The sequence below is a fragment of the Quercus suber genome, unplaced genomic scaffold, assembly GCF_002906115.3.
Source record: "Quercus suber isolate HL8 unplaced genomic scaffold, Cork oak 2.0 scaffold_605, whole genome shotgun sequence".
Taxonomy (NCBI): Eukaryota; Viridiplantae; Streptophyta; class Magnoliopsida; order Fagales; family Fagaceae; genus Quercus; species Quercus suber.
The window spans coordinates 1-62,746 of NW_027070048.1; the positions used below are offsets into that span (position 1 = coordinate 1).

Below are 62,746 nucleotides of genomic sequence, written 5' to 3' on the forward strand. Positions count from 1 at the left end.
GAAAAAAAAAAAAAAAAATGTATAATATCAAATAAGTGCCAACTGGGCCATTGAGAAAGAACCTCGGGATATCAAACTATCATGATGATTACAACACAGAACATTTTGAGGAATATAAATTCTTCCATAAGTGAAATTTGTTGCTACCTTGCCCTCTGCAATAATTCCCAATGCAATGGTCCAGTAGTCATGTTAAATGCCCCAGGATAGCATAGCAAGTGAGCCCCTGATGTAAAAACTTGGATCTGTTAATGTATAGTACCTTATATTAAGAAGACGATCAACATGCGCAATGACATACAAACTAGACAATTACTACGATGAAAGGGGGCAATAATTTCAAAATCTGCCGAGGCATCAATAGCAAGGTCATGAAAACAAAGAGACCATTACAAATTTCAAATATATCAGAAGAATCAATAAAACAGCAAAAAAAAAAGGACTGAATGCTGTACAAGTAAACCATTTTTGTATTTAATCTACTACAATATTGATATTAGAATGCTTATGAGAGACTGAAAAATTTTATGCTAGGAAGAGTACTGACTGGTAAAAAACAGTATTTGCAATGATAAATCACAACTTTTATAGTAATGAACAAAAGAGAAATAAGGATAATAGAAGCCAAACAAAGAAACTATAAAAAGTACGCACTTATATCACAATCTTACAGTAGAAGCTCCATCTTTGTATAACCTCTTTCACACAATTATGCTAATGACTAGAAACATTTTTTCAATGATTTTTGAAAAATGCAATCGTGGAACTTGAAATTGTGAGGCAAAGAAGAATACTCGTAGCTGATCCTGTGTAGTTGGGATAAAAACTGTACTGTGTTGAATATAAAATCTAGAAATATCATCTATTTGCACATATGAATAATTTATAAAACAACCACCAAATCTTAGTCCCAAAGCTTTGAGGTCAGCTATGGATCCTTCCATACTAATCAAAGGTCAACCACATGTACTCTTTTCCGTGATTCTATCCTATCCAAAATCATATTGTCTATCACATTTTTAATTTTTTATTAGTAAGTTACCCATGCACCCCATATATCTTGAACCCACAATCACACACTCCACCTAAGACTTACATGGGGAGGAGCCCATACAGCTAAAGCTCATTGGCCTTTATCACATTTTTAACTAACATTTTTTAACTACTTCTACTTATGTTATTTTAGTTCTTTCTTTGTCCTTTTTTTTCCCTAGACTTCAATCTACTCACTCTTCCTCACCAATGCTTTAATCGCTCTCCTTTGCACATAACCAAACCATCTCAAGCAACTCCCCTGCATCTTTTCATTAATAGAGACCACTCTTTTCTTCTTCTTCTTCTTCTTTTTTAGGTAATAAAAATATATTGAAAGAAGAAATGTGTCACCTGAGTATATAGGAAGTATACATCAAGGACAAAAACAAATCAAGTACATAAAGTACAAAAGTCCATGAAACTATGGACCGAAGAAAAAGAACGAAAGCCTAACACTGCAACCCAATCCAAAAGAGTCTCAAGGAAGAAGAATTTAAGATCTGAAACTAATCTCTCTAAATCCTCAAAATGCCGGTTATTCCTCTCCCACCAAATGCACCACATCAAACAATGGGGCACAACCATCCAAATAGCAGCATTCTGATGCCTCCCAAACTTTCCTTGCCGACAAGCCAACAGCTCCGCCACTGTTTTCGGCATAAGCCAGTGAGTGCCAAGCAAAGTAAACACCATAGACCACAAATCAAAAGCAATAGGGCAACGGATAAAGAGGTGGTCTACTGATTCCCCATTTCTTTTACACATACTACACCAATCCAAAATCAGAATCTTTTGTTTCCTATGATTATCAATAGTCAAAATATTCCCCAAAATTGCAGTCCAAACAAAAAAAGCAACTCTAGAAGGGACCTTAGACTTCCAAACAGTCTTCCAAGGGAAAGACTGATAGAAACTTTTTGTTAGAACTTGGTAATAAGAACGAACAGCAAAACCTCTTCCCATAGCAAGTTTCCAACACATCTTATCATCCCTAGCTCCTCTCAAAGAAGCTCCATAAACTCTAGACATTAAATTGTAAAAGGATTCCAATTCCCAATCTTCACTGTATCTTCTAAAATTTAGATCCCAGAAAAGAACACCATTTGAGAACTTCATCAAATCAGCCACATAGGCCTCCTTATTTCGACTTTAAAGAAAAAAGTCTCGGATAGCGCACACACAAAGAAGTGTCCCCACACCAAATGTCCTACCAAAATCTAACAGTAAACCCGGCCCCAACTTCAAATTGTATGTGACGAACAAAAGATGGCCAACCACGGCTAATAAACTTCCACAAACTCACTCCATGAGAGCCAATACAGGAAGAGAGCACCAACCTCCCCCTTCACAACCATACTTTGCCCCTATCACTCTCCTCCACAAGGCCTGTCGCTCATTCCCAAATCTCCATAACCATTTTCCAAACAAAACTTTATTAAAACTTCTCAAACTTCTAATAGCTAAACCTCTAGAATGAAGAGGAGCGCAAATTGTAGCCCATTTCACTAGGTGAGTTTCTTTAACATCCCCCATACCACTCCAGAGAAAATTTCATTGAAGTTGCTGAATACGGTTTGCAACCTCCACCAAGATTGGAAAAAGAGAGAACATACGTTGGAAGAATGGACAAAGTACTCTTAATAAGAGTAACTTTACCTCCTTTTGAGAGATACAGTAGATTCCAACCTGCTAACCTCCTCTTCATCTTCTCAATAATTGGATTCCAAATAGAACTATCTCTAACATTAGCACCCAACGGAAGACCTAAATATTTCATCGGAATAGAGCCTTGCTTGCACCCTAGCACATCCCCCATATCTGCTATATTTGAAACTACACCCACAGGGACCAATTCAAACTTACCCATATTAATTTTCAGACCAGAAACAACTTCAAACCAAAACAGCACTAGCTGGAGAAACAGTTGCTGACCAAGATCAACATCACATAAAACCAAGGTATCATAAGCGAAGAGAAGATAAGTCACCTGCAAGGAGTTACCAAAGGGACCCACTCTAATACCAGACATGAGCACATCCCTCATTGCCTTATCCAACATTTTACTAAAAGCATCCATAACAATGACAAACAATAAAGGGGATAATGGATCATCCTGTCTTATACCTCTAGAGCTTTCAAAGAATCCACACGAAATTCCATTAATGAGAATGGAGAGTTCAACAGTAGAGATGCAGAAGAAAACCCATCTTCTCCATTTTTCCGGAAAACCACAACAATCCAACATATAAATGAGGAAGTCCCAATTCACATGATCATATGCCTTCTCTACATCCAACATACACAACACCCCAAGAACTCCTGATTTCAGCATACTATCCACTCTTATCTTTAAGTGACTGTCTTCATTTTGAATCCTATCTATCCTTGTATTTTCACTAATCCATCTTAACATTCTCATCACACAATACTTATAGAATAACTAGCCTTATAAAAGCCGAATAAAATTTTCTCTATAACTTAATAGGTATTCTACGATCACACAACACTTTTGATACGCTTCTCCACTTCATCCACCATACTTTTATCCTATGATTCACATCATCTTCAATCTCTCCATCCTAATGAATTATTAATTTAAAATATAGAAAGCAATCACACTTTGGTATCTCTTGATTATCAAGTCTTATAATCCCTTCATCTTTATTTCTACAAATAACTTACATTCCATGTACTATGTTTTCATCCTTCTTAGCCCAAAGGCTTTAAATTATAAAACACCTCCAAATTTCTGAATTGATATTAACTCCACGGTTAGTTTTATCCGCTAAAACTACATCATTTGCAAAAATCATACACCAAGGGACTTCATCTTATATTGATTTAATGAACTCATCCATAACCAGTGTGAAGAGATATGGATTAATGTTGATCATTTACATAAACATATAATGATTAGAAACTCTATTATGATGCCTCCACTTGTTCTCTAGTTCTCTAGTTATAGCTCCATCATACATATCCTTAATTAACTTAATATACTTTAAAGCAACTCCTTTCTTTTCTAAAACCCACCTAATAACCTCTCTAAGTACCCTATCATATGCTTTGTCTAAATCAATAGCCATTTAGAAATCTTCAAAGACTTCACTACGCTTTTCCACCAGATGTCTGCATAAAAAATAGCTTCCAATAGATTGCCCTAGAAAAATGATGTAAGACAAGAGCACAATGCCGCAACAATTAATTGAAGAACAGAAAAATAGAGGACTGGAAGCCTAGGAGTCAATCCCCAAGGCTTGCTTGGAGTTAACACCAAGTAAGAGAGAAAAACTAAGAGTTAGCATCTAAGGTTGGTTGGAGTCAACACCAGACTATTGGAAGAATTATAAGAAAATTATTATTATCAATCAAGCTGTCATCTTGTCTCCATAGGAGTACAATGTGCTTATATAGACTACTAAAAGTAAACCCTAATTATAAGTGATATTGAACACCCTAACTTTAATTGACTTGGAAAATCCTAATTATTAAATTACAAAAGTAACCTTAACTCTAGGAAATAAAATACTAATAACCTTGTTTATGTCTTTGTGATGAGGAAACTATGAATCATCTTCTGCTTCATTGTAAGTTTGCTCATGCTCTGTGGAGTGAAGTTTTTCTGGTCTTTGGGGTTCAATGGGTGATGCTGAATAAAGTTGTTTCTCTTATTTTTGAATGGAGGAATTGGTTAGGGAAATTTTCTTCAAATGTTTGGAATATGGTACCGGCTTGTCTTATGTAGTTAATTTGGAGGGAACGTAATTCACGTACGTTTGAAGATATTGAAAGACTAGTGGATCTTGTGAAGTCTTTGTTGGCTAGGACTTTGTTTGAGTGGTCTCGTATTTGGGGTTTTACGCATTGTACTTCCACGTTTGATTTCTTAATTTCTGTTAGCTCTTCCCTTTGATTTGTTTGTATTCGCTTCAAGCACAATGGGTTTACTATTGTAAACACAATGTACTTTTCTTTTTAATAAAACTTCTATTACCTATAAAAAAAAATAAAAAAAATACCATTGATTTCCAAAAAGAAATAAAACTAAGTTAAAACAAATATTTCTTTGCACTTCCTGCATCATACTGCCTCCCTTGGTTAGAGAAAACTTGACCTTGAGTTTTAAATTGCTGAAGGATAAGAATTTTAGCAATGGATTCTTGCTTCAATTATGGAATCACTAAGAATAAAGAAGCCTTATATTCTACCACATCAATAAATTTGTCTGGAATTATAAAATCTATGTGTAGAATCAGTGATGCAAATGAGACAGCCTTATCTTGATTCATAGAAGGTATCGTTGTTCCTTTTTTATCAATATAATTTCAATGCTTATCCCAAAAAAAAAATAGAAGGTACCATTATATCAAGCTTTTCCAATTCATGCACCAAGAAGGGGCAATCGGTAGCACATGCATCAAACTCATTTTCTATATGTGCACCCTATAAGTCTTTGCTCTCTTGTTGAACTTTCTCTTCTTCAAGCAATAGGAGATCTTGTTTCTCAGAAGTAAGCAACATATCTAACTCTTCAACAGGTTGGCTTATGTCCATTAGATATGGTTCAAATATTTCACATTGCTACTTAAGCTCTAAAGTAGGATCTTCTTGCTGCACAAACATTACAGCAACACTTTTTAGCACTTGTACTTCTATTCCAGTACTAGGTTTTGATGGCTCAGCACTACTGTATCCCACCTATGAAGCTTTGCCTGCAAATTTCAATCTGTTTTAGGACTTGTATCTCAAGTTGAGTGTTTAGACATGTCTTTAAAAGGCTTTCACTAAATTCTATAATATTTTTTCTTTGGTAGACTGCGTTGGAATGGACTTAGGACTGAAAACTACATGAACACTCATCTTGTCTTTTTCAAATTGTGCAACTGAAGGTCTATTCCCTTGCCTCATATTGTCTCTTCAATCTAGAAAATTATCATAATGAAATTGGGGTAAATATTCTTTCTTAAAGAATTAGAATAATATTCATCTCCAAAATTTTAATTTCATCTGTTACCAATCAATCAGTAATGGCAGGTTTGTAGCAAAGGTTCTCAACATCATTCCAATAATCCCTAGCTGTACCAACAAACCTCATTATTGCCATGGCATCAACCAAGTAAGAAGCAACACACAGGTCAATCACTATCTCAACACCAATAGAGGTCTGACGTGTTAACACGGGCTGAAACACATGTTAGGAAATAAGACAATCTCTTGCATGCCTAGATATCAAAGACTTTAGCACTCAGGCCTCCTTTCTTCTGCAAAAATTCCAAAGTCAATTTGGAGAGACAATCAGGGGCAATCTAGCAACAATCGCAAACATCCTCGAGGAAACCGAGGGCTCATTTTTAGTGCAATTGAAGTTGTTTTTCTTGGTTTGGCGATGATAAATTGACTCTCTAGCGAACTAGTAGTGATGCAGCATGTAGGACTGATGATGAAACCGTTGAGGTACTCAGGATTGTGCACCAAGATAATCTTGCATCGATTAATCACAGTGGAGATCTTTTGGAGACTGGATAACGTATCAGAGATCTTGTGGTCTCAAAATCAGGATTTGTGGTGGCTGCTGACTAGGCCTTGGTTTGGCTGAGCAAGGCTGTATTTAGTAGCGCAGGGAAGGGGACTAGAGTTGGGTAGGGGGACAAATATGGGTCATGTGGTTTTGAAATACAGCAGGATGGATTATTCAGGTTGTCAGTCAATTGAGTTTGGTGGCTTGGCAGCGATGGCTTTTGATGGGTAGAAAAGTATGACGGAAAAGGATTTTTTCAACGGCTGGTGGCTAATACTAAATTTTGTCGTAGGAAAAAACCAAAACAATGCCACAATAATTGAAGAACTGAAAATTAATGGATAGGCTAGCAACCTAAGAGCCAGCACCAAGCAAGAGAGAACCTTTATGAGTCAACACCGGACCATAGGAAGAATTCCAAGAGAAGTTTTATTATCAATCAAGTTTTCATCTGTTCTTATCTCCATAGGAGTACAATGTGTTTATACAGACCACTACAAATAAACCCTAATTTTAACTACAAAAGTCTCTTTTTTCCATTTCTCCTATCTTATCAAGTTTATAAATATTATTTACTCCATCTTTCGTCCTTAACTTGCTATATAATTCATCATAAGCCTTAAGAGTCTTTTAGCTTCTAGTGTTTCCAATGAGGACGCCCAAGGTTGAAATACCCCCACCCCCAACTATAGAATTATTAAAAAATTATTATTATTATTATTATTATTATAAGCCTTAAACGGTTCTTGGACAAAGTTTTTTTTTGCTTCCCATTCACCACTTTATAAAGCGACATTGTCTCTACATCTAGTTACTCTCTCTCAGTCATTTGCCCACATCCTTTAGATTCTCCAAGTATTTCTTTACAGTGTTCGTTAATATCCATACATCATTGCAAACTCTAGAATAGCATCTCTTGATTCACTTCTTACTTCATACCAATGGCATACATGAACTCTTTCAAAACCCTCCACTATAGTTTCCAACATTACCATTCATGTCTCTTCTTATAAAAATATTTTCCCTATTTGGTACCCCTTGAATCAATTCATCAATGTCCTCCCAAAATTTATAAAATACCATAATTACCAAAATTCTATTTGGCTACTAGTCATTAGCGATCGATAGGTAATAACAACATCCACCAGTGTAGCAAGAGTTTAACTTTTCACATGTCAAAGGGAGGAACAAACAAACCTCTTGCTGCATATATCATTGCCAGTTCCTGAAACCGAAGGTCATAACAGATGCCTATACCAATTCGCCCAACTTCTGCATGAATGAATAACAAATAAAGATTACATTGATTCAAAAATAAATGAGAAATTCCAGAACAATATATAAGAGGCAAAGGAAAAGAATGAATATACAGCAAAGGCCCATCATAAAAAGATGGTAAGATAAGAATTGTTAATGCGAGAAGAGAAAAGAAAACCTTGTGAGCCACTTTAATATAATCATTTTTCTTCTTTTCCTATTTACAACTAAAGTAATTCTCTAATATACTTGTAGATTATTGAGTTGCCAACAAATTGTCTAGACAGAACTCATAGTGCATGAAGATCTTATTACACCAACCAACCTACGATTAAGTCAAAAACCCAAGAATAAGTAACAGGGCAGTTAATTAGGTCAGTAATACTTAATTTTATGTTTTAGTTGGTTTTTTCTTAAAGTTAAGTGTATTTTTGTAATTCTATAATTATACATTATGGGTCATAGTTAAAGGATGTAATTGGTTCAGCGCGATCAGTATGGAGGGGACAAGAAATTTAAGATTAGAAGGAGAGTATCCTTTTTCCCATTTCCTTCTCTCTTTTTCTTTTCCCTCAGGTGTATTGTCACATGCATTGTTAACAGTTCATGGTTACTGTTCATACCTTGTGGATAGATATGATCTCATTTTCTTTCACCTCTTTTGCAGCCCTAAATCAAATCTTTTCCCTCCCCTACCAAAACTCTAGCCACTCTTGAACCCCACCCCTTCTTTCTAAAGTTCTAAACCTAGATTCATAAATTTTCCCAAGCCAACCACAAACACACCAATTTGAAAAACACCCCACATTGAGTAATTTGATTAGTAAATTATGCATGAAAGAAGATGAGGTGAAGGATAATTCAGATAATCCATCCTTTTGAAATGCATTTAGTTATCAAGAAACTTGACAAGCATGTGACATTATAAAGAGCTTTTCTCTAGGTCATCATAATAATAATTATCATTAAAAATAAACCTGTATCCACAATGGTAGGAGTCTCCCCTGCCGTGAGAGTCTTTGACTCCATAAAGGTAATCTTCCCAGGAATGTCAATATCGAAGAGATGTATCTGAAGCCAGACAGGTACGTCAGAAGTTATGTAGAAACCAACAAAAATGAATTATGCGGTATGAAGCCTACTTATCTACAAGTTTAGTTTATAATAGTCAAGACGTATACAGATGCGAATATTTGGTTTGTCAATACTTAATATTAGACATGTAACAAAGTAGCAAAGAAAATGTAAGGTAGGTCAGTATAATTTATGTAAGTTTCTTTGTAATTGTGGTGGCAGTTGTAGCGTAAAATGACATCAGAATCCTTAAAAAGGGTAGACAGTGTATGTATGACTATCTAAGTCTGCAATATCCAGAAGAATCACAAAAACACAGAGCAATAGAAATTGAAAGGAAAGTAGTAGCACCTTGCGGTGCTTAGCTTTGAGGTTTCCATCAGTACCAAAGACGCAACAAGTATTAAAAATTCGATCTCCAGAGCGTTCGGGTATAGAGCCACCAACAATAGTTATGTTGAGATTACGAGAAAGCTGAGAGAGCATGGTTGTGGAAGGAGAAGCATCACCACCTGCATCAATGTCCTCGGCATAGACAGGGAAGCAATCATTTGAATATGGACTATTCCATATTTCCTGAGATATGGGAAAACATTAATTGAGAGTTTGACTGGAAATAGATTTAGAACATGAAATTAAAAGAGAGTTGAGATGGTGATACTGACGGGCAAGAGAACAAGCTTGGCGCCCTTAGCGGCAGCCTCCTGGATCTTGCTACGAGCATGGGCGATGTTCCTCTCCTTATCGGGAGTAACGGTTATTTGGCACAACGCAATCATAAACTACACACCATTTTATAAATAAGAAAAAGAAAAAGCACAAATATTTAATGAGAAGGAGAGAGAGAGAGAGATTTGCCTTGTCAACAGGGGGAGCGGGCAAAGGAAGAGCAGGAGGGGCTCTTGCTTGTTCGGCCACGGAGGCGGAAGAGGAGGAGGAAGCCATTATCCTTATGCTCCTACTGCCACTGCCACTGCCACTGCCGTGGAGGATTTGATTTTGATGAGTCAAATTATTATTGGTGTTTAGCTTGGGGTAAAATTTTAAAATGGGAGATCTAGATAAGGAAACGGATGATGATGATGAGAAGAAGATCGAGCGAGATATAGTAGAGGGATGATGAAATGCTAACGCTGCTTTCATTTCCCTTTCTCCCACTTTTCACTTTACCCTCCTCTGCTCTCGCACGCACACTATTACTATACCATTCTTTTCTTTTTCTTTTATCTCCCAATATTTATTTATTATTAAAATGGGAAAATAGAAAAACTACCTTCCCTTCCCATAATTTCATGCGCTATCAAAATATTTCATAAATATATATCTCAAAAATACCTAATTTGCTCCTTAAATAAAGTCATAAACTTAACACCATTTAAATAATAAATATATTCCCCTACTCCTACTTCCTTTTTTTTTTCATTTTTAGCTGTTATTCATTTATCATTACCAGCCCAAATGCTCACTGTTAGAGAAAACGAAAATCATACTCCTTCTTGTTGAGAACAGTCCCCTTGCCCAAAATTACTTGCACCATTCCCATTGCCTAGGACCCCAATAGAAAAAGCCCTAAAAAATTAAAAATACATTGGGGTAATTTTTTTTTTTTTTTTTAGATCAATTTTTCATGACGGCTTTAGATTTCAATTTTTGTAGACCATTTGCCCACACTATCAAAAAAAAAAAGTAAAAAAAAAAAAAAACAATGAGAATTAATTCATCTAAATAAGAGATAGAAGATAATGAAAAAACACAAATGAAATATAATAACTATCATAAAGATAGATGTTCATACCTGTAATATAACAATTATTGATTATATAAAATGATTAACTTCATTTCATTTTTCAAAAAAAGAAAAAATAACTTCATTTTAAAATGCATGTATATGGCATTGCTTACAGGATTTTATGATAATACAAGATAATCTCATATTCTTAAAACGACATCTTATTTGATTAGGTCCGATCCAGCAATGGACCCGAAATTTTTTCTTTTAATTTTTTAAAATGATGAATCTATTCCATTGCAACGGTCATAAACTGCCAGTCGCGCCCCTTTGCGTTGGCAGCCACCCCTTGAAGTTGAACTTCATGAAAACCTCTCTCTCATTTCTCATTCAAACTCTCTCTTAGCGTCTCTTTCCTTTCCTTCAGGCGCTGCTACAAAACTCAGTAAGTACAGAACAGTACTGAGTGATAGACGTCAAAAATATTAATAATATAGTATTAATAAAGGCCTGGATCCCATCTCATCTGAACAAATTAAGCATAAAAATAATAATGGCAGATCCTAGCGCCATAGTGCCGTACATTAATGACCCATACAACGAGGAGGAGGAGGAAGAAGACATACAAGTGAATTTCATGGATGATTCCAATCCAACCCTGGCTGATTTATCAATGCCAATGCATGAGCGTACTTTTGATGATGCGCCTGCATTAATGGCTAACGCTAACCATCTCTTCCAGCAGGACCCCTTTTTGTGGAAGTGGAATCCCGGAACTCCTCAAACTCGTTCTAATTCTGGTGCGGGTCCCTCCAATGTCAATGTCAATGTCAATGTTGAACCAACTCCAACCGATCCTTTTTATTTGAATTTGAATGTGGAGATGAGGCCTCTTTCTACTTGGCCCGTCTCACCAATCCCATTTAACTGTACTTATTGCCTTGTCCTCCGAGAGATCATTTTTACTAATGGTATTCTTCTCTTCTTTTCTTTTCTTTCTATATCACCATTCCCGTTTTTATATTTATATATTGTCAGTAATCGTTGAAAATTTTATAAATTTCATTTCCTGTTCTGCTCGTAGGGACTAAGACCAATAAGCTTGAGATTCATGGAAGACTCGGTGTGGTCTGTCATGCTATTCTTCAGAATCATCAACATGATGATGTCAATATCACTTCTTCTTCAACCAATCAGTCTCAAATGTTTGAGTAAGATTTTTTACCCTTTCCCTATATATATATATATATATATATATATTAAACATGAACAATATTGCAAAATTAAGTCGACAATAACACTTCTTTAATGATTGTTTCTAGTTATAGTTATGTTAATTAATTTTCAGATTTATTTATTATTACTATTATTATTTACACATTATTGCAGTTCAATCAGATTATGTGTTTTGAAATTTTCTTACTTTAATTTCATTGAATTCAAATTTTAAAGAAATTTTTTTTATTATTGTAATCAGTTTTTGCAAGAAAAGCATAGAAGATGTGAGGCAGTTTCTAATAAATTACTGCGTGGAGCAAAAACTAGCGGGCTACGTTATGGTGCAAGATCCACTAGCATTCTTTTATGAAGCCATCTGTGTTGGACTGGACTGGGATGACGATGATGTTTTTGAACCATCCCCAACGAATTCAGGTTTGTTTTGTGATGACAACTTAATTTCTCATTCACAATTTTAATTAATTTGATTACTAAAACTCATATATATGCCAATTGCGTACTAGAATATATTAATCTTGTCTCGCTTGCATATGCCATTTAAGTCTCTAAGATTTAGTATACATCTAAAGGCGGAAGATATGTTTATCTCAAAATCATGTTTCATGAAATGAGACTGAGAGCTTTTAATATTTAAATATCAGGGGAGGAGGCCAAGCAGGAGACACAGAGTAGGACGCCTAAGGTTTCCCTTGCCGCACAGGTTGTTGCTGCTTGCTACTCTCATATCATTTTTTTTTTTTATTAATAAGTTCCCAACCTGATCCCAATTCACACCAAATGCTTCTTCATTACTTTCTTTTTAATATAAATTAGTTTTATTAAACGTCAATCAAAATTGCCACCTTTTTTTTTTTTTTGGTTTTGTTGCTATTGATTATGCTCTAGCTAATTCAGTTGTTAACGTAGTTACTTTTATAATTAATGCTGCGTAATGGTGCAGAGGGACAGAGCAGGAAAGTTAACATTGGAAGAGGTTGGCCGTCACTTCCATCTCCCTATTGAAGAGGCTTCTAGGAGAATGAAATTATGCCCCACTGTTCTGAAGAAGATATGCCGAAGATATGGAATTCATCGATGGCCCTATAGAAAGGTTTGTGTCACTCGCTCTTTTCCTCTGATTCTTTCTTAATAATTATGGCTTTGAATTGAATGTATCTGTTTTTTTCTTTGAAAGATGCAGGTTAAAAGCATTCGGAGGCAAATATCAAATTTGACAGCAAGTTTAAATTCACATGATGCAGAGGCAAGGGCAAATGCTCAAGCTGAAATTGATAGACTTCAACAAGAACTGACCAATGTTTGTGCAGGGGTCTCAATAGATGCTTGTTAAAAGAATTCTGAGGCAAATATCAAGTTTGAGCGCAAGTTTAGATTTAAATGATGCAGAGGCGAGGGCAAAGGCTCAAGCTGAAATCAATGGACTTCAACAAGAACTGACCAATGTTGCGCCAGAGTCTCAAAAGGATTATGTTAGAATGTTATTTTGTACAGACAAACATATTGAGTGGATAATTTTTCTTTTTTGGTGATGAGATTTGATTATAGATTCTACATTTCGTTATTTCTATAAGAAACTAATTAAGGATATTTTTGGGGACTCCTAGTAATAGTGATACATTGAGGCGTTTGGACTCAGCGTTTTGCTGAGTCCACGTTTCACGTTTTGCCCTTTTTTTTTTTTTTTTTTTTTTTTCCGGAAAAGTGAACAGTAAAATCACATGATTTTACTGTTCAGAGACAAAAACACTGTTCATGCACTGTTTTGACACTGTTCACGCACTAAAAAAATATTAAAAATGAGTCCCACGGTACTATTTACACATTTAAAAATTATTTTGCTACAGTATTTTCAGTTTTCAGTTTTCAGTTTTCAGTTTCAGCAACAATAAGTTCAATCCAAACACACCCATTGTAGAAGCTATATGGGATTTTGTTTTAGCGTACGGATGCATGATTTAATATGAAAGGATTAGAGTTTAGACAATTTTTTTTTCCTATGAACAACTTTCAGAGTTACAACACCTTCCCAAGTCATCATATAGTGTACTCATCCACATTGTTGGAATACTTAAATCGCCCTTATCTATTATTTTCAGAAGAGCAACTCGATCCATATCATTTGATTAAAAAACTATTAAAATTCTAGAGAGAAACATGTATAATGCCTGAACAATTTTGGCCGCTGCTAATAATTTTATTGTTATTTTGTATGTCACGACACATCTCTACTGTATGGAATTCCATGCACTCTTTCGGATCCTTATCCTAATAAACTTCACCTTGGAAACAAAGGAGTTAACTGATAGAGTGGTCTATTTAACCTAGTAACAAGAACCTTGAGTGCAGGCTGCCTTGGTGTTATCATATTTATAATAATAACTGAAGCAAAAACCTATGAACAAACGGCCATTAGGAACTGGACGTAGATGCCTAAAAATTTACATCCTTGAAATGTTCGTACATCTTTGCACAACTCTTAAGACTATTATTCTAATATAAGTGAATTAGATTCCATGGAAATGTGTCGTCTCGGTTTCATGAAGGATATGGGAAGTCCCCAAACACTGGTCTGTGTGAAACAAGTGAAGCAGGAGGTATCAGAAGATTGGGAGACATCATTGAAGGTTTTGCTGAAGATGATGCTGACGAGTTGTTTGTCCCAACCAAACTCAAGTCGGATCTCAGCTCACAGCTTAGTAAGGTTCACCAACAGTTGGAGGTCATATGGGTGAAGGTGAGAAGGGGTGATACCACAATAAAGCTACAGGCACGCATTGTCCAAGAGAAGTCTTCAATGCTCCATAAAAAGTTTACTATTAGAGCGGCTACAGATGACAGACATGTTGCAGTTTTAGGTGACTTAACCTTAGAACAATGCGCTGAATTGCAGGGTAGGTTCTTCTTGTCATCATTGTTCAACAATTTTAGTTAATGTTGACATTAAACATGATATATGATGCAGGACAATATCAAAGGAAGATAAAAGAACAAAATTTAAATAGCTAACCTAAGAATTAGCACTTATGGGTTTGCCTAGAATTAGCACCAAGCAGAAAAACTTAGGAATCAACACCTTTAGTTGCTAGGAATCAGCACACAGCAATTTGAAAAATCTTTGATGTCAAAATTATTCATCAAAATCTCTCACAATAATATCATCTAGAGCCTTTTTATAGTGCTTTCAGGATTAACAAATAATCCTCTATAAGATTTCCCACATTATCTTTGAGGCGGGTGATTCTATTCCTTCTTCTACAATTAATGATAGAGGCATGAAAGAAAGTAGTATTACACTCACCCAACACCAGCCAGTTCAGCCTAGACTTCATAGCCCAAAATTCATTAATGAGCTCTTTAACTTTCCCCTGTTCCAATCTTAAGGCTCTATCCAGCTTTAGAAGGGACTCACTAGGTCTTTTAGCTAAAGCTTTTTGAACCCCTTTCAGTCTCGCTTCAATTCTCTTCCTTCTATCAAATAGGTTCCCAAAAACTTCCTTATTCCACCTTTTCACAGAAGCCATGAAGGACGTGACTATTATGTTTAGAGCCTAACCTTTCCTCCAGGCATCTCTAACAAGATTAGGGAAGTCAGGGTGAGAGAGCCATCTAGGTTGGAATCTGAATGGTCTCATTAAAACTAACCCCATAGGTCTCTCCAAATTAAGAAGAATGGGGTTGTGGTCTGAGTTAACACAAGTAAGGTGCTCAATAGTAGCCTCTAGGTATAGAAGTCTCCAACCTACATTACAAAATCCTCGGTCCAATCTTTCTTGGATAAGGTCTGAAAAATTCCTTAAATTAGACCAAGTAAAATTTGGCCCAACAAATCCCATTCCATCATGCCACACTCATTAAGGCACTCCTGAAAAAGCCTGCCTCTATAAGCATTAACTAGTCTTCCACCCAACTTCTCCGCACTACTGAGGACTTCGTTAAAGTCCCCCAGCATGATCCAAGGTAGGTTATGAAGATCATTGACCAAGGTCAGATTATGTCACAACATCCGTCTCTTAGCTAACCTAAGACTAGCATATATAGTAGAAATAATCCAAGAGAGATTAGAAGAACTCACCTTAACAAGGGCATGGACTTCTTGTTCAATAGAGGCAAGTTATGTAATTTCCATTGAATTAGAATTCCAAAGCAGCCAGATTCCTCTGGCATAGCCTATTGTATTAACATGGATTGCACCATTAAAAGGCAATCTATTTGTTATCGCTTTCGCTCTATCGCCTCCAACCCTGGTTTTAGTAACAATCAACATTGTTAACGAGTAATCTCGAACCAAATCCATCACAAAGCTAACAAAATTTGGGCTGATGGCCCCATAGCAGTTCCACTCTATAATATTCAGTGTAACAGATTGATTAGAGGTGGGGCATTTATCTTGATGTGGCATTGTTCTCCCTTGTAAAATCAAGCTCCATCCCATCTCTTTCAAATTGGCCCAAGTTTGCCCTTCCGATGTTGTAAGCACGACGCTATGTTCTAAGACACCCATCTCCCTCACTTGCGAGCTTATTAGGATCTGAAACTCCCTAACTGGCATACACACTTGGATCAGTCTTGTGTCCACATATTCCCAAACCAGTTGGTTGCAATTGGTTGCCCCTCCATTATTTTCCTCGCCTCTAAGTTCACTGGTTTGTCCAATGCAAACAAGACCAGCGTCGAAAAATCTTCTTGGTAAGTCCTCCATAACATCATCTTTTCTTCTTGCTTCGTTGGTAAATCCATTTTGAATCTCCACCAGGGATTCAGCCATAAGTGCCACGCTGAATCCATGAAAAGGAGGAATCCTAGCTCTTGACTCCTTGGAGTAAGGGGAAAGATATTCCTCCTCACTTCCTTCTGATCCTTGTCAAACCATCCCCAGACCTCTGTCAGCTTTGCCCTTATTTGATCTATCACCACATTAGGTATTATCACGACCTCCCCTTCGCATTTGATTGCCCAACATTGCAAGTTCATCCACATTGCTAATCTTTTGTGTTTTTCCATACCCACCTCCACTCCAGATCTTCAAAATAGCTTGCTTAGATTTCAGTTAGGCTACATCTTGAAACAAGATTTTGAATTTTTTTTTTTCTCCTTTTGAGGTCAAATAGACTTGACCCTGCTGTGTTTGGTAAGCCCTGTCGTTTGTGGATTTGACATATCACTGAGCACATTATCCTTTAACACATCGTGGTCACTAACCTTCAAACTCGTGTTACCGTTGGACCTACTTTCACTGTTCCCAATCTACCTTCCAACTGTGATTAACTCTCTAATCTTTTCTTCATTGCCCTCAAGCCCCACACTGTTCCCATTATATGAAAGTCTTGGGCCCCCAATATGGCCTGGCCTTCTAACTTTCCCATATTTGTTCTGGTTGGACTAACCAAACTAAAGGAACTATTCCCACCAACTATAGTTGGTTTAACTGGCTTTGTTCGTCTTGGACTTGCCTTCTTCATGCTGACCACCATCCATGGCCCATATCCATCCTCCTCTATAGTATCATGTATCGCTTCAAGTGTTTCCCTGCGATCTCCCTCTTATTGTTGAACATTGCCTACTTCCTCTAGGCCACGAACCACATATGGGCATCCATCTCTCCTATGGCCCACTCTACCACAAGCAAAGCACAAGGCTCCAATGCCTTCATATATGACGCCTTGTGTTAACCTCCCTATGGGAATCGTTCTAACTAGAGGTTTAGAGAGGTCTTTCCATACACAAATACGTGCATACCTCCCTCGAGCCCCTAAGGTTGTATTGGCATCCACCTTCAACATTGGGCCGATAGCATTCCCAATTTTTTGAAGTACCGCTATGTCACAGTACTCCACAGGGAGTTCATTGAACCTTACCTAGACAGCTACAGTATTCACCTCAACCATGGAAGTCTTAAAGTTGGGCTCCCATAATCTAATAGCCACAAAGTGCCTTCCAATGAACCACAGGCCTCCAAATAGAACTCTATCCATATCTTCCTTAGCTTTAAATTTGAAGAGAAAGAATAATGGATGCTATTGATTATTTCTGCAACATCTTAACACAAAAGATCAACAAATATAAGTCTAGAATTTATTTCTCTCTGAATGCGGTAGCTAGCAAGAAAAAGGAGTTATGTGACATAATAGACATGAGATCAACCCCTAATCTAGGAAAGTATCTTGGTTTTCCTCTAAAGCAACCTAGTTCAAGCAGCCGAGTCTATAATTTTGTAATTGAGAGGGTGCAAGCTAAACTTGCAGGATGGAAAGGACAATCTGTGTTGACCACCATCCCTTCTTATGTGATGCTCCCTACTCGAGTTTTTGAGTCCTTGGACAGGGTAACTAGGAACTTCATCTAGGTGTCAACTCCGAATAAATGCAAACTACACATGATCAGTTGGAGCACAGTAACAAGAGCCAAAAAGGAGGGTAGGCTTAGGTTGCTAGCAACTAGGCCTAAAAACTTATCCTTGCTTGCCGAATTGAATTGGAGATGCAAAATGGAAAATGATATGGATTGGGTGAGAGTCCTAAGAAATAAGTATAGAAACCCCAATAGGAGCAGATCTTGTGTATGGATAGGAATGAAGTGAGGTAGTGGCATCCTTGAGCAAGGAACCAAGTGGAAAGTTGATTCTAATAGCAAGTTGAATTTTTGGTATGACAAATGGTTAGACATGGGAAGTTTTAGAAGCTTGGTTGAAGGCCCTCTGAGGAGAGAAGATGAGCATTGGATGATGAGAGATGTTCATGTGGGAGAGAGGTAGGACTTCATGAGGTGTTCCTTTGTGTTTCCAGATAGGATCATGATGATGCTTAGAGCTGTTCCTTTTCCATCTAGTCATTCGTGTGAAGATAAAGTGGTGTGGGGTTATTCACCCTCTGGAGATTTTGACTAAAAGACTGCCTATACCATTGCCAAAGGAGATAATGGTTCACCTGTCAAGTTCAAGGGAGATTGGGTTTGGAAGGTTGATTCCATGCCAAAAATCAAGTGTTTCTTATGGAAGTGCTACCATTGAAGCATTCCTGTTAAGGAAGTACTTTAAGAGAGGGGTATAACTCAAGGTGCTCACTGCTAAACTTGCAACAATGGAAGGGAATCTATTATTCATGTCCTGCGTGACTGTAGCTTTGCCAAATCGGTTTAGACAAATTTATGATAGCTTTGGACATGCAAGATTTCTTTATGCTTGAACTTGATGCATGGCTAAAGCAAAACTTGAACTCTAAAACTCATAGAATAGATCTGACTCCTTAGAATGTTCTGTTTTCATTTGTGGTGTGGAATTTATGGATTCATAGAAACAATATTGCTTTCAAGGGAGTTAGGCCTAACTAGAATTTATGGTCTTCCATTACTCATGCTGCTACTAAATACATACTTTGTGCCAATAAACCAGGTAAGGCGATGACCAGGGAAGTTAGTAGGGTCCATTGGATGAGGCCGAGCAATGGATAGGTGAAGTTAAATACGGATGGTTCGTCCTTGGGCAACCCTGGTCGAGCCAGTAGAGGTGGTCTGATCCGTGATGCTAACGAAGGCTGGATAAAGGGCTTCACCCATAATATTAGGGTCTCTTCTAGCATAGAGGTCGAGCTTTGGGCCCTTAGGGATGACCTATCATTATGTTTATCTCTAAACATCCCTACTGTTGAGATTGAGATAGATGCAAAGGTTGTGTTTGAATGGATTACTAATGGTAATAGAACTAATCTTAACCTCTCCTCCCTTATTGTGGATTGTAGGACTTTCTCTAGTCGCATTCCTCAAGTCAAGCTGCTTCATTACTTCCGTGAAGCCAACAAGTACGTCGATGCACTAGCTAGGAAAGGGCATTTTAGCCAGCAGGACTTTGTGATTTTTGATAGTCTGCCTGTGGACATTTCAATGCTTTTATATTATAATAGTATTGGCGTGTATTATGAGAGGATTTGTCCTCAAACTTCTCTCCCCGGTTAGGGGTTCTTAGGGTTTGTTTGGATACCGCTTATTTTGCTGAAAACTAAAAACTAAAAACAATGTGGTAAAATAATTTTTAAATGTGTGAATAATGCCATGAGACCCATTTTTAATAAAAATTTTGTTAAAAAAAGAGGTTTATAGGTCTCGTAAACAGTACATGGAACTCACTAGACAACCACAAAATGCGCTTCACAACTAAAATTTAAAAAAAAAAAAAGAAAAAAAAAAAAAAGAAGGCTAGACGCAAGATGCTGGCGTTATAAGAGCATTCACATCAGCTCAGTTATAGTCTTCTAAAATACATATACAGTGTAAATTTTACACATTTTGAGCAAAAAAACACCCACATCAGTGGGTGTAAAAATTTGTAAAATCAACCATATTTTTCCATGAGCTACAGTACCCGTGTAAATATACACGGGTACTGTAGCTCGTGTATATATTAAAATAATATTATCCGTTTGCACCAATTTTTCTCTCTCTTCTCCGTGCTCAACAACCTTAGCTCCTCCTCATCTTCTTTTCCTCAGATGCACACAAACAAACCCACACACAAACACATCCATACAGACAACTCAACTCAGATACACTTGCTCCAAAAAAAAAAAAAAAAACAAAGATACATGAGGTAGGGAGATCGAAGCTGTGGATTGGAGTTAGGGAGATCGGAGTTGTGGATCGGTGCAGTTGTGGATCGGTGCTTGTGATCGAAGCTGTGGATCGGAGCTTGTGATCGGAGCCTGATCGAAGCTAGGAAGACCGGTGCTTGTGGATCGAAGTTAGGGAGATCGGAGCTGTGGATCGGTGCAGCTGTGGATCGGTGCTTGTGATCGGAGCTGTGGATCGGAGCTTGTGATCAGAGCTAGGAAGACCAGTGCTTGTGGATCGGAGTTAGGGAGATCGGAGCTGTGGATCGGAGCCTAATCGGAGCTAGGGAGACCGGCTTGTGGATCAGAGTTAGAAAAAATCGGAGTTGTGGAGAGATAGACCGAGAGGGAGACGAGATGGGTATAGAGAGATGACCGAGAGGGAGAGAGATGGGTATAGAGAATCAGAACAAATGAAAAGAAAGAGAGATATAGCACATATAAAATGGGTTAGTTGAGAAATAATAAAATAATAGAAAAAATTGATGATTTAAATAAAAGATGTGATAAAATAGATGATTTGATGTGGGTGTATTGTAAGAGTAAATGTGTAAAATAAAAAAAAATGGATTTTTTCATGTAAAATAGACAGAAATTTTACATGAGCTGATACGAATGCTCTAAACTGTATCCAAATTGCTGCTTTAATATTATTCTTGGTTTACCCCAAAAAAAAAAAAAATTCTTCGTATCATCCATTCATAATCATCATCAGGGTCCCACAAACCCACTATGTTACTATTATCTGTGGTGGGTCCTCCCTCTGCCGTGGCGAAATCTGAAGCTCAACCATTTGATTTGATAATCTGATCGAGCCCTTTATTACTTAAAAATAATAATAATAATAAAAAAATAAAAAAATAAAAAAAGCCCAATTTCAATTTTCTAACTCCAAAAAATAAAATATGCAAAAATATTCAGATCCACCCTAAGAATTATGAAATCCGGTTAAGTAGATAATTTCAAATCCGTAAAAGAGAGAGGTCAAATATTTTCACACCTTTCCCTCCTTTTTGGTACTCTCTCTTCTCAGTCTGATAAATTAATTTTCGATCTTTTCTTTCTTTCTTTCTTTCTTTCCCTCTTCTCTGTTCTCTTTCTGAAAGAAAAGAAAGAAGGAAAGTGTTTGGAAATTCGATGGACGGCGGTGCAGCTTACAACCCACGTACGGTAGAGGAAGTGTTTAGGGATTTCAAGGGCCGCAGAGCTGGCATGATTAAAGCCCTTACCACTGGTCTCTCTCTCTCTCTCTCTCTCTCTCTCTCAAATGTTTTCTCTTTTTCTCGTTTCTCATATTGAATTCGTTTCTACTTTACTTGTTGGTGCAGATGTTGATGACTTTTATCAGCAGTGTGATCCTGGTTAGTTAGGGTTCTTCTCTCTGTCTCTCTGTCTCTCTGAAATTTTGTAAATTTTTAGTAGCACTCATAATTTAATTATAGATCTACACCCTCCTCATTCAACCAAATCTTTTTTTTTTTTTTTTTTTGATAATTCAATAGTTACAATGGATTTGAACCTTTAAAGTACCAAGGCTACATAATTTTCTTCTTTTTTATTCCAACCAACCAACAACAATACCCTTCCTTCATTTTCAACTATTCAATTCATGTTTTTCACACAATTATCTATCAATCATATACATACTATATAAGTATTACTAAGACTAAGAGATGCTTTACTTGTTCAACCCTCTAAATTAAAATTACCATTATGTTATTTAAAATTAATTTGGAGGATTGTCGAATTATATGGCACTCCAACTGTAAGTTAATCAAACTCTCTCTTTAATTATATTTTCAACTTCAACAACTATTTTGTACAAATAAATATAGCCACTCTGGATTTTTATCCAACCATAGCTTTGAAGTTTAATGGAAGTTGGATAAAATAAAATATGTTTACTTACTTGAATCTCTTTGGGTACTGAGGATGAATCTTTGGAACTCAACTCCTCCTATAATAATGAATGATACTCACATGTTACTTTTAACTAATAAGACTCTTACAAAGCAATGCTGCATACTGTCGGCCCTGATTATACATATATATATATATATATATTTTAGCAATCATTTCATTCTCTGGCTCTGGCTGGTAACATATATGAAAAAGCTTGTTTCTTTACAGAGAAAGAAAATCTTTGCCTTTATGGATATCCCGGTGAGCAGTGGGAAGTCAATTTACCTGCTGAAGAGGTGCCTCCAGAGCTTCCAGAGCCTGCACTAGGTATTAACTTTGCCAGAGATGGGATGCAAGAGAAGGACTGGTTATCCTTGGTTGCTGTCCACAGTGATGCTTGGTTACTTTCTGTGGCCTTTTATTTTGGTGCTAGGTTTGGATTTGATAAAGCCGATAGGTATGTGTTTCTCTTCATCCTCTTTCAGATGCTTTTTTTTTTTTTACTTTAAAAGACAACTTTTATTTGTTAATAAGTTATTAGGATGTGTAATTTGGAAGTAAAATCTAGTCAGTCCCCCAAGGAACTTGAAACCTTGTTCTCACCTTTTATCCCACTCCCCAAGTAAGCTACCAAAAATTTAAGGAAAAAAAAAATATATATATATATATATATATGTCGGTCTTTATTTTTATTCAATTTTTTACTTCATACTATTGAGTCATTGTGTGCGTTTGGATTGGGATGGAAAATTAAAATTATTTTGCTATTTAGGTTATTTTTGCTACTATTCATGTATCCTCTACACATTTTAGTATTATTTATAGGCTCTACTGTACTATTTCAACTAACTTTTATCTTTATCTACATTATTTTCAGCAATAAATTTTTAGTTTTAGCAAAATAAGTAGTATCCAAATACACCCGCAGTTTCACTATTTTTGTAATATATATATATATATTTGAACGTTCGTTAATGGGTCCTTTAATAGTTGATTTTATGATTTAATCTCTTGTTTTGTGTCACATAGAATGGTTTACTAGGGATTATGCTGTTTTACTAATGTAGCATGTAAGCATTATAATCTAACAAATATCTGTACTTTGTGAATCTCAAATGCTATAATTGGACAAGAAAACTACTTACTGTCTATGAAGCACGGGTGCGTTTCGGGACTCGGGTGCGGGTGCGAGATTCGGTAATTTTTGAAAAAGTAGGGTGCGGGTGCGGCGGGACTCGGCGATTAAAAAATTATTAAAAATATTTTTATTTATATTTTCTATATATTTTTACTATTAAAATATTCATAAAAAACACATTGTTATGCCTTGATTCACAAAACAAAGAAAGAAGAAGTTCTTTTTTATTCCAACCAACCAACAACAATACCCTTCTTCATTTTCTATTATTCATTTATGTTTTTTCACACATTATCTATCAATCATATACATACTATATTAGTATTACTAAGACGAAGACTAAGACTAAGACTAAGAGATGCTTTACTTGTTCAACCCTCTAAATTAAAATTACCATTATGTTATTTAAAATTAATTTGGAGGATTGTCGAATTATATGGCACTCCAACTGTAAGTTAATCAAACTCTCTCTTTAATTATATTTTCAACTTCAACAACTATTTGTACAAATAAATATAGCCACTCTGGATTTTTATCCAACCATAGCTTTGAAGTTTAATGGAAGTTGGATAAAATAAAATATGTTTACTTACTTGAATCTCTTTGGGTACTGAGGATGAATCTTTGGAACTCAACTCCTCCTATAATAATGAATGATACTCATATGTTACTTTTAACTAATAAGACTCTTACAAAGCAATGCTGCATACTGTAGGCCTTATTACCTATATATATATATATATATATATATATATATATATATATATATATATTTAGCAATCATTTCATTCTCTGGCTCTGGCTGGTAACATATATGAAAAGCTTGTTTCTTTACAGAGAAAGAAAATCTTTGCCTTTATGGATATCCCGGTGAGCAGTGGGAAGTCAATTTACCTGCTGAAGAGGTGCTCCAGAGCTTCCAGAGCCTGCACTAGGTATTAACTTTGCCAGAGATGGGATGCAAGAGAAGGACTGGTTATCCTTGGTTGCTGTCCACAGTGATGCTTGGTTACTTTCTGTGGCCTTTTATTTTGGTGCTAGGTTTGGATTTGATAAAGCCGATAGGTATGTGTTTCTCTTCATCCTCTTTCAGATGCTTTTTTTTTTTTACTTTAAAAGACAACTTTTATTTGTTAATAAGTTATTAGGATGTTTAATTTGGAAGTAAAATCTAGTTAGTCCCCAAGGAACTTGAAACCTTGTTCTCACCTTTTATCCCACTCCCCAAGTAAGCTACCAAAAATTTAAGGAAAAAAAAAAAAATGTCGGCCTTTATTTTTATTCAATTTTTTACTTCATACTATTGAGTCATAGTGTGCATTTGGATTGGGATGGAAATTAAAATTATTTTACTATTCAGCTTATTTTTGCTACTATTCATAGACTCCACTGCATGTTTTGTATTATTTATGGACTCCACTGTACTATTTCAACTAACTTTTATTTTATCTATAGTACTTTTAACAATAGTTTTCAGTTTCAGTAAATAAACAGTATTCAAACACACCAATATTTTAATATATATATATATATATATCTGAACGTTCATTAATGGGTCCTTTAATAGTTGATTTTATGATTTAATCTCTTGTTTTGTGTCACATAGAATGGTTAACTAGGGATTATGCTGTTTTAGTAATGTAGTATGTAAGCATTATAATCTGACAAATATCTGTACTTTGTGAATCTCAAATGCTATAATTGGACAAGAAAACTACTTACTGTAGCCCTCAAAACACTTGATTTTGCTGCTTCTTTAGTCCAAAAAAAAAAAAATTGCTGCTTCTAGGTTATCTATACTACTATTTAAGGGGTTTCTTTTGTTTGGCATCCTCATTTTTTTGGTTCAAAAAAGCCCTTATACCCCTATATTTAAGTAGAGACAAAACTAAAAAATAATTTGGTCAAATTACAACTATAACTCTCACTAAAACATTGCCTAAAAAATAGGGTCACTCTCCTTTTGATTTTCAAATTACTTTATTCACTTATAAGTTAGATTCTCAAAATAAAAAATATATATATANATTACATTCTCAAAAAAAAAAAAAAATTATATATATATATATAAAATAAAAACACGGGGTTTTTTTTTTGGCTAAAAAAAAAAGTCTCATTGCACACGTGAAGTGTGTGTGATGAGGCTAGTTACCTTGAAAGATTAGTCACAGCTGGTTGCAACTGATTGATCTAGTTCTGTTTGGAAAGAGTAAAGCCGGTTAAGACCTCATACAATTAGTCCCTTTCTTTTCCATTTTTTATTAAACATGTTTGATTTATTTTTCTGCCTGAATTTTTGTTCTGAAAATGTTGCAATAAGTGTTAACCAGATCTATAATGTTAAATGTTTTTCCTAAAACTAATTTAGGGAAGGTAGATGCTGATTGGAAAATAAATTGCAAATACAATGTAGCAATATCTGCTCTAATTTATTTTTCAGCTCATTGGGACCCACCTTTTGATTATCCTTTATGTTTGAGTAGGATTACCTTTTAATTAAAAAATAAAATAACATAAAGTTTTATTCTTGTCCTTTGCTTTCTACATTGCCTGACTGAATTTCCTTATTCACTTGAATTTAGTTAAGTTATTTACCTGCATATATCTTATGAGAAAGAACTTTATTTTTGCTGAAAATTTAATGCAGTTTTTTTTTTCCTCCTCCTTTCTTTAACATGAACTATAAAGAGAGTCAATGTCTAGATTCGATTTAATGAATCTCTAGTCATGCTTGCAGCAGTTGTATCATGTTGACGGCAATACTGTATTTCATCAAGGTTGAAGGCCAGAAAAGGGGGACTGGTCTTATAAATTTCTCTATGCTCCAGGATGGGGAGCTTAGTCTTGCTAACATTGGTTTGCTCTGAAGTTCGCTAACTATGGCCCCAACTGCATTTTCTTGTGACCTTTTGTGGTTTCACCATTTTAGTGGTTGCTGCCTTTGAGGTTTTGTTATTTCATTATATAATAGATTGTTGTTATTTTGGTGCAGGAAACGCCTTTTTAATATGATAAATGATCTACCAACAATATTTGAGGTTGTGACAGGGACAGTCAAGAAACAAGTGAAGGAGAAGTCGTCAGTTTCAAATCACAGCAGCAACAAATCTAAATCGAACTCTAAGGTATGACACAACTTTGACATGCCCATTTTTTCATTGTCATTATGTAAGCCAAATGATTGGATGGGTGAATACTGTTTGGTGTGTTCCTTTTTATCTGGAAAATTTCACATACATTATTACAAGGAAAATAATAATTAATTTCCATATGCATGCAGATTTTGCAGAACAATTACCTAGCAGCCTTGCTGTTCTAATTTATAGTTCTTTTGTTGGTTTGGCATATGCAGCGAGGTTCTGAATCTCAGGTGAAGTATTCAAAGACAATTCAGTCAAAGGATGATGACGAGGAAGGTTTGGAAGAGGAAGATGATGAGGAGCATGGAGAGACATTGTGCGGGGCTTGTGGAGAGAATTATGCAGCTGATGAGTTCTGGATTTGCTGTGATATTTGTGAGAAGTGGTTCCATGGGAAGTGTGTTAAGATCACCCCAGCAAGGGCTGAGCATATTAAGCAGTATAAATGCCCATCTTGCAGCAATAAGAGAGCCCGACCTTGATGCTGGGTGTATCTTCACTAGTTGTTTACTGTTAATTTAGTAGGTCAGGTTAATTCTTAGTCTTCTGTTTTAGGAAAGCTATCTTGAATATGATGTGTAGGCTGCGAATGTGCTGTTTAATTGATTATAAATTAGGGTATTTTTACTCGGTTGGGATTTAATTTTCCCCATGCCACCATGGAAAGACTTTGTTATGTATTTGCTTGAATTTACTTATGTTTATTGGATAATTAAGTTCTTTACTTTCATTTAGCTTATGTTGTGACTTGTAAATGTAATGTAGGATATTATTCTGTTTCTTAAAACCTAGCAGAAGGGGGAGAAAAGAAAAACTCAGTCTCATGGATATGGCAAAGGTGTAAGTTTATTCAGATCCTTTGTGCGGTTTTGTTGGGAACCTCGGCTCCATTCCAAGTTGTAGCCCGGCCCCACAAATGACAGATGGTCCTCTCTCACGTTTTCCGCATAAAGATAAAGTTAGGAGCATCTGGCTTTAGAATAGCACGCTGTTTCTGTTAGCTAAACGGTCCATAGAAATTCATAATAATTGCTGAGGCGTAAGTGCATGGTCCGAATATAGCAATGCTGTATTTTTGCTTTGTATTGGCAAATGGGTTTACCATACTAAAGGCTTATTTTATTATTTTACCACATTATTTTACGACATCTCATTTATCAGATGTTTCATAATTCAATTCTATACATTAAAATAATATTTACTACACATTAAAATAATATTTATTACAACTCATCAACACAATCTACACATTAAAAGAAAAAAAATTTTGCCACATGCATTCCATACCGTAGCAAATTTGTCACGGTACTGTTCAATGTTGCAAAAAAAATAACATATACCACATCTACTAAATGGGCTAAAATTAAGTTTAGTGTGAAATATGTGTCAAATATTTAGCATTTGGTACATATCTCACATTTAGTGTGGGCGCTCGTAAATGGTCCATATATAGCAATGTGCTGTATTTTTACTTTGTGTTGGCAAATGGGTTTTGCTTTTGCATATCAGCTGCCAGCGGGTTTGTATTCTTTTTATGCTACGATAAAATACAAAAATTTTATCCCTGCCTTGGCTGTCTATCACGTAATAAGACATAAATCATTGCTCTCTACCTATTTTATATACTTTTGTCCGCCTATATAACTTGTTTTCTCTCCCTCTCTCTCTCTCTCTCTCTCATCCACATCCAAGAGTCAACAAGGATGTTAGAATCACTTGTCTGAGGGCTATGAATTTTACTGGTGTTGAGGAGTTAAATTTGACTAATACCTCAAGTCAATATGCAAACTTGGTATAAGATTTTGATAGGAAAAAGCGCACACTCTGTGACCACAGTGATTCATTGTATAGGAGATAAAATGCATTATTCATGCACTGTTCATAGGTCCCACGGTACTATTTATACATTTAAAAATTATTTTACTACAGTGTTTAATTTTTAATTTTCAGCAAAATAAATTGTATTCAAACTGATCCAAATCTATGGGCTCAGTTTAGCAGCTTTTATTTGATGTCAAAGCCAAATCAATCTAATTAATCTACATCTCTCAGCAAATAAAAAAATAAAAAGTTTGTAATGCACAAATTTATAAGTTCTCTTTATACATGCTTGCAGCCTTGCACATGCAGGCTGCAACAGCGTGCGCCTCACGCACTAGAATATCTATATATATCATAAGTATTACTAGAGAGATAGAGAGAGAGAAACCAAAAGTGTCATACGTCCATGGATTCCTTAATGCTTCATGACAAGAATATGCCCCCTTTTTTGTAGTTCAAAGGAAATGCTTTAAACATTTTTTAGCAAGGCAAAATATCTGAAATTCGTGCCTCAGCAGTCAGCAGTTGAGCTTTAGAAAGGATTTCACTTTTTTCTCCTGTCAGCTGAAGTGAGAAAAATAAAATCTTTTTTTTTTATGATCCAAACTGAAATTTTAAATTAAGTGTTAGTTTGGATACAAAACTCGTTTGCGTTTGTGAATGAGCTACATTTTTTGAGTGAGTTATGTGCACTGTTTACAAGAGCTACAAATACTTATTTTAGCAAAATTTTCTTTAAAACTGACTTCCACGACACTATTCACAAATTTAAAAATTATTTTACTACCGAATTTTTAGTTTTCAGTAATAAGCAATATCCAAACAGACATAAAACATCCTCAAAGCAAGCAAAATATGAAATAACATGGGATGAGCCACAGCCTATTTATGTACAAAAGATCCAATCTACTGTAATTAGTAATATATCTGAATGAAGTTTGTCTTTTGTTAGTTGTAAATATTGCGTTGGGGGAGTAGAGCTCTGAATGCAGCAGCTCATTCTGCTGCTCTTAAAGCTGGTTACTGTTGTAATAATTGTAATCTGCCCCTCGTTATCCTGGAAGCTTGTAGGCTGGATTGTTATTCTGTTTCTGTTAATGAAGTTCCAGTTTACCTTAAAAAAAAAAAAAAAAAAAAAAAAAAAAAGGCAATCATCTTTTTAACAAAGTTGGTTCTTGGATTGGAGAGATAATTCCATTTACCTATTCATAGGAGGAATTGGGGAATTAGAAAAGCTTAAAGTGACCAGGAATAATTTCCAATCTCCACCCTAAGAAGAAAGCCCTAAAACAAGTGGCAAAAAAGAGGAAAGAGAGGAATTTACATATAAACAGCATATTGGAAGCAGCCAATCTTAGCTTAATATAGCCATAGGAAAAAAATCCATTTGTAAAATTCAATCTAACAGCTGTATCTATCACGAAGTAAATCTCTGTTCTCTTCTTGCCTCTTGGTAGACAACCGTTTCAAAAACTCATAGGTAGTGATCATGTTGTTGCAGACAAAGACATGAAGCCCACCTTGGAGCCAAACCCCTATAACAAGCTCTAAACCCACCTTCCTTGACCAAGTTCCTAACTGTTTGCACAACTGTAGTGGCTTCTCCGCCCATTTTCCTCTCCATCCAAAACCTGCAATCTTGTCTTAACTGTATCAAGCGGCATAGTAATTATAGCCGAAACCCCACTAGCCATAGCAGCAACAACCCTTGCACTGCCACCGTTGCTCTTGAATCCGGCCTAAAATTACACCCATTCCCATTGACAAAGCATCCTCCTTTTTACCCATGTAGCAACCAAAACCACCCCAAATTAGCCTATGTGCCACAGAGTAAGAAGCCCACCAAACCGCATTGGAAGGTGCATAAGTCAGTATGGAAATCCCAAATCCCCTATACAATCCTTTTAGCCCATCTGCACGCACAATCTTCCGACACGCATCAATACCATTGTTATATTTGTTTGAGACATTGGGGATTAGTTCTTGCTGCAGCTAGAGTCACAACCCTGCACCATTAGTCTTTGGCTCACAACATCAATTGGGGTCCAAACCAATTGAGCAGCCATGGCAGAGCTCAACCAGCAGCAGCATTAGCAATAGCCGTGGCCTGGTATCGGAGAAGCCTAATCGAACAGTGCAGTCCCAACATTACTCTTGGTGACCTCAAGTGCAGTCATGTAAAGCGCTCGAGCTGGGATGGTACCCATCAAGGAGGTACCAAATCCTCTGTAGAAGCCTCTTAAGCCCTCGTGGCGCATAATGGCAAAGGACATCTTAAAGCAAGAAATGGGAGTGGGAGAAACCTGTTGCCGGGTTTTCAAAACGACTACTGGATAAAGAGCAGCCGATACACCAGAAAACAAAGCGGCACCCAGAAAGAAAACTTTGATTTGTCAAGCATATGCCAATCAATATCAGCTGGAATATGAATTTCTGAAGCCGAATCATCCTCGGTTGCACTCAAGCTCATCTTCGCCACTTGCTTTTTTTTTTTTTTTTTATGAAATATATATACTCCAAAATCTCTCTCTCTCTCTCTCTCTCACAAACACACACACACACAAACACAAAGTTCTTCCTTTTTGGTCAAGACGAATAATTTTCAACTGGGTCTAAAGCTTGAGGATTATCTTAGTCTAAGCTACGGCATCAAATTACACTACTTCAGAGAACATCAACAAGAAGAAAAATTGAAAATAAAGCAGTAAAGTTTGGTTTTGGAGTGGGGAGGGAAATAGTATATAGATTGGTAAAAAAAAAAAAAAAAAAGAGATTAAAAGATAAGATTGAGGTGACTTACTATTTATGGTGGGTGTAGGTATCGAGAAGCTACTTATGATAAGGTTATGGAGGTATTTGGGTTTTTTTTTTTCTTTTTGCGCAAGGAGATTTGAGAACGAGCGTGGATTACCAAAAGTGGGTCGAACATTTGAAGCTAGAAGAAGTCGAATCAGAAGTGGTAGTTGTTCTTAATAGAGATTGATGGGCTCTGATCATGTTTTCTTCCGCTTCAACACTGAGAAAATCAATCTTTGATGAAAGGAAACCCTTCAGATCCAAGGTAAAAGAGGGAGCAGGGTATATGAATTATCTATCAAAAGACAAAGAGGGCAGAAAGACAAGTGAAGCGATGAATGTTAAATGGAGAGGCTAGAGTAGAGAGTAGAGAGTAGAGACAGCTTTAAAAAGTGTTATTAAAGAGAAAGATAGGACAAGAAGATTATGGATTTTAGCGAGGGTTTTGCGGATCGAGGTGATTAACACGTGTCACTCATCATGTTGATCACTCTTTTATTGTTCTGATCCTCTTTTTATTCCTGTGGACTGCGTTGTTGTACTTGTACTTTGCTCCCTCTGTTTTCGGCACAAAGTTTTTTTTTTGATGAACTGCTTTAATTTTGTTATTTTTTTAAAAATTCAAAATTAAAATAATAAAAAAGTATTTTTTATTACTGTTTTATAAAATATGTGCATTTGCTTATTTCATTCATGTCATAAAGTGCATCGGTTGGAATTAAAAAAAAAAAAAAAAAAAGTCAACGCGTCTGCGTGCCTCTGTTTTTCGACAGTTTTTTTTTTGACATGCCTTCAGTCTTTTTATTTTTAAAAAAATGTACATATGTTTCGTGCACAAGTCTAGAATTACAAATTCGTTTTCTGTAATCTGATGAACATCAGTCAGCAGATTATCATCTGTCTTTATATGTACGTTTGATACTACTAGTTATTTTTTTTATTAGAATAATTATTTTAAAAATAAGTATAAATATCATGTATTCTTTTTTTTTTTTAGATAAAAATATTAGTCACTTATTGTGTATTGTTGTAAACACTGTATAAAATAACTTTTAAATGTATGATACCGTGGGTCATTTTTTATCTTTTTGCTATTTGTACTCATGCGTATAATTGTCTCTGCGAATTTATGTTCAGCACGCAAAAAAAAAAAAAAATTCCGAAATGAATTTAAAACGAACGCAACTTTCAGTGTATCCAAACTGGCACATGTATATATATGATTTAAAATATACACTAATATTTATTTTTAAGTTGTTACTATGGATGAGGGGTGGCTGTTTGTTGCATTTTGTGTTGATTTTGCTTTCTCTCTCACTCTTAGAGTCTCACTCTAAAATAAATTACTACTTTTCAAAAAATAAAAATAAAAAATTTTAATGTTAAATAGCCTCTTCCTTTTTTTAATAAAACTAATATGTTTGGCTTTTAGTATTGGTCCATGACTTTGTTTGAATTGGATTCAAATTTGTTGTATTTGCATCAATGTTAAACTTGGTAAAATTATACACTTAAGCCTATTTTAGATAGAGGAATAAAGCTCTTCCAGTCCTATTTCAGATCTAGTCTTCAAATGGAGTGGCTTCCTTCCTTTTGCTTTATTTGTGGTGTTTTGGGTTTTGGTGGGTTTCTTCGGTCTAGGTCTCAAGATTTGTCCGATTGGAGGAAGGGGGTTTTTGTGAATCATTGTGCTGCTTGCCGAGACGGGTCGGAGGAAGAAAGCAAAGAGAGGAAGATGGCGGTCTTCAGATTCCGATGGGTGTTGGACCGGTGAGCCTGGGTTCGAAAGGCAGCAGTGTTTCCCAAAGGTCCTTTGAGGCCAAAAATCGGTTTTGGGCTTTCAAATGTTATCTTCTTTGGCCCAAGGACTTCCCAGCCCGAATACCACAAGTAATTTCTCTCTTTTAATGAGCCCACCACTTGAGCCCAAGGAAAGAGATCCCAAAATGTTAATATGCAATCTCAGAAATATTGCTAGGCTCTCAGGTTCATTGAGGAAAGTGGTGTGTAATTGTCTGTGATTTCTCCCTGTGTTTGTATACTATCTATGTTGTATCTCTGTTCAAATTTGAATGAATATTTCATGCTTCAAAAAAAAAAAAAGAATGCTTGAAGAATTGGAAACTAAAGAAGCTCATTCGAGTGAGATTAAGGGTCGCCCAAGCGAGATACTAAAGTTGGCTCTAGTGATAAAGCATGCTCAATAGAATCACTTAAATATTTAAAGGCTCCCTTGTCCCTTGCTTGAAGCTCACTCAAGTGAGGTTGCGAGAGACAAAAACCTTGTTTTTAGAAGGTGTTTGAGTTTGATTAGAAGAAAAAAGTGATGTTTTATGTATTTATTTTCAATTTTTTGTGGGATTCACCGCAAAAAAAAAAAATAAATAAAGGTTGGATATGCAAATTTGTATTCAATATTCATTTTCAGAATCCAAAAAATGCGAATTTGAATATAAAAAAATGAAAACAACTTTTGTACATTTTCATTTTCAGCAAAAATAAACATAATGTAATTTTTATAATAAACTCGAAATTTAGGACCCCACACTTAGCTGTATTCCACTCCACCAATGAATCTCTCTCTCTCTCTCTCTCCGCCTTTCCCTTCTCTTTGGTCCCAAAATCAAAATCCATGATAACAATTTCTCTCTCTCTCTCTACTGGACATGAATGTACTCTCTATTTGCGGTAAGATTTTTTTTTTCTCTCTCTCTCTGGCTAATAACATTGGTTTGGGTTTTCTTTTTTGGCACTATGCCAATTGGGACTGGTGGTGGTCAATCCAAGTTGTGGTTTTGTTTTCTCTCTCTTTGGCTAGATCAACATTGGTTAGGTTTTTCTTTTTTGGCACTAAGCTGATTAGGTTTGGTGATGATGAATCCAAGTTGTGGTTGTGATTGTGGGTTTGATGGTGGGTGTGGGTGTGGTGATTTGTTTGGGTTTTGATTTGGGTTTGGGGGTGGGTTTGCTATAACCGTTTATTTCTCTCTCTTTTCCACTCTCTCTGGGTGGTTGTGGAGTGGCTGTGTGTATATGGGTTTGAATTTGGTGGTGGTGATGAGGTGGGTTTTGATTAGCTGTGGTGGTGATAGAGGTGGGACTATACTTCTATTTGATCGTGGATCCCTGGTTGTGTGGTGTTTATTTTTGGGCATATTTGCTTTGACTTGGGCTAGTTTGTAGGAGGGAAGTGGTTTCTAGTAGGAGGGATAATTGCAAAAAGCTTCCTTTGTGTATGTATCTGTTAGGTTTGTCAGGGAAAAAAAAGTTAGGGAAGATAGTAGCTGAAAATTAATGCCAAAAAAAAAAAAAAAAAAAAAGAGTTGGAAACAAAAAATGAGTATAAGATTTGAGTATAGAAAATGAATCCAAGCCTAACGCAAACCAAACAGGCCTTATATATAGCACCTTAGACTTGATTCTTTTTTACAAATTGAAAGGATGAATTATGAATACTTGAAGTTGTTGAGAGAAAAAAAAATTCCATGCTTATTGAAAAACCATTGATGATTTATTTTTAAAACCATTGAAAAACCAATGCTTGAGAGTTTGAAACTGCATAATTTATTTTTACAGTGAGGTTCATAGGAGAAAATAATTCAATGAGATACCTTGAGGTTCATTGCAGAAATATTTAAAAGGTTATCATAACTTTTGAATGCAGATGTATTGGGCCTTCTTAGAACTTCTTTTCTCTCTCTTTTGTGTGTTTTCTTTTAAAAAGCAAAAAATACTTTGCACTAGAGGTTTTGGTTCATTAAGCAGACATGTTGTTCATAAAAGGATTTATTTTGAAGAAGTTATTGTGGTGACATCAACAAGTTGCCTAGTAGGTTGTAGACTATAGTCACAAAGGCTTTGTGAATAATTTGTAAACTTTTTTTTTTTAATAGTGGATGGTCTAAGGTTAATATTGAAGTGGTTTTTTTTTTTTTTTTTTCCTTTGCTGAAGTTTTTCATCAGTTTTCCACTTTGCTACCAAATTGTTGCATTTTATTTCTTTTATACTTATTATATTATGATTTTATATATGCTTTGTGGTAATATAAGAGAAAACATTCCATCAGGAGCTAGCGTAAAACATTGGTTTTATGCTAGCCAATAAAAAATCGCCATGTGGAAAACATTAAGTTCACACTTAAACCCTTCTCCAAACAGACTCCAAACAGAACGAAGAAAGAAAATCAGCCCTCAGACAAAAGCTCAAGCCTTCACCTCTGCTTCCTTCACGCCGAACCTCCACCACCGCCACATGGATCGCCAGAGCAGAACAATTTCGAAGAAGAAAGAGTTCTCGCCATGCCCTCTGCTTCCTCCTCTGGGGTTGTGCCGTCCTTTACTTGCCCAAACTTCCACCACACCACACACCGAAGCTCACCGCCACAAAGTTCGTTGGAGTTGTGTGTGGAGCTTGGAAACAAACCGAAGCCGCCATGAGCCACGATCCAAAGGTTTGTTTTTCATAATTTTCCCCTTTCCCCAATTTGGATTTCGAATTGGGTGTTCGGATTTTTTGTTTGCTTCATCGAAAAGTTTCAAATTTTGAACATTTCCTTTTTGATGAGAACAGAGGGTGAGTGTATGTTCATATTGTTCTAATGAAAGATGCTGTGTTGGGTTTTGATATGATCTGGGGTTTGTTTGGTTTTTGAATTTAGGATGTTTGATTGATTTGATTAAGTTAGATTGATTGTTAGATAAATTGGCTTTAGATGTACAATGTGATGGGATTGAGTTTGGAAATGATAATTGAATACTGAATTGGAACTTGCTGTGACGAAGTTGACAATTGTGTTGAAAGTTTCAAAATTAAGTATATCCAAATGTGCGATTCACAGGAATTATTATGCTTCTAATTGTAGCTTAATTCTGTTAGTTTTTTACTAGCAAACACTTGTTCTATACAAGTGTAGTGTTCTCTATCTTGTTCCTACCATTTGATTGTTGCGTACTTTGTCTTATCATCACTGCTTCCTGCCATTTGGTTATAGAAATTATCCCCTCCTTACTGGTTCCTACCTATTATGATCAAAATATTAATACATTATAGAGGATAAGTATTTTTTGGATTTGTTTGGTGGATATTTCATTCTCAAGGCCTTTTAGAATCCAGATTGGAGCTTTACTAGCTATTTGCATGCATGTGTTTTGACATTTGTCCCTCTACAGTTTTCACTGTCTTTGCCACAAGGTGGAAGGGAGGCCATTTCCAAGAACCTCATCTTGCATGAAGATCAACTCCCACAAAAGTTTCTTCATCCCAAGACAAAGAAGAAAATGAATAAGCAGGTTTGTTTTGGTTTGTGTACCTGCTGATTCTTGTATTTGTAATTTTTCGTTTTTTTGGAGATCATGTGTTAATCATAACTGAGACTATTGTATATTTGATTCTTAGGGAGATGACATCTTCACTACAGATGACTTCGACCGCCATGTTGATAAAAGAGCCCCCCCGCAGCCTCATGTTGATAGACAACCATTTTTCTATTTCTAAGCATTAGTTGGATAACTGAAATTTTGTTCTCTCTGTTTTCTTGGAAAATGTGTCAAAATTGGCTTTGATATTTAAAAGTTTAATGCCACTAAAGTGGTGAAAGCTTTGTTGTGTTGAGTGAGACCTCTAGTGAACTGTCACCTATGATTAATATGTTCTATAGATATTTTGCTTAAATGTGAGCACAGTTTTGGTCAGGTTTTACCTTTTATGTTTCTTTCTTTATCTTCATTTACCCCTCATGCTAGATTGCAGAAAGGGATTGCAATCATTGCTGATGTCGCGGAAGCCTGAAGAGAAAGCACACACGATGCTCTCTTGATGAAACAGAAACTAAACTGTTAGTTTCTGGGTAGTAAACCTCAAATCCACGAAGGGCTCCTTGAATCCACAAGGTGATAGGTCTGGAATCTACCAGAGAACACAAAAGACAAAAGTCTAAGTTTTTATTGATAATAAACTATGAAAAACGTTTACAGACTTAAGGGCCTATTTGAGGGCTTCTTAAAACTCGACAAACAAGAAAATATAATCTAAAATAACTCCTAATTGATATCTAACTATAAAAAATAACTCCTAATTGATATCTAACCATAACAAGAATCAAATTTGACCTAAAAAACATTAAATGCACCTAAAAACAAGGAAATAAATCACCTAAACCTAAAATAACGTTTTTTTACATAAAAATACAAAAATAATAAATTACAATAATTAAATAGTAAATTGTGTCCTACATCAAACTCCTCCACTTGAAACAAACTAGTCCCAAGTTCATCTCTGAAATCTGAAATCTCTCATGCCAAGAGAACAAATACTTTGAATACTTCACCTTCTTTGTCTTCTTGCCAAACTTAAAAGTTATTAATTGGGCAACTTGAACTTCTTCTCCCTTGATCTTCATGTAATTGATAATATTCACCAAATAAGAGTCAATGATCAAGTCAAATCTTTCTACCCGAATAAAATCAATAAACTTTGTTTCGGTGTCTCCCAATAAAATAATAGGAGTTTGAATGTTGCAATTATCTAACTTGATTTCATTGAGATCGTTGACAACTTCCTCTATAATTTCTTTTTTAATGGTCTCTACTATCTCAACCTCAAGATCTTTCTCTATAATGGGGTCCTCATTAATCTCCTACACAATCTTGATTTCAGGTTCTTCTTCTATAAAAAGGCCTTCATTAATTTCCTTAGAAAATTCTATATTTTGTTCTTTGACTTCTCCATATTCTTCAAGAACGATATTTTCTTTAACATGTAATTCTTTCTTTAACGGTGGAATATTTGGCTTTTCAAAATAATTCAAGTATGAACTTCTTGGCCAATAATAATCTTGTATTGTATACGACAAGATTTTTTCACAATCCAAAGAATAAAATTTGAAAGCAAGCATCTTTTTCATCCTTGGCCATGATCGAATTTTGTCTTTACCTTGTCGGATTCTATCTGATTGTACTCGTTCCCACCAACATAAGGCATACTTACTAAGTTTATACAAAGCAAGTCCAACTTTTCTCTCATAACAAATATTATCATAGTCAAATAAATCCTCTAGATCAAGCAACCAATCAAGAAAATCTTCTTTTAAAAATAACCATTAAAACTTGCAATTCTCTTATAAGGTCTATATGAAATTTGCTTACCAATAGGTTGCCCGTAAGTTATGTCTCCACTACAGTTATCCCTATTGTTTCCATTCTTCAACGACGCCATCCTAGCATAGATATTTGTGAGTGCTTGTTGTACGTCACGTAATACTTGCTAAGTTATTCGTCGTTGTTGTGGTGGTGGTTACTGTCTCACCGATTAGCAATCAGACCAGGGTAAGTCAAGGCTCTGATACCAACTGATGTCGCGGAAGCCTGAAGAGAAAGCACACACGATGCTCTCTTGATGAAACAAAAACTAAACTGTTAGTTTCTAGGTAGTAAACCTCGAATTCACGAGGGGTTCCTTGAACCCACAAGGTGATAGGCCTGGAATCCACCAGAGAACACAAAAGACAAAAGTCTGAATTTTTATTGATAATAAACTATGAAAAAAGTTTACAGACTTAAGAGCTTATTTAAGGGCTCCTTAAAACTTGACAGACAAGAAAATATAATCTAAAATAACTCCTAATTGATACCTAACCATAACAGGAATTAAATTTGACCTAAAAAACATTAAATGCACCTAAATACAAGGAAATAAATCACCTAAACCTAAAATAACGTTTTTTTTACATAAAAATACCAAAAATAATAAATTACAATAATTAAATAGTAAATTGTGTCTTACATCAATTGCATACCAATAGAAGTATTGTTCTCAGAGGCCAAGATGTGGAAGTATGTTCAAAATTTGTGATATCAAACTAGGTACTAGGTTCCCATATAAATGGATGGTCATATGCTGTGAACCTTCCAAATTTGTTGGCCTTAGATTTTGATTCAATCAAGATGCGTTTTCATAAGTTCTAATCATGGTCTGCCTAACAAGCTAGTAGTAACTCAAGGCATCTTAATGAGAATTTGATGAAATAATAACCAGAACAAAAAAAATTGAAGAAGTCGGTTATTTTGCTGTAGTGTGAGCACAGTTTTTCTCATGTATTGTTACATTCAAGTTTTTGTTCCAAGCTCATAAGAATGGGAGAAGAGGCCAGACAAGAATCGTGTGCTTAAAAAAAAAAAAAAGATGCAAGTAAATCCTGTGTACCGTGTTAGAGAGTGGAATTGACACATCGATATCGGTCGACTTGCATGGGCTAAACTTGCCCTTTTCTTCATAAATAAGTTGAAGCTAACACACTGTAAAGTAGGAGTATATTGGTAGTACATTTTTCTTTCTTTTTCTCCCACCTCAATTTTATTTGTTCCTTGTAAATGCTTCCATGCGGGAGCAAAAGTAAAGCTTCAGGCATGACAAAGTCTCTCTGTATACGAGTAGTTAACTAGTAAAGTTTTGAAATTAATTGAATCACAATCTTCTTAGAAATTGTTCTTTGGGTGCAAATCAGAAATGAATTTATTTTATATGATGGAACATGACTTTTGAGTTATTTTTGATGTGGTGAGCTGTTTATAAAGAAAGCAGTCAGCAAGTACTTATCCATTTGACCAGCATTCACCCTTTCCACTTCCTCAAAGAAGAAAAAAAATCTACAAACCATGCCCTCCTGTTTTCTTGAGCATCAAAGCGTTAGATATAGTCACAATCAAAGTGCTTTGAAGATGTGTCTGTTTCATGTTTATCAATTCTGTCTTTGCCAATTGGTTTCCTTGTATCATCTATCAACAACATTGTGGCCTCAAGTTCAGGGCTTTTAAGAACAAATTCTAGGGTTCTGTAAGTAGTTAAAGGAATTTTTGAATTTAAAGAGTTCTCACACAATCAAAAGATCTAGCATTGTTAACTACTTAAATTTAGAAGGATACTACCATCTTGAAAGATAATTTCAAAACGTAGGATAGGTTTTACAAATAATGATTCACGGGACCATCCAAGTTGGATTTGGGAAAAGGCAAGCAAGGATTTACTTGCATCTTTTTTTTTTTTTTAAGCACACGATTCTTGTCTGGCCTCTTCTCCCATTCTTATGAGCTTGGAACAAAAACTTGAATGTAACAATACATGAGAAAAACTGTGCTCACACTACAGCAAAATAACCGACTTCTTCAATTTTTTTTGTTCTGGTTATTATTTCATCAAATTCTCATTAAGATGCCTTGAGTTACTACTAGCTTGTTAGGCAGACCATGATTAGAACTTATGAAAACGCATCTTGATTGAATCAAAATCTAAGGCCAACAAATTTGGAAGGTTCACAGCATATGACCATCCATTTATATGGGAACCTAGTACCTAGTTTGATATCACAAATTTTGAACATACTTCCACATCTTGGCCTCTGAGAACAATACTTCTATTGGTATGCAATTGATGTAAGACACAATTTACTATTTAATTATTGTAATTTATTATTTTTGGTATTTTTATGTAAAAAAAACGTTATTTNAAAAAAAAAAAAAAAAAAAAAAAAAAAACAATATCAATCTTATAAGCATAATACAGCTATAGCAACCCAATAAAAACCCACTTGTGAAAAAGTAAAACAAATTTTGAAACTTTCAACACAATATATCAACTTCTTCACAGCAAGTTCCAATTCAGTATTCAATAATCATTTCTAAACTCAATCTCATCACATTGTACATCTAAAGCCAATTTATCTAACAGTCAATCTAACTTAATCAAATCAATCAAACATCCCAAATTCAAAAACCAAACAAACCCCAGATTATATCAAAACCCAACACAGCATCTTTCATTAGAGCAATACAAGATATGAACATACACTCACCCTCCATTCTCATCAAAAAGGAAATGCTCAAAATTTGAAACTTTTCGATGAAGCAAACAAAAAATCTGAACACCCAATTTGAAATCCAAATTGGGGAAAAGGGAAAATCATGAAAAACAAACATTTGGATCATGGCTCACGGCGGCTCCAGTTTGTTTCCAAGCTCCACGCACAGCTCCGGCGAACTCTGTGGCGGTGAGCTTTGGTGTGTGGTGTGGTGGAGGTTTGGGCAAGTAAAGGACGGCACAACCCCAAAGGAGGAAGCAAAGGGCATGGCAAGAACTCTTTCTTCTTTGAAATCGTTCTGCTCTGACGATCTGTGTGGCGGTGGTGGAGGTTCGGTGTGAAGGATGCAGAGAAAGCAGAGGTGAAGGCTTGAGCTTTTGTCTTTTAATTGTGAACTTAATGTTTTGCACATGGCGATTTTTTATTGGCTGGCGTAAAACATTGGTTTTACGCCAGCTCCTAATGAAATGTTTTCTCTTAGTATAATTATCTGTATGAGTTATATAGACAATTATATATAAATAAATCAATTACTAGTTTGATATTTCGGTGGCATAATTAATATAGAGATTAAATTCTATAAGGATGGGGTGTAAAACTTATGTTTTACTCCATCCAATAAGTGATTGCCACATCAGCATTTTACTTAAAATTTATTAAAATTCAATACATCCTACCACACCTAATAACATCTCGATAGATTCCCAATTTGGTTAGATTTATATATGGATATTAGAATTGATTGAGTATAATTGTGTTTATTCTTAAATATGTGATAAGATGATGTGGCATGTTAGGATTGGAGGGGTAAAACATGAGTTTTACACCACGTCCTTATAGAATTTAATCTCATTAATATATGAGAATATAAAGCAGAAGTTTAATATCATGGCAAGAGGCTGGGTTTGGAAGTGGCACAGTGGGGCATGGAGAGCTCCGTTGGTTGGGCCTTGGAGTATATATATTATAAGACTATAGTCTATTATTTTGTTAGGACCTAAACAAAACGTAAAGCCCATCATCTGGTATTTGGTTTCAGATTCGCTGAAGAAGAAGGCCCCATGGCCATGAATTATAGACTAAAGTGTGAACTAAACAATCAATGCATCTTTCTTTTTTCTTTTTTTTCTTTTTTATGGGATCAATGCATCTTATTAAATACATGAATGAAGTGATAAACACGTTAACCGAAAAAAAAGAAGAAGTGATAAAAACGTACGTGGCAGGCCGGACTTTGACCAAAAACTCAGGTATACTGAGAGTCTAAAACGGAGGCCGACGACTTCATCTACAGTTACAGAAAGAAAGAAAGAATTACGTACAAACAAAACGAATGTACTTATAATTTGTTTCTGTCCTTTCATTTCGTTTCCCCTTGCTTTACCAAAAAGGGGGAAAAGAAGAGAATGAAGCTAGTGAATCTGTTGGACGATGAGATAGAAGCGGAGAAGAAACAGAGGGTCAAAGCAATCCACAATAGCCTTCAAGAAGCTGCCATCAATGGCTCAGCTCCATCTCTCCTTCAAATACTCCAACAACACCCTCAAATCCTCAACACTCTCTCTCACTCTCACTCAGACACACCCTTACACCTCGCTTCTCTTCTGGGTCACTCTGCTTTTGCCAAACTACTACTCAATCACAACCCCAACCTCACATCCCACTTGAACCAACAAGGTTCCTCACCTCTACACTTGGCTGCAGCTAAAGGGTACGTCGATATTGTGAAAGACTTGCTCCTGCTCAACCCGGACATGTGTTTGGTCTGGGATCGTCAGGGCCGGACTCCTTTGCATCTTGCTGCCATCAAGGGACGAATTGGGGTTCTGGCTGAATTTGTCCGAGTCAAACCCGAGGCTACTCGGGTCTTCACCAGTACTGGGGACAGTGCGCTCCACCTGTGTGTCAAGTTTAATAGGTCGTTGGAGGCTTTGAAAGTTTTTGTTGAATGTGTTGGGGGAGATGATGAGTTTGTGAATTGGAGGGATTCTCATGGTAACACTGTCTTACATCTTGCTGTTACTAACAAACAATTACAGGTATGTTTGCTCTTTTTTATTTACATCGTCGTGTACTTTCACTTTGTCATCAAAATTGTTTCAATTCTTGGTGGGTGTCTCGTAGGCATATGGTACTATCAACTATCAAAAAAAGAAACACAATACTATAGGGTTTAAGATTGAACATTATTTTTAGGAGTAGGTGTTAGATTCAAAGATTGTTTAGCCATCACAAATTTAAGACGAATGCTACAGACATAATATTTTTTACTAGTACTGAGTTCGCAAGTTAGCCTATTATTTAAGTATTTAACCATATGGTGTGTCTGTGTGGCAACAAACTCTGTAGGAATGCTTTTGAGAACTTTCTTTGTCACCGAATTGAGAACAAGAAGTTGCCCCCTTCACCTGTAGCGAGTGTACAATGTTTTAAGCTTGTGTAATGTGAATGTGCTTAAAAGTTGAGTTCTCTTGGAGTCCTTTTCTCTGGCTCTAACCTGCCTTCATTCATTTTATTTATACTTTCGACCGGCCATTCAATGTTTCTAGGTTTTTTTCTTGACACTCATTTGTTCGAGTTTCACATTCAGCTAGTTTTCCTCTTTCATGACAAATTAGGGAGATTAACTCTAATACCAGACGGACTAATCAAAACAGTTCAGATTAGTCTGACGTACCAATTACCATAAATAGATTCGACTTTGGAGCTGTATGTTAGGTCCTCTTCTTATGCTAATCAGAAAGTAATCAATAACACACCACAATCACCTCCATATAAAATCAACCATGTTGTACCACCACCTGAGCCGTTGCAGCACAATCACCTATCACACTAACTAGGTTGTGGTTCATCTCACTCCATTTCATAATAATGCCTTGAGTGGAATCTGTCATCATTCATATATCCTTGCTGCATTCTTATCACTCCTTTCCATGTGGATGCCTTTAGTGCAATTTACTATAATGCTTAGTGGCAGCATTTTTCTCCCACTATTTCATTTCAATGCCTCTTTTGTTTCAGCCTATGTGGAGTTGCTTGATCTTTCTAATCATGGTACTGTCCCAATTCATGGTCATAATATTATGACTTCCAGCAACCACATTTTCTAGATCATGTGAATTCTTTAGTTTTTAACTAACAATGATGTTGTATCAAATTAGTATGTCATGTGGTTTCAAGAGAGGTTGCTGTGTTTTACTCAATTGAAAGTAGAAAAATAAGAACATTTTATTAAAAAAAAACAATTTACATGTTTATATTTGAAAATTGAATGTTTCAATTGTCGCAGATCGTAAAATTTTTGCTCAACCGCACAAAGATAGAAGTAAATGCCCAAAATGCAAATGGCTTCACTGCATTAGACACCATATTCCATGGGCCAAGAGATGTAAGAGATATGGAAATTAAGGAGTCCTTAAGAAAAGCTGGAGCTTCAAGGATCAATGAGACACCATCAAGTACCTATGATCCTGATATAGTTGAAGTTTCCCCCTTGACACAGCCACTAGCCTCGCAAGAAAATGGTGCCAAACAACCAGTTAAGAAGCATAAAAACATCGATTGGTTGGGTAGGAAAAGAAGCGCATTAATGGTTGTGGCGTCACTACTTGCAACAGTGGCCTTTCAAGCATCAATATCCCCACCTGGTGGTGTTTGGCAAGATGACTATTTAGTCGATTCTGATGGCAACCCCGTGGAAAAGCCACATAATGTGGGCAAGGCAGTGATGGCTTATTTCATCGGAGATGGTTATGAACAATTTATGGTTTATAACACCATAGCTTTCCTTGCATCATTGAGCATAATATTGCTGCTTGTTAGTGGATTGCCTATAAAGCGACGCAGATGGATGTGGATTCAGATGGTGACTATGTGGATTGCAATCACTGCACTAACTAGTACATATTTTCTTGGATTGATACACATGACACCAGACCGTGTTAAGGGGACTCTGTATCAAGTGATGAAAGTTTCTGTACTCATGTGGCTGGCTTTGATGGGGCTGGTGTTTATTGGTAATGCCATTCGGATGAATTTTTTTTTTTTTTTGCTGAAGTTTTTCATCAGTTTTCCACTTTGCTACCAAATTGTTGCATTTTATTTCTTTTATACTTATTATATTATGATTTTATATATGCTCTGCGGTTAATATAATTATCTGCATGAGTTATATAGACAATTATATATAAATAAATCAATTACTAGTTTAATATTTCGGTGGCATAATTAATACATGGGAATCTAAAGCAGAAGTTTAATATCATGGCAAAAGGCTGGGTTTTGAAGTGGCACAGTGGGGCATGGAGTGCTCCATTGGTTGGGCCTTGGAGTATATATATAGAAGACCTAAACAAAACAAAAGGCTAAAAAATGGAAATGGACAGTTGGTGTTCACTCTTCGGCCTATCTATCTAATAAATCAACGATAAGCCCATCATCTGGTATTTGGTTTCAGATTCGCTGAAGAAGAAGGCCCCGTGGCCATGAATTACAGACTATAGTGTGAACTAAACAATCAATGCATCTTGTTAAATACATGAATGAAGTGATAGACCCGTTAACCAAAAAGAAGAAGTGATAAACACGTACGTGGCAGGCCGGGCTTTGACCAAAAACTCAACAAAACTGAGAGTCTAAAACGGAGGCCGAGGACTTCACCTACAGACGACAGTTACAGAAAGAAAGAAAGAATTACGTACAAACAAAACAAATGTTACCTATAATTTGTTTCTGTCCTTTCATTTCATTTCCCCTTGCAGTTGCTTTACCAAAAAATTAAGGAGAAAAGAAGAGAATGAAGCTAGTGAATCTGTTGGACGATGAGATAGAAGTGGAGAAGAAACAAAGGGTCAAAGCAATCCACAATAGCCTTCAAGAAGCTGCCATCAATGGCTCAGCTCCATCTCTCCTTCAAATACTCCAACAACACCCTCAAATCCTCAACACTCACTCTCACTCAGACACACCCTTACACCTCGCTTCTCTTCTGGGTCACTCTGCTTTTGCCAAACTACTACTCAATCACAACCCCGACCTCACATCCCACTTGAACCAACAAGGTTCCTCACCTCTACACTTGGCTGCAGCTAAAGGGTACGTCGATATTGTGAAAGACTTGCTCCTGCTCAACCCGGACATGTGTTTGGTCTGGGATCGTCAGGGCAGGACTCCTTTGCATCTTGCTGCCATCAAGGGACGAATTGGGGTTCTGGCTGAATTTGTCCGAGTCAAACCCGAGGCCACTCGGGTCTTCACCAGTACTGGGGACAGTGCGCTCCACCTGTGTGTCAAGTTTAATAGGCCGTTGGAGGCTTTGAAAGTTTTTGTTGAATGTGTTGGGGGAGATGATGAGTTTGTGAATTGGAGGGATTCTCATGGTAACACTGTCTTACATCTTGCTGTTACTAACAAACAATTACAGGTATGTTTGCTCTTTTTTTTTTACATCGTCGTGTACTTCCACTTTGTCATCAAAATTGATTCAATTATTGGTGGGTGTCTCGTAGGCATATGGTACCATCAACTATCAAAAAAAGAAATACAATACTCCATTATAGGGTTTAAGATTGAACATTATTTTTAGGAGTAGGTGTGAGATTCAAAGATTGTTTAGCCATCACAAATTTAAGACGAATGCTACAGACATAATATTTTTTACAAGTACGTACTGAGTTGGCAAGTTAGCCTATTATTTGAGTATTTAACCATATGGTGTGTCTGTGTGGCAACAAACTGTGTAGGAATGCTTTTGAGAACTTTCTTTGTCACCAAATTCAGAACAAGAAGTTGCCCCCTTCACCTGTAGCGAGTGTACAATGTTTTAAGCTTGTGTAATGTGAATGTGCTTAAAAGTTGAGTTCTCTTGGAGTCCTTTTCTCTGGCTCTAACCTGCCTTCATTCATTTTATTTATACTTTAGACCGACCATTCAATGTTTCTAGGTTTTTTTCTTGACCCTCATTTGTTCGAGTTTCACATTCAGCTAGTTTTCCTCTTTCATGACAAATTAGGGAGATTAACTCTAATACCAGACGGACTAATCAAAACAGTTCAGATTAGTCTGACGTACCAATTACCATAAATAGATTCAACTTAGGAGCTGTATGTTAGATCCTCTTATTATGCTAACCAGAAAGTAATCAATAACACGCCACAATCACCTCCATATAAAAATTAGCCATGTTGTACCACCACCTGAACTGAGCAGTTGCAGCACAATCACCTATCACACTAACTAGGTTGTGGTTCATCTCACTCCGTTTCATAATAATGCCTTGAGTGGAATCTGTCATCATTCATATATTCTCGCTGCATTCTTATCACTCCTTTCCATGTAGATGCCTTTAGTGCAATTTACTATAATGCTTAATGGCAGCATTTTTCTCCCACTATTTCATTTCAATGCCTATTTTGTTCCAGCCAATGTGGAGTTGCTTGATCTTTCTAATCATGGTACTGTCCCAATTCGTGGTCATAATATTATGACTTCCAGCACCACATTTTCTAGATCATTTAAACTCTTTAGTTTTTAACTAACAATGATGTTGTATCAAATTAGCATGTCATGTGGTTTCAAGAGAGGTTGCTATCTTTTACTCGATTGAAAGTAGAAAAATAAGAACATTTTATTAAAAAAAAACAATTTACATGTTTATATTTGAAAATTGAATGTTTCAATTGTTGCAGATCATAAAATTTTTGCTCAACCGCACAAAGATAGAAGTAAATGCCCAAAATGCAAATGGCTTCACTGCATTAGACACCATATTCCCTGGGCCAAGAGATATAAGAGATATGGAAATTAAGGAATCCTTAAGAAAAGCTGGAGCTTCAAGGATCAATGAGACACCATCAAGTACCTATGATCCTGATATAGTTGAAGTTTCCCCCTTAACACAGCCACTAGCCTTGCAAGAAAATTGTGCCAAACAACCAGTTAAGAAGCATAAAAACATCGATTGGTTGGGTAGGAAAAGAAGCGCATTAATGGTTGTGGCGTCACTACTTGCAACAGTGGCCTTTCAAGCATCAATATCCCCACCTGGTGGTCTTTGGCAAGATGACTATTTAGTCAATTCTGATGGCAACCCTGTGGAAAAGCCACATAATGTGGGCAAGGCAGTGATGGCTTATTTCATTGGAGATGGTTATGAACAATTTATGGTTTATAACACCATAGCTTTCCTTGCATCATTGAGCATAATATTGCTGCTTGTTAGTGGATTGCCTATAAAGCGACGCAGATGGATGTGGATTCAGATGGTGACTATGTGGATTGCAATCACTGCACTAACTAGTACATATTTTCTTGGATTGATACACATGACACCAGACCGTGTTAAGGGGACTCTGTATCAAGTGATGAAAGTTTCTGTACTCATGTGGCTGGCTTTGATGGGGCTGGTGTTTATTGGTAATGCCATTCGGATGATCTTATGGTTTCTTAGAAAGTTTGGATACATTAAGGAGAAAGTGAAAGAGGCTTCAATTTATATTGGGGATGATGAGAATGATGAACTTTGATAAGGAGATGATAATACAGATCGAAGCGTAGTTAATATTGTTGTAAAGGTGGTATTTTATGTTTTCAATTAAGGAAATTTTCATGCTGTTTGTTATGAAGAACCCAGTGATCAGAAAATAGTGTTGAACCTTCCAAATCAATATTAGCATTGCCAACGCCAATTGGGAGTAATTCCTTTGATGTAGATTTTTATATGCATTTTTTTTGTTACTATGTACAAGAGAATATTATCATTTATCAGAGTAGTCTGTTTCATGGACCCTGAAAGATGTTTCATATGAGAAAGGAAGGAAGGATAACTCTACTAGCTAGCACTCACAATCCAGATCACCTCGGTCCTTGGAGGAAGCTTGTTCGACAATCAATTGTGCAATCCTTAATGGTTGTGGTGTTTTGAGGCAAAAGGGTGGCTTTGCATATATATATATATTATTGTTCACTAGTGTTCATTTAGGTGATTATGAAGCGGTCTACTCCATTCCCATATTTCTAGTCGAGTATTAATTAAATTTTGTCATGCGAGAAATTGTGGTAATTAATTAAGAAGTAAGATCTTTCTTCGCTGCCTGAGAATGTTGATCGTGACAAGATATCTGCGGTGTATCAAGATGGAGTTTTGACTGTCACTATTGCCAAGAAGCCACCGCCTGAGCCCAAGGCCGTTGAAGTCCAAGTTGCCTAAAAACCAACTTAATAATAATAATCTATGTACAAGTCCGGTTGGTATCAACTACTGTTTAGTAAAAAACTTCTCTCTCTCAGACTCTCTGTAGTCTTAAGACAGTAGAAGCTACACACTTACAGTTTACCTTGTGAGATTCAACCTCTCAAATCTGGTTCTTTTCAGATTGTGGTAAAGGTTGTGTTTTTATTTCCCTTTTTCTATTTCTTTCCTCTTAAATCTTCTTTCTCTTTGTCTTTTAAATACTTTGCATCTTTCTTTTCTATTTCTGTTGTTGTTAATATGGATGCTGCCATGGAGGTACTTACTTTGGAAACATTTCAAGTATTCTGATGAGGAAAAAAGTATTATGGCTGTGGAATCCCATGAAGTCGCTATCTCTAAACAACAGGCTCAGTTAAGCATCCTTTTCACGCTGCAAACTACCAAAGATTTCAATAAAGAGGCATTCAAATCCACTTGTACAAGTCTTTGGTGAAGCTCTCGGGGAGTAACCATAAAAGAGGTAGGACAGAATTTATTTTTGGCAATCTTTGGTTGAGAAGAACATTTGCAAGAGATGATTGATAAGAGATGAATTTATTTTGATGAAACGCTTTTATGGTGATATTAGTCCAGCTAAGGTTACCTTTACCCGTTCCCTTTTTCTGGATTCGTATTTTTAAAATTCCAATTAAAAGTATGGATAAGGATGTAGGAGCTCGTATTGCTAACGAGCTGGGTGAACTTATTATGGTGGATGCTCCCAAAAGTGGTCTTGCTTTCTGCGGATTGATATCACTAAGCCTCTCATCTCATGCGTGGAAAAATGATCCAGATTGATGCAGATTGGGCTGCCGCTGTGGTCTTCTTGGGAAAACAGGATGATTTGCCGCTGATGAGGATGATTTTCAGTATGGACCTTAGCTTCGCTCTATGGCTCCACGGAAAAAAGATGCTGGTATCCCTCATTCAATGGCACGGGACGTGAATGTTTTATCAGTATCTGAGGAGTCCCAACATAAGCGAAGGAGCTTCCCATGGTGGCAGGGATCGGAAATCCAGCTCATCCGTCGGAAGCATTCCAGCTGTTGTAGTGCGGGAAAATCTTCTTTCTGCTCTGCGGTTACTCAGCAAGATTCAAATGTTCGAAAGGACACAGCTATTCCAGATTCGGTGCTGCCTTTTGATTCGAATTCGAAATTGATTATTCAGGATCAGATTCAGGATTTGGATCAATCCAAGATATCTTCTAGATTTTAAAGATACATATAAGGAGTCTCCTTATAGTGCTTAAACATTCAATTGTGGTGAGGTTATCAAAGAATCATTTTTCAAACTCTGCGGTGCTACATCCTAATGGTCCCAATTTGGAGATAAGTGTTAAAGATTTTGAAAATTCTATTGAAGAGCCTGGAGATAATTATGAGGATATTAAAATGGAATCCTGTTCAGATGTCAACATCGAAAATATGGAGCAGAGAAAATCTTCCCTTCGTAGCTGGAATCGTGTTTTAAGAAATTCAAAAGTCTCTGTTAGTCCAACTTTTCTCCTTTCCAAATGGCCTGCTAAAGTCATTGATCTGAATACCCAGCTTGAACCACATCCTAAGCAAACAAAACTAGTTTCGGCTTTTCCCATCACTGGGGTTGGTACTCAACCCCCCTTTCTCCATGAAAAATTCTCAGTCCTAATTGCTTTGGGCACCTCCAAGTTTCTCTAAAAAAAAAAAAAAAAAAAACAAAAAACAAAAAACAAAACAAAACAAGACCAATCATATTGATGTCTCAATAAATCAAGAGGGTGTTGTTTGGCACTTTATTGATTTTTAGGGGCATCTGGAAACTTTGAAGAGAAGATTTGCTCTATTGCAGTAGCTTGGATCTTGAAGACATTAAATTTCTTTGTGGTAGTTTTTATTTTATTTCTTTGGCGAAAATGGGTAACTAAGCATAAATATCCAACTATATAGTTAGCAGATAATGTTTACAAACTATATTTTTACTAGCATCTTGAGTTTATATTTTTGATCGAGTCTGAGTTGGCACTTTTTCCACGTAGCGTCCACATGGAAATCGAGTCTCTGAGACTCGATTTATAAGCCCATATATAACAGAACAGTAGCACTAGCAAAAAAGAAATCAGAGCCAAAAAAAAAAAAAGTCGAAGAAGAAGGAAAGAAGCCGAAGAAGAAAAAAGAAGCCAAAGAAGAAAAAGAAGCCAGAAAAAATCAGAGCCAGGCCGCGCGAGCCCCAGGGCCGCACGAGCCCAGTCTGATATGATCTGACTCTTTCTCTCTCTCTGATCTGATCTGATCTGGTCTTTCTCTCTCTGATCTGACTCTTTCTCTCTCTCTGATCTGATTTGATCTGGTGAGGTGAGGCCGAATGAGACTTAAAATTTTTTGAAATTTTTTTGGTTTATAAATCGAGTCTTAAAGACTCGATTTTCAATTGGTCGCCACGTGGAAAAAGATGTCACATCAGATGTGATTAGACCATGAAAATCGAGTCTTTGAGACTCGATTTATAAGCCAAAATCGAGTCTCTTAGACTCGAGATGCTAATAAAAAATATAGTTTGTAAACATTGCCTGTTAACTATATAGTTGGATATTTATGCTTAGTTACCCATTTTTGCTTATTTCTTTTGTTAGTCTAACTTTACAATATAATCGTGCTGCTCTAGCTTTAGCTAGTGTTACAAAAGAGAATGAGGAATGTCCCTCTTTTCTTTTCCCTATTGTATAACTTGATTTTATTTAAATAAAGTCTACTATCATTTTCTTTAAAAAAAAAAAAAGTCCGGTTGGTGTTTGTATTGTTGTTGGGTTTGGTTGTACCCTTTTGTTTTCTAAAGTGTGATCACCCTTTTTGTTTTGTTGAAAATAGGATGAGAAAAATATGGTAAAAAATGACATTTTTCACTGTTTGGTTGAGAGGGGGAGGGGAAGAGAAAAGTTGTGGGGTCTACAAAATACAATCTCTCCAAATTAGAGAGAAAATTAGAGTGAAAATGGGAAAAAATATTTAAACAAAACTACTTTCACCTCTAATTAATTGTCTGGCTTTATTTTATTTTATTTTATTTTTTACTTTTCTTTTGTAACGTTGGCTTGCTTTTTTTTCTTTTTTTTTTCTTTTCTTTTGGCTTTTCCTTTGTAACGTTGGCTTTTTTTCTTTTTTTTTTCTTTTTTTTATGGTGGGTTGTTCTTCTTTTCCTTCTTTTTTTTTTTTTTTTTTTTTGTAAGAAAACACTTTTGGATGATTTCTTATGCTATTTTTTGAAATGTCCACTTTCATCTATACACAATTTTTTTTAAAAGTATAATGTATTACTTTTTGTTTTATTTAAGAGTGACATGATGGTAAATTTATACAAACTTTATTTTCAACTAAACCAAAATGTTTATATTTTGGTTTATATAAACTTTACACAAAAACCAGAATGACGCAACATTTTCATAATACCTTTATAATTTTGTTATATTTTATTTTAACTTGTAAAGAATTAACAGCTCAGCAATTTTGAAAATATTGTGACGACATCAAGATGTCTTAACATTTTTCACACAAAAAAAATGTTGTGAAAGTGTTGTGAAAATTATTGTGGATATAGCACTTCTTTTTCACAATACTTTTATTTTTAGTTATAACTGATTCTATTTCACAGTATTTTTATTTTTAGTTATAACTGATTCTAGTACGATATTTTATTATTTTATTTTGACCTATAATGAATTAACACCTCAACAATTGTGAAAATATTGTGCCAATTTTTTATGTTAACATTTTATTATAATGTGAAATAGTGTGAATTGGACAAACCAAAAATAATATAGAAAATATACTACAACTTTATGCATTTACAAAAAAATAAAAATAAATAAATAAATAAAAATAAGCGGCAAGCAAAACAATGAAAGTTGAACAAACCAAAACTACTATAGCAAAATTACTGTAACTTTTCACATTTACTCTTTTTATATATAAAAATATACATTGCACTTACAATGTAAATTTATATTGTAAAAACTAAAAATTGGCAAATGTTGTACACATTTGCAAAATTTGTACAATTTTTTTTTCAAATGTATATAATATTTGCTACTTTTTGTGTTGTATACAATATAAGCTTACATTACAAGTAGAAAGTAAACATATAAAGATCTTTAAAAAAAAAAAAAAAAAAAAGAACTCAACCCAAGTTGGTGAATTTGAAGAAATAAAAATAAAAATAAAAAAGGAAAGAGGCAACTCATTAAACCAAAAATACTGTTCATAACACTATTCATGAGCTTATTAAATGTATATAATATTTGCTTCTTTTTTTGTATATACAATGTAAGTTGATATTACAAGTATAAAGTAGACATATAAAGATCCTTAAAAAAAAAAATAAATAAATAAAAGAAGCTTAAACCAAGTTGGTGAACTTGGAAAAAAGGGGGAGGGGGGGGGGGGAAGGCAAGTCACTAAATCAAAGATACTGTTCATAACACTATTCATGAGTCTATTTGCTATTTTTATGTATAGAAAAAGAGCACAAATCAATGACTACTAAAAAAAAAAAAAAAAAAAAAAGGCGATGAACAGTACATATTAAACAAACTAAGTGCCGGTTTAGATCAGATTAATTTGGCTTTTGCATTTTGTACTGTAGCACGTTTCAGCTTTTTTTTTCCCAGCTGTAGTTATTGACCAAGTCTTCCGTGAACAGTGCTCCCATGCACTATTCACGGGTCCCACAAATTACACTTTTCAACAATTTTTTCATTAAAAATGGGTCCCACAATACTATTCACACATTTAAAAATTATTTTGCTATAATGTTTTCAGTTTTCAATTTTAGAAAATAAGTTCTATCCAAACAAACCCTAAAAGTACTGTAGCTTTTACACATTCACTCAACAAGTATCATAACATTTTCACAAAACATTTATTTTTAGTTGTGGTTGGTCACAGTTTCATATTTTATTATTTTATTTTGACTTATAAAAAATTGACACCTCAATAATTATGAAAATATTGTAAAATTTATTGTGTAACAATATATATGGGTTCTTATAAATATTTAAAAGAAAAAAAAAAGTAGAAACGGAAGACTGAAAAAAAGAAAAAAAAATGCTCTAATTACTATAGTTATAATGCCACTTGAACAAACTAAAGTAGCATGGTAGCAACTGTTCAAAACTTGAAAAAAAAAAACGAAAAAAAGCTCACTAAATCAAATGTGTACTGTAAGAGTATTGCGTTTTTTATATAGTTAATAGATAAATAGATTTAATGACCAATCTGTTTCTTTTGAAATTTCATTTTTTTTTTTTTTAAAAAGTTGGGTCCCATCAAAAAAAAAAAAAGTTGGGAGTAATTTTAACGAGTCAAGGAAATAAAGACAGTAGTTAGTTTGTCTCCTCTCCTACATTACATACATTAATTAATCAGAGAAGTTTCCACAAAGTTCTGGACTGCTGTAGAGCGTAGCTACGATATATGCGAAGCTCCTGGAAGCTACCAGCTATGCTAATGCTATATCCCTCGATCTAGAACTTTCTCTCCATTCTTTTTCACCTATAAAAATGCCATCACCACCACCTCCTCTTCCAAACCAAATTCAATTATCTAGCTCCAACCAAAACACAATTTTAGCATCCTCTTCTTTTTCAATCAAGAAATTAAAAAATGGATTTGAGAATCATGGGTTTGGAATCATCCCCACTGTTGTCAACCCTGCAGCAGATGATGGAGCTGAGCGACGACAAGTCTTCTTCGGCATCCTTGAACGGCCCAAGTCAAAAAAGTTGGGTCCCATCAAAAAAAAAAAAAGTTGGGAGTAATTTTAACGAGTCAAGGAAATAAAGACAGTAGTTAGTTTGTCTCCTCTCCTACATTACATACATTAATTAATCAGAGAAGTTTCCACAAAGTTCTGGACTGCTGTAGAGCGTAGCTACGATATATGCGAAGCTCCTGGAAGCTACCAGCTATGCTAATGCTATATCCCTCGATCTAGAACTTTCTCTCCATTCTTTTTCACCTATAAAAATGCCATCACCACCACCTCCTCTTCCAAACCAAATTCAATTATCTAGCTCCAACCAAAACACAATTTTAGCATCCTCTTCTTTTTCAATCAAGAAATTAAAAAATGGATTTGAGAATCATGGGTTTGGAATCATCCCCACTGTTGTCAACCCTGCAGCAGATGATGGAGCTGAGCGACGACAAGTCTTCTTCGGCATCCTTGAACGGCCCAAGTCATACGTACGTCCGCGACGCCAAGGCGATGGCGGCCACAGCGGCAGACGTGAAGGAATACCCCAACTCCTACGTGTTCGTGGTGGACATGCCTGGGTTGAAGTCTGGGGACATTAAGGTGCAGGTGGAGGACGACAATGTGCTTTTGATAAGTGGCGAGAGGAAGAGGGAGGAAGAGAAAGAAGGGACCAAGTACCTCAGGATGGAGAGGAGGATCGGCAAGCTCATGAGGAAGTTTGTGCTCCCTGACAATGCCAACACAGATGCTGTCTCTGCTGTATGCCAGGATGGTGTGCTCACTGTTACTGTCAACAAGTTGCCACCTCCAGAACCCAAGAAGCCCAAGACTATCGAGGTTAAGATTGCTTAATTATTACTCCTATCAGAATGGGACTCCTACTCTCTCTTGCTCTGTCCATCGTATCATATGGGAATAAATCAATCCAGTCTTCGTTTGTTTGCTTTTGTTTAGGTGTGTGTTTTCTTATGCTCGTATTTGTGCTTACATTATGTTGTTAGGAATGAATGAATCATATATGCTATGTTATCTTTTTCTGTGTTTTTTGTGGCTGAAATATGTTATGTTATCTTCTTGTAATGAGAATTACAAGAGTTTTTCAGCAAGTTGGAACTTTTCTAGACTTTCTTATTTTATCTCTATCATGAAGAGCTATACATCTGTTTGTAGCAAATGGTTCCCAATTTTTTTTCTTCTTCACAATGTAACTGCCTAACCCCACATGGGTTAGTATGACATGAAATTCTAATCAACAAGTAAAGGAACCCAGTTCTAAAACTAAGAGCAACATAAAATCTTAATCCATTAGGTGCCAGAGCAACATATTTGAGCTAATATTCTTGCTGAGCACAATCACAGCAGATTTGCAGTAGCAAAATGAGTACTACAAATTCAGGAAGCGGGGCTCTGTGTATCAAAAAATTCGCTGGGATAGAAAGTCATATTAGTTGTCTGCGACTATACCTCATCTTTAGAAAAGATGATTAAACCAAAAACTTGGATAATTTTCAAAATTCAAAACCAATCAGTAGTCATTGGTCTATACGAGCCACCAGTATTGAAGTTGTCTTTTTTCGCCTACTCTGTTTTGCATGCAACCACATCAGAAACAATTTAGTATGGGCAAAGTTTATTACAGTTCTTTTCTTCCCACTTCTAAATCTACTGGTGCGGCCGTCTCTGGCAAGAGATTTGGAATTATTTCTGCAGGTTGCTTGCTTTTTGGAGTGATTTTTGTCTTCTCTCTTTGTAAATAAGGCAATGAAAAAGCCTTCTCCATCCTCAACAGGATCGGCTCGCAAAAGATGTTGAACTGCAAACATAAGAACCAAGCAGTATAAAGATATTGGCCAGAGGTGGTGTAATCTCTGCGTTCTACCAAATACATTATCATCAGATTTCATTTTCTGGATAGAAGTCAGCTTATAGGGCATTAATATGCCATCTTAGTAAACAAATTGGCATTAAAACAGAACAGCACTTACAGCCTTCAAAAACTGGGAGACCACGGCGCTGCCATTGGGGGAAGGGAGTTGCCAGTTGAAAACCATATGATGCAGCAAGAGGAAGAACAGATTTTACGACATCTTCATTTTCAATTTTGTGTATGGAACATGTGCTGTAAACCACTCTCTCAACTGCAGGAACTGCCAGCAGAAAAATCGTATTCAGAACACCTTTTAAAAATACGTTTAGAGTACTGTAAAACATGGGTCAAACAGCCTAATTGTGCGGAGTATCATCCTCGAAGTGAGGGAAAAGAAGAAACAAAGAATATTGTTTCATGATCTAGCAGATTTACAAGAATTAATGCTTGTTCACTGATTAAGAGGTCAAATCTCAGGGCTAAGATTTCAAGAGAAAGCAATTTGTTACGAAAACCTCAGAGAGTCCCGACATATATTTGGAAGAGTATATGTCACCTAATGGAGTATATGCAGTGGCCTAATTACAAAACTTTGGGAAAGGAGAGCAAAGATATAAGTTTTGAGTGAAACTTACAAGATAATGCATGCATGAGCACTTTCCTCTGGAAAGCCGCAAGTTTGTTCAATCTTTCAGTATCAGTAACATCAGTTGCTTGACCTGCAGATTTAAAGTAGGAGTTACGATTAAAAATAGAGGGTAGCAGTGTGCTCCATAGTTTTAACAACTGGATCAAACTGACCAGTTTGACCGGATTCAATGTGAGCCAGGACTATATCAGATTCATACACATTCAATAGCAAAAATAGTAAAAAAAAGATCACAACCGGTCAAGCTGGTGGTTCAACCACCAGAACCAGTTTCGATCATATAAGAAAACATAGTAGAATAATAGATTATCTTTGAAAATGTAATTATCACTTATTTTAAAACCATTATTGCCACATAAAGGATATATTGACACATTTAACAAATCAGTTATATGAATGAATAACTAAAGTTGTAAAAAGTCATTTAAATAAATAAAAAAAACCAAATTTCCTTTTTTTTTTTATTGGTAAGTTATACAAGCACCCCATTGAGTTTTGAACCTATGACCTCATCTTTCATTTATTCTTATAAAATAACAAAGTGTCACTTGAGCTAGATTCATTGGCAAAAGTTCCAATTAATCTTATTTTAGATGAACCAAAATTTCCAATTTAAAAAAAAAAATTAAACAGAAATAGCAAGTTTATCTAACATTACATCCCAATTGATTGGACAAAGTTTCCAAGAAGTTTTCCTGTTCAAAGTCTTAACTATTACAATGATGTTTCTAACAGCCAACTATTAGCACCTTACATTTATCTTTTTGGATTAGTAAATGGGTCTTAAATCACCTAAGCTAAAATGAGTCCAAAAGAGCTTATTCATCACACAATCAAAAAATCCAAAGAGGCTAATAAAAGTACCTGCAGCATTAGATGGGAGCAGATGGTCCAATCTCACAGAGGCTGTCCCAGAACCAGAGCATGAAGGATCCAAAAGAATCGCATGAACCTACAATGTCGAATTGCTTGTCAGCAAAAACACAAATAGAAGATAGTGTGATTTTGAAGATGCAGTAAAGGGAATTTTGGGAAACTTCAGGACAAAATCTGGCCAGAATTTTTTTTAGTCAAAACCAAGTTGAGCATTAGAGGTGAAAACCAACTTATTTGTGGTTAACAAAAGCAGCAATATAGGTAGTAACTTTGTCAGAGTCCAAGCCTGCTGTTTACAGAAGCATAAACCAACCAGATGCCAAGATGTCTGGGTTTCCAAAATGACCCTAAAATTTCAAAAACGAGCCAGAGCTTTTGTTGATGATACGAACTTCAATTAAGAGACCGGATTAGGTTCCAAGTTTCAGTTATGACCAAGAATTCAAACAACTAAAGGTGAAGACCTCCCTCACCCCCCTTTTTTTTGTTTGATATGTGACATTCATGATAGGTCATGTGGAACCTAAAGACCATAACTGTGAAGACACAGCACATTATACTTTACCTTGGAAAAAGACGGATAATTTGGATTGCAGTTTAAGAAATCTCCATGCAGAACTTCTATATCTAAAATCCAGGTTAAGGAATAGCATTTTGTGCTTAGATGAGTGGAAATGGATGAGAAACTGACCCCAAAAAAAAAATGCTTCTAAACATAGTAGAATAATAGATTAAAAATGAATCACAATGATCACGAATAGACATAACAGTTGGTAGATTGCTGATTGTTCAACAATTTTGAAACAGAAAAGAAATATCAAATAAATTAAACAAAAAGATCATAAAAGGATACTAGAGGCACCAGAGAGTTTAATGGTCTCTTTTAGGCGTATAACCCTTTCCTTATTCAGCTCACATGCTATAATCTTCCCCTTTCCTCTCATAAGAGCGGCAAGGTGGACAGTTTTGTTTCCAGGGGCTGAGCATGCATCAAGAACCTTCAAAGAAAATATAATTGAGCATTGACTAAACCATCACATCAATAATAAAAAAAGATGTCTCATTTTCTCAACCTCACCGGCTAAAGCATGTATAGCAGTGCAGGTGTATAGAAAATGGTGAAAACTACTTCTCAAACAGTTATTTGCCATACAAGTGTTAGTTTTCTGATTTTCACTAGCATCTTCCTATATAAAAATTTAATTCATGCACATATTTCTCAAGTAAAGAAGGCATACCAAACTAAAACCACAAGGAGGGATAAAAACAAAATTCCACTTGCATTAAAAGTTGAAAATCATGATTCAGAATCCAAAATAAGCTAATCTCCACTCACTGACTTTCTTAAAAAAAACAAAAATTTATGCAAATGACTATTGACTGATATACTCTAAATGGTAAACTTGTTTCTTTCTTTTCATTCTTTTTCAAGGTAAGCGACACACTTGTTTTCAGATCATGTCCTTATGTATTTCATGGCTTCTCAATTGAAAAGGAAAAAGAAAAAGAAAATGCCAAAGAAAATTGAAGTTGTGGACTCCTAATTTGAATGTAAACAGTCAACGATGGATTCCATCAACATATTAAAACCAAAGCAAGAGAGAGATAAGATAAGTTGATACCTTGAGTGAAAAACTCAATCATCATTCACCAATATAAATGAGAAGCATTACTCACCTCCCACCCTGGTTTAGGATCAAGAGCTGCTGCCACCATAGAACTTGCCTTCCCCTGTGCAAAAAGATCACAATTTCAGTTAAAAAAAAAAAAAAAAAGGTTAAATTAGAACCTCTGCCCAAGTCATGGAAATTTTTTCAGGGGTAAGGAAGCATGATACTGATTTTTCCATGAAATAAGAATCCAAATCACATGAAGGTGCTTTAAATTTTTTTTTTTTTTTAAAAAAAAAAATCTTAATACCAGACTTGAACAAACTCTTACTTGCATAAAGACACTTCCATTCATGACCAGAGGATGATTATGCAAGTCAGTACTTGGTGGGAGTATCAACAAGTCAGGAACCATGTTATCCTTTTTAACCTGTTGAACACACAAATCATAAGTGATGAAGAAAAACACAACACAGTGAAACTCTAAAAAAATAATTATCCCAGCAATAAAAACAAAACATATATTATTGCATCAAAAACATAGTAATTGTTGAACAAGTAAGGCCATCACGGTCAAAGAATTTTGGAGTTGATTGTATCCTGTGTTGTTTCTTCAGTTTTAAGTGTAACATTGGTTGACAGGTGCAAAACATAGTCTATATCATAATCCACGAATGTAAAGATTGGAAAAAGTACCATGTTTTGTTGCCCTAATTCAAGTAAGGCTGAATCAACATCCATTTTAAGAGTATTGACACGAACATAACGAGGCTTTGAAACTTCTGCATCATAAATTAGCAAACCTGGTTTAGAAATATTTTCTTTACAAGTAGTGCAATCTGAGTGGCTAAAATGAAACAGGCAGATAACTGATTGAGTAGCATAACAAGTTGATGTGAAGCTGGAGCAAGAGAGAAGATCAAACCAGTAAAACACAAGCTTAACTTAAAACATAAAATGAAGTATATCAGGGACACACCAGGAATATGATAAAGATCCACCAAATCTTGAGGGGTCTTCACTTTTTTCTTAACTAACAGGCGTGCTAGAGCTGTTTGTAAAGCATCTTTCTGGTGCATCAGAAATTTCTCGGCATCCCCAACTAATGAAACTGCCTGGGTGAGAAGAGTTGGCACAAATATAAGATGATATGCACATTTGTTAATCTACTATAATAACTTGACTGAACCAGACCTAAGACATATATTTAGCATTTAATAGCTGAATAAAAGTGCTAAAAATAGAGTACGGGCATAAAATGTAGCAGCATAGACTATGGATTTATCACTATTGTATTGTATTGTATTGATTGTAATCTATTCTATTCAATGGGAGTATGAGTGAGAGTGTACCTGGCCAAAAAGAATGTCATATGTGATAATGTAAATTAAGTCCTGTTGCCTCTGCAACACCAACAACACCAAACAGTCAAAGTAAATTAGAGAGACGAGATGATAGAACATATGCTCATTATTAGAATTGATACCACCTTCCATTTGGCATTGAGAATGGTAGCAGCATCCAAAACATCCTTAATAATAGGAAGATCTGAAAAGCAAAAAAAAGTGATATTTAATTCCCAAGGAATTAGGAATTAGGAAGTTGAGAGTAAAACATACGCTTGAGTGTTTGGCAGACGAGAGCGAAGGTGGCCTTCTTGTTTCTGATACAAGGCCTATATATCAGAGATTTTATGGACCCCACTGCTTGGCGACGAGCATCGCCTTGGAGGACACTTCCTAATACCTTCGCTGCCTCTCTCCTTGCGAAGTACGCCGACCGCTCCCCGTTGCTCAGCCGCGTCTTCCCACGCCCTATCGCCGCCATCGCTTTCCACTTTCCACTTTCCACTTTCTACTTTCCCTTCCCTTCCCACCCTTTTGGGGTTTTGGGCTTGCCTGCTTTACTTTTCCGTTTAATTCCCAAACGACGACGTTCCTCTTTTACGCTTTAAACCAATCCAAATAAAAACCAATCCCCTCCCCCAAAAACAAAAGCTGTTTTCATTTTTCACTTTTCACTTTTCACTTTTTGTTTTTTTTACTTTCACAACTCCTCAGACTCATTACCCACCAAAAAAAAAAAAAAAAAGTGAGAATGAGAATAACATGTCCCATATAATTTTTTTATTTTTGTGTCAAGAGAGTTAGGTTATGTTTGGTAACTGTTTTGATTTTTAATTTTCAAAAATTTGTTTTTGGGAATATAAAAAAAAAATTTCTTGTATTTTTTAAATCAAAAATATGTTTGGTTAATTGAAATTAAAAAGATAGTTTTTTGGAAAAAAAAAATAGAAAATACGAAAATATGTTATTATAGGATTCGAACTCTAATGCTAACTCATTAAATGAGACAGATTCATTAAATTAAATACGTATTTTCATTGACTTTTGAAAACTAGAAACTGAAAATAGCATTTTGTATGTTTTCAGTTTCCTTCACAAATTGAGTTTTGAGAACAGTTTTTGTTTTTTGTCCATTTTAGATTGCCAAACAAGTTTTTTAGTCTCAAAAATAGAAAATTGTTTTTGGAAATAGAAAATGAAGAGAAAAAACAGTTACCAAACATACATTTATTTTTTCTATATATTAATCTCTATATATCTCTATATATTAAAAGGATTTAGAAAATTAGTTATGGTTTCAAAGCTTTGTTCTTTGGAAGATCTATCTCTTGTCTAGTACTG

The 62,746-nt window shown here is 35.7% G+C and overlaps 8 protein-coding genes across 9 annotated transcripts; 5 read left to right on the forward strand and 3 right to left on the reverse strand.

The window, feature by feature from the left end:
• Positions 1-147: 147 nt before the first annotated feature.
• LOC112008541 (omega-amidase, chloroplastic) lies at positions 148-10,096 on the reverse strand (the record flags this gene model as incomplete). The annotated part of the gene is given in 6 exon segments (XM_065765064.1): positions 148-226; positions 7,751-7,825; positions 8,788-8,881; positions 9,236-9,460; positions 9,550-9,666; positions 9,743-10,096. Coding segments are annotated over 6 exon segments (875 nt in total), but the record flags the coding sequence as incomplete, so codon positions are not given.
• Positions 10,097-21,428: 11,332 nt separating this feature from the next.
• LOC112019912 (PHD finger protein ALFIN-LIKE 4) lies at positions 21,429-27,363 on the forward strand. The gene is made up of 5 exons (XM_024052455.2): positions 21,429-21,683; positions 21,778-21,810; positions 22,580-22,808; positions 26,482-26,614; positions 26,842-27,363. The coding sequence occupies exons 1-5, from the start codon at positions 21,587-21,589 to the stop codon at positions 27,109-27,111; spliced, it is 762 nt and encodes a 253-aa protein (XP_023908223.2). The 5' UTR covers positions 21,429-21,586; the 3' UTR covers positions 27,112-27,363.
• Positions 27,364-29,606: 2,243 nt separating this feature from the next.
• Positions 29,607-31,061, reverse strand: LOC112032003 (uncharacterized). The gene is given in 9 exon segments (XM_024064709.2): positions 29,607-29,957; positions 29,959-30,050; positions 30,052-30,152; positions 30,155-30,215; positions 30,218-30,427; positions 30,430-30,527; positions 30,530-30,585; positions 30,587-30,833; positions 30,836-31,061. Coding segments are annotated over 9 exon segments (1,056 nt in total). The 5' UTR covers positions 30,921-31,061; the 3' UTR covers positions 29,607-29,851.
• A 2,779-nt stretch (positions 31,062-33,840) lies between these two features.
• Positions 33,841-36,917, forward strand: LOC136063989 (uncharacterized). Its single transcript, XM_065765071.1, has 4 exons — positions 33,841-33,934; positions 35,405-35,697; positions 36,416-36,535; positions 36,642-36,917. Exons 1-4 carry the CDS (start codon positions 33,913-33,915, stop codon positions 36,738-36,740), a joined length of 534 nt encoding a protein of 177 aa, XP_065621143.1. The 5' UTR covers positions 33,841-33,912; the 3' UTR covers positions 36,741-36,917.
• Positions 36,918-42,294: 5,377 nt separating this feature from the next.
• On the forward strand, positions 42,295-45,247 carry LOC112019907 (ankyrin repeat-containing protein BDA1). The gene is made up of 2 exons (XM_024052451.2): positions 42,295-43,136; positions 44,387-45,247. The coding sequence occupies exons 1-2, from the start codon at positions 42,504-42,506 to the stop codon at positions 45,245-45,247; spliced, it is 1,494 nt and encodes a 497-aa protein (XP_023908219.2). The 5' UTR covers positions 42,295-42,503.
• Positions 45,248-45,690: 443 nt separating this feature from the next.
• Positions 45,691-49,492, forward strand: LOC112032032 (ankyrin repeat-containing protein BDA1). Its single transcript, XM_024064733.2, has 2 exons — positions 45,691-46,519; positions 47,784-49,492. Exons 1-2 carry the CDS (start codon positions 45,893-45,895, stop codon positions 48,618-48,620), a joined length of 1,464 nt encoding a protein of 487 aa, XP_023920501.1. The 5' UTR covers positions 45,691-45,892; the 3' UTR covers positions 48,621-49,492.
• Positions 49,493-55,288: 5,796 nt separating this feature from the next.
• Positions 55,289-56,188, forward strand: LOC112032028 (17.3 kDa class II heat shock protein). Its single transcript, XM_024064729.2, has one exon. It carries the CDS (start codon positions 55,430-55,432, stop codon positions 55,907-55,909), a length of 480 nt encoding a protein of 159 aa, XP_023920497.1. The 5' UTR covers positions 55,289-55,429; the 3' UTR covers positions 55,910-56,188.
• Positions 56,189-56,327: 139 nt separating this feature from the next.
• Positions 56,328-62,000, reverse strand: LOC112032027 (25S rRNA (cytosine-C(5))-methyltransferase NSUN5). Of its 2 annotated transcripts, none has more exons than XM_024064727.2 (13): positions 61,679-62,000; positions 61,549-61,607; positions 61,412-61,462; positions 61,039-61,174; positions 60,756-60,838; positions 60,391-60,489; positions 60,127-60,180; positions 59,303-59,447; positions 59,015-59,076; positions 58,438-58,525; positions 57,560-57,643; positions 57,043-57,204; positions 56,328-56,870 (listed from the first exon to the last, which is right to left on the reverse strand). In XM_024064727.2, exons 1-13 carry the CDS (start codon positions 61,884-61,886, stop codon positions 56,590-56,592), a joined length of 1,512 nt encoding a protein of 503 aa, XP_023920495.1. In that variant the 5' UTR covers positions 61,887-62,000; the 3' UTR covers positions 56,328-56,589. The 2 variants fall into 2 exon arrangements, with proteins under 2 accessions (XP_023920495.1, XP_023920494.1); XM_024064726.2 differs by having other exon boundaries at positions 60,756-60,841; positions 61,679-61,998.
• Positions 62,001-62,746: the final 746 nt, after the last annotated feature.

Bases quoted from the DNA above. Each gene is read 5' to 3' on its own strand.
- LOC112019912 (XM_024052455.2), top strand. From the start codon at position 21,587: ATGGACGGCGGTGCAGCTTACAACCCACGTACGGTAGAGGAAGTGTTT. The intron at 22,809-26,481 runs GTATGTGTTTCT...ATTTTGGTGCAG, and splicing joins GGATTTGATAAAGCCGATAG to GAAACGCCTTTTTAATATGA. The intron at 26,615-26,841 runs GTATGACACAAC...TGGCATATGCAG, and splicing joins AATCTAAATCGAACTCTAAG to CGAGGTTCTGAATCTCAGGT.
- LOC136063989 (XM_065765071.1), top strand. From the start codon at position 33,913: ATGAATGTACTCTCTATTTGCG. The intron at 35,698-36,415 runs GTTTGTTTTTCA...GTCCCTCTACAG, and splicing joins CCATGAGCCACGATCCAAAG to TTTTCACTGTCTTTGCCACA. The intron at 36,536-36,641 runs GTTTGTTTTGGT...TTTGATTCTTAG, and splicing joins AGAAGAAAATGAATAAGCAG to GGAGATGACATCTTCACTAC.
- LOC112019907 (XM_024052451.2), top strand. From the start codon at position 42,504: ATGAAGCTAGTGAATCTGTTGGACGATGAGATAGAAGCGGAGAAGAAA. The intron at 43,137-44,386 runs GTATGTTTGCTC...CAATTGTCGCAG, and splicing joins TTACTAACAAACAATTACAG to ATCGTAAAATTTTTGCTCAA.
- LOC112032032 (XM_024064733.2), top strand. From the start codon at position 45,893: ATGAAGCTAGTGAATCTGTTGGACGATGAGATAGAAGTGGAGAAGAAA. The intron at 46,520-47,783 runs GTATGTTTGCTC...CAATTGTTGCAG, and splicing joins TTACTAACAAACAATTACAG to ATCATAAAATTTTTGCTCAA.
- LOC112032028 (XM_024064729.2), top strand. From the start codon at position 55,430: ATGGATTTGAGAATCATGGGTTTGGAATCATCCCCACTGTTGTCAACC.
- LOC112032027 (XM_024064726.2), bottom strand. From the start codon at position 61,886: ATGGCGGCGATAGGGCGTGGGAAGACGCGGCTGAGCAACGGGGAGCGG. The intron at 60,842-61,038 runs GTGTGTCCCTGA...TTTATGATGCAG, and splicing joins GGATCTTTATCATATTCCTG to AAGTTTCAAAGCCTCGTTAT. The intron at 57,644-58,437 runs GTACTTTTATTA...TTAAATCTGCAG, and splicing joins GCTCCCATCTAATGCTGCAG to GTCAAGCAACTGATGTTACT.